Raw genomic sequence first — 70,883 nt, forward strand, 5'->3', positions numbered from 1 at the left:
GAAGGAGTTATATGAAGTGTGGGAGACGACGAAGTAGTTCGTAGATGGAGACAACCAATGAAGGTGGAGAAGTCATTATCTTCTACCAAGATCATTTGATCAAGTCTAATGATTAAATCAATCAAAGACATGGAGGTTATGAAATAAGAAGACGGAAACCAAGAAAGACCGGAGGAGAAGTTATGCGAGATGCGAAGCTAAAAGAGTTGGAGGAGTTAAATTCTTGTGGAGTACAAGGCTAAAGGAACCAAAAAAGGTAAAATCTGAAAAAACGTGAAGCTAAAGGAGCAGAAGAAGTTAAAATCCTAAGGAGCGCAAAGATAAAGGAATCGGAGAAGTTTAATGAGTGCAAGGTTAAAGGAGCCGGAGAACAAAATTCTGTTGACTAGAAATCCAACCAATGGAGAATGAGAAATCGTATGATGAGCATATCAAGAAACTGGAATATGAAGCCAATGAATCGAAGAATGCAAACTGTGCGACGAACGCAAAAAGCAAAGAAATTGGAGTGAACCAGGTTGCATGACAAAGACAAGAAGTCAAGAACAAGCTGAAAAAAGAAAGGGATCAAAACAAGGATTTAAGGAAGTGGACAAGTTGTGGTACAAAAAAGAAATAACTATAGTACCCAAAGAACTAGGAGTATGGAGAAATAAGCAGATGCTGGAGATGAAGAAGCTTTCCGATAGCGCCAGCCAATGGCGTGAATGGAACAAGTGTTTAAAGAAGTAGACCTTGTCAACAACAGAGCCGAGGAGCAAAGGAGGAAGGTCATGTAATGGTGTGAAGAACGACCAAGGATCGAGCTAGTCAAGAAGGACTCGTAAAGACCAAGGGAAAGAGAGGAAGTTCAATCTTCCAGGAGCATTACAACGGAGGTAATAATGTAATGGTGATCACGGTGGTAGCAGGATGAAGACGCAGATGACAAGAAGCATCGGCATCACAAGAATAGGAGGAGAAGACCCTAGAATTCGCGGACGAATTCTGGTAAGGTGGGGAGAATGTAGTGACCCTCACCATGAGGTAAATTTCAAAATAAAATCTCAAGGCCAAAAGACCAAGAAAGGAAGCCAGCAAGGAGAGCAGAAAGATTACTGAAGGGAAGTCCAAGAAAATTTGGACGGATCGAGTAATGGCCGAGCAGTCCGAGACGTACCGTCCGAGTTGCCCAAGAGTTGCCGAGACTTGCCGAGAATGTCGGAGAAAGTTGCCGAGGGTGCCGAGACGGATCGAGTGTCGCCGAGAGATGACTGAGGGAAGCCAGCCGATCCGACAAGAATAAGAAAATCTTGTTTTATCAAGAATTAAACAAATCAAAGTGGAGTTAGTGGAAGATTAAATAAATCAAAGTGGAGTTAGTGGAAGATTAAATAAATCAAAGTGGAGTTAGTGGAAGATTAAACAAATCAAAGTGGGATAGTGGAGATTAAACAAATCTTGGTGGCCAAGTGGTAATGCCAATTTCTCACAAGTGTTAACAACATGCACTAAGAGGCTTCAAAGACAACAAACGCCCCTCATGCATTGGTCAACTCCACCGACTAAAGTCTCATCAATCCACTATAAATAGGAGCCTTAGGAGCCATTTTCGTTCATTCCTTTCCCTTAGAGAAAAAGAGAAAGAGTTAGAGAGAGTTAGAGAGTTAGAGAGAAGTTAGAGCTAGGGAGAAAGTGTTCTTCCTTAGAAGCTTTTCTCTTCCGCGTCGCAAGGTAGGACTAGAAGCTGTTAGATCGATTTTTTCAAGCCAAGTCCAGGTGAGTTTCGATGCATGTGATATGGCACATGATAGGTGGGGTTTTTAATCGTTTTTGCATAGGAATTTTAAGTTAAATCTAGGAAAATTCGTTGGTGTTGAGTAGATTCATTTCTTTTCCATCTAGATTAAATCTTAGATGGTTAAGTCTTATTTTGCTTGTTTGCATGTTAGTGTGAGCTTGTGTCTAGCACTTAGTTTCTAGATTTCATTCTAGTTTCTTAAGTAGCTTGATTGTTGCTGCATGTTTGCTTGTGTGCATTACATGTTAAATCTTAGCTCTTAGCCTCTAGAATTATCATTCTAGTTTCTTTGTTGCTTGCGTGTTATGCATGATTGCCTGATTGCATTGCATGTTAGTTGTTGCATGTTTAGCTCTTAGTCTCTAGATATTTTTCTAGATTCTTAGACTTGCATGTTGTTGGTTGGTGTTGCATGTTGCTTGTATGCCTTGCATGTTGTTGTGTGAGTTCATGCTCGTTTCACCAGACTAGATGGGGAATTAAAGACATCCATCTAGTGCATGGTTTGCATGAGCAAAACCATAAGAACTCAAGTAGTCTCTAGATATTTCTCTAGATTCTTTGAAGTTGCATATTGCATGTTAGGGTTGTTGTGTGCATAGCTTAGTCTCTAGATATTTCTCTAGATTCGTATGCGTGCATGTTGCTTGTTTGTGTTGCAGACTTTTGCTTTGCATGTTAGGGTGGTTTGTATGCTTAGCTTAGTCTGTAGATTTTAATCTAGTTTCTGAAGTTGCATGTAGCATAGTTGCATTTTACTTGATTTTCTTGCTTGAATTTCTTGTTTAATTGCGCTTGCTAAGTAGTTAGTCTCGGTACTAGACCGTGTGCAAGGTGAAATGCCCGTACATTGGATTCTAGTGCCAGAGAGCTTGAATTTGGTAAGGATACTTGCAAATTTATGAGCTTAAAAACCATAAGAACTCAAGGTATCAAAATTGTTATAGGTATTAATGCGTTTAGTCCGCGAGAAATTCCGGCTAGCGTAGTAAGACTTGGTATGGCTGTCCTCATGATTCCGTACCACATACAGTTGCGTTCATGTAACCCATGTTCGTGAGTTTGTAGGGTTGATTACGAAGAGCTCGGAGGTTAATGGGCTTGCTACCCTGGCCGCAGCTGTCTACACGACTATGGGTGTGGCTGTCCGTTGGCCTGCGTGGTCATAGGATGGTTCGGGGGCGTTACAGTCGGTGCCGAGTTGGCCACTGGTGCTGGGATTATGGGTGTGGGGGTCGCAGCAGGTTGAGCCCCTGGTTAAGATGATTGCATTGCGGACTTGTTGGCGGAGGTGTTAGAGCGGTTGCCAGAAGTTGTTCTGGCAGAAGCTCCGGTTGTGCCGCCTGTGGCGGTAGAGGTGCAGTAGCCAGTGGCTGAGGATACATGAGGTCATTCTCAGTAAGTTCGTATGCCATGAGAGATGTGTGGGATTCGTACGGTCTCTTTCTCCAGGGGCGCTAAGCCCGGTAAGGCGGATGCATGGAGGATGAGGCTGGAACATAACTTCTAGTCTCTCAGGTGTACCAAGGAGTATTGGGTGGACATAGGGGTCCATTACATGGCGGCTGATGCCTACTTGTGGTGGAGGTCAGTTGCTACTAGGAGGGTGAAGAGTGAGATGACGTGGGGTGACTCCGTGAAGGAGTTCAACTGCAAGTATTTTCCTTGAGAGGCACTAGACCGTATGGAGGTACAATTTTTGCAACTGACGCAGGGAGCATGGTCGGTACATGAGTTGGACGTGGATTTCAGCCGGCTCTTGGTGTATTGGGGCCAAGCGATGGAGTCTGAGGAGTCTTAGCTCAAGAGGTTCATAAGAAAACTTCAGGATGACTTGAGGGTCCATTGCAGAGGGCGGAGTTACGCCATGATGGCGGAGTTACGCCACGAGGGCGGAGTTACGCCTTGAGGGAGGAGCTGGTGGAGACCATAGCTGAGATCAAGGACGACCTAAGGGAACACGCCGTGGTGGTTATCCCAACCGTTAGATAGAGGAGACCCTAGAGCAGAGCATCCGTAGCAAGGGTACCAAGTCGGTGTAGGGACAGAAGAGGAAGCAGGAGGACACGTTGGTGGCAATCCAGGGTGGTCAAGGATGCTATGAGTGTGGAAGCATGGGTCGTAGCTTGGCGAGCAGTCCCAAGAGGAGTGGGATGCAGGGAAATATTAGAGTTTGCTTCTATTGCAGTGCGCTTTTGTTAAGTATTTTTTTGTTTATGAGTTGTAAACGATTGTTGCATTTGAGGATTTAATGAGATAATTAGTTTATATTGCACCTTGATGTGTGATGGGTTAAATGATTATGCGGTTATGGACATAAAAAGTTTTATGAATAGTTATTAACTTGTCTATTTTAGTAAGAGCATGTGTAAACACCCGAGTGGTTACGATGTTTTAGTGTTGCTTGAAGAGTGGTCATGGTGGTGGTGATATTCCAGTGAGGGAATATGATGGTTGGTAGGACACTGCGATGTTTTACGTGAACCACGGGAGGTAGTTCTGGTCGGGAGATGCTTATAGACGTTAATACTTGTTTGCTCATGAGGAGATGATTAGTTTGCTTGAGGGGATGATTAGTTCCTATGGCTTACTACGGGAGGGGTTGCGACCCTAAGAGTGTGATGTCTCTTTGTTTTACACCTTCTAAGGCATCTTTTTAGTCATGTTTTGCATTGTATAGAGTCTAACCTTAGTATTTTTAGGTCTTTTAACCTTAGATATTTGCATTTAGGTTGTTATTTAGGTTGTTTATGGTGTTGCATTGTTGCATTTTGGATGAAAACATATGCTTTGGAGCCTTAAAAGAGAAAGAATAAGGAGTAACCCGATGGTGTTATTGTGCAAGAAGAACTGCCCTAGACCTTAACCCGATCAAATGGATCTAAGCTCAAAACGAACTACCTGAAGCCCAACCCGAGGAGGTGCTCAACCCTAGCCTCGTGTAGGTCTTCGGATGATGGCTGTGTGGCTACATCAAAGGATTTTTATATATAAACCTTTTCCTATTTTCTCGAAACAGAACACGCCACACACGAGAGAGAGAGAGAGAGAGAGAGAGAGAGAGAGAGAGATAGGCGATTTCAGCCGATGTCAACACTTTCTTAAAGAGATTTGTTTTTAGTATTTTTTTTTCCTTTTTTCCAGTTTTACAATTCTACTTTCTGTTCTTTATTGTTTTCGATTATACTTTTTTTTTTTTGAATGCAATTATTATTAGCACAAAATAATCTGAAAGTTAATTATGTCAACAAACGTAAATCCAAACAATGGAATCACTGCAAAAATCGCATAGTAGGAAGGTAAATAATATCCCATAATTTTTACAAAAATAAACACAATTTGCCCCATCTGATTTCCCTATGTTTGTCCTAGGTCTAGACTTCCCTCGGACCTTATCCTGCAAAAAAAATAAGAGTCATAAGTAATCTAATATTATTCAGTGAGCTGGGTATTCTTCCTACCATGCTTTCTACCCATCCCTTCTTTGCTACCCTTCAACAACAGCAAAGAGCAATCAACAAGCAATGTGGAAGCATAAGGCAACAAAAACACTAAGTAATCAACAAATCAAATATTAACTGAGACTCGCTACTACTAGATGTTTCCACATTCTGATATCAGGATTTTCATCCAGGGTATCAATTCCCCATGCAGTTGTAGTACAAAGGGTTATCAATCCAAATGGTGGTGATGTTAGCAGATAAGAAATTATCATAACGAAGCAAGTCAAGCTAGACAATAGTATGGATTTTTGACTATCAACCTAAAGTAAACAAAAAGTAAATAGAACAAGAACCACACGACCTAAGCACACGATGCAAGCATTCGGGTACCGGATCGAGTGGGTAAATAGATAACAAAATAAATCAAGAACACAAAGATGAACAACTCGAGGGTATAGGCTAGTGATCGAGTACCAGTTTGGGTAATGGGTCGAGTTATAGATAAAAGGCTAAACAATCAAGTACGAATGCTACTAAGGATGGGGTAATCGACTCATAAGTGCTCCTGATCAATTTGGGATGTCTCACATGCCTCAAGCAAAATATTCCCTAGACAATGAATCTCTAAACCTTGCAAAAACACTTTTGTGATAGAAACAATCAACCTTAATCACTCCCTACCCAACTCTCGTTGGAGAAACATGACTACGCAGACATTAAAATCTGATTCATTATTGTCAATAAACTTCTTACACATCTAATCTCTTAGGCTAAGAGAGTAAATCTCTAGCATTGGTTGGTTCAAGCATTTCGACAAGAATGTCTTGATGGCAAAGCACCCTAGATCTAATCTAAAGCTCTCGGTCTGAAACTAGCATTAAGCATACCAATCTAGAAAATAATTTTCATAAAAACAATCAAGCTAAGACACCCTAATCGATCAAGAACACATACTCGCCTATCATATCCTTAGAAACTTTGATTCACTACTCAGATCTCATAGCAAACGATACAAAAACACAAATGAATGAGAATTGCATTTAATTGAAAGTAAAAACTGAAGTTATAGAAAAATACAGAATCACCAACAAAAAAGTACTTAAAATAAGTAGAAAATAAAATCCTAACAAAGCTTGAATAGTGTAAATCGCTCTCTTTCTCTCTCAGAAGCTCTCGCTCTCTGCTTCGTGAGTGTTTGCGGCTTGCTCGCGAGAAAAATCACGAGGGGGTTTATATATGGAAAACCTTTTGACCTAGCTTCCCAGCTCTGCCCGAAGGTCTGCACGAGGTTCGAGTCGTGTGGATACTCGGGTAGGTCTTCGGGTTGTTTTTCCTGCTCTCAGATCCTCTTTGGTCGGGTTAAGGTTGGGACTGTTCTTCTCGCATGATCACTCCATCAGATACATGTTCGGGTTTTACCTCATTCTTCCCCTTTTTGGGCTCCAAAGCACATGTTTTCATCCAAAATGCACAAATACAACAATGCAGCACCCTAAACGGCCTAAATGAAAATTCCTAAGGTTAAGGACCTAAAAATACTAAGGTTAATTAGGGTACATATAATGCAAAACATGGATGAAAAAGGGTGTCTAAAACATGTAAATTAGAGAGTTATCAATACCCCAATCCGTGCCCAGGCTCCCTGCAATGATAGAATACAAGAACCGCTGACGTCGGAGCACTCCTCTGGGGACAGCTAGCTACCTTGTGATCCATGTTCCCACACCCAAGGCACCCTGCACCACTCAGTCTCTATGTAGCCTCCCACTTCCTCTTGGTTCCCTGCGCAGGCTTGTCCCCCTTGCTAGAACCCCCATGATGCTGAGCCTTCCTAGGCTGAACTGCTGGACTAACCGCCACTATTTGTGCCCGGATATCCTCCTCAATATCTGCTGTAGTCTCAACCAGCTCTGCACGCATAGCATAACTCCACCCTCTACAATGGACCCTCAAATCATCACGAAGAGCCCTCATAAACCTCCTAATCTAGGCCTCCTCAGACTCCATAGCCCGACCCCCATAAGACAGAAGTCGACTAAACTTGAAGTCCAGCTCCCGCACTGACCGTGTCACCTGAGATAACTGAAGGAACTGCACCTTCAACCGGTCTAATGCCTCTCTCGGAAAGTACTTGCGGTTGAACTCCTCCACGAAGTCAGCCCAAGTCATCTCCCTCTGCACTCTCCTAGTTGCCACTGATCTCCACCACACTTGAGCATCACCAATCAGGTTGTGGATCCCTATGTCCACCCAAAACTCCTCAGGACATCTAAGAGTATGGAAGTTACGTTTCACAATCGTCCTCCACGCACCTGCAGCAGTAGGATCTGTACCACCCGAAAACCGTGCAGTATCAATGTTACGCATCTCCCTCAGCATATACACATAACAGGAATGGGCTCCCTCATCCGCAGCCACTGGCTGCCTCTCCTCCGCCACCACTGGTGGCACTACCTGAGCATGAGCCGGTGCCACTGCCGGCAACCGCTCAATACCCGTGCTAACAAGTCAGCAAAGTCAACTCCAGGGACTCCACCTGCTGGAACTCCCACACCCGGAACCCTAGCATCACCGGCCACTCGAGCACCAACACCGCCCCCTCCGGCCACACTCATGGAATCCTCCTGGACACCCTGCGACTCGCCAACACTCTCAGCTGTCACATTATGGTCCACAATATCACTAACTGCTGGGCCTCTGCCCCTACCATGACCACGTCTGCTTCCCCGACCACATGCTCGTCCACGACCACGACCAGCAATAGCATACTCTCTAACCATCTGCACTACCATGAACAGAAGGCTAACCAAGCAATTTAAATAGAACATAGAAACATAAACTCACCATGGAATCACACAGTAGGCTCGAAGAGATTGTTCTAGGACTCCATGCAACACACAATTGACTAACTCACATAATCAATCAAGACATGCAAATCCCAAACATCTACAGCACAAAGCCTAGTGAACCCAAACCTAAAACCTTAAGGTCTCTGATACCAAACTGGAACGATCCGATCCAATTTTAATAATAAATTATAAATAATAATAATAATAAATAATCTAAACTAGTGGTCCCATACCCACTAGTCACCTAACCACAATCAAAACAAACAACAAAAAATAATCAATACCAATAAATATCCAATAATTAAATAACCAATATTTAAAGCATAGCCAATATACAATAACCAAACAACAGGAAATATAGAACCAGCAACCTAGCGATGTTCTAATGACCCAACTCTAGCAACCTAGCAATGCCAGAGAACAACCAATCGAGTCCCTAGAACATCCTCCTCTTCATTGCCTTGATTCCACGATCATACTTTGCCTTTATCTGCACCACAAACACAAATTGAGATGCACGAGTATTTGATAAACACTCAGTGAGGCAATCCTCCCATCTACTGGGCTATACACACAAGCAATAAGATCTCTACATGCCACAATCAACAATCAATAAAAAAACCAGGCAATATACAAAGCATTGCATCATCTATCATAACTAAAGAAGGTTGTCGACCGACACCAAATGGTGTCGATCGACACTGATAACATGGTGTCCGTCGACATCATTATGCTCGACATCCCCAATACCCTAGTTTGTGTCGACCGACACCTCCACATGGTGTCGATCGACACTCCCCAAAGTTATCGAATCGTCCTTGCGTTGGTGTCGACCGACACCCCAACTGGTGTCGATCAACACTGATGCCAAGCATCGATTTCCTTCTATCAGAAACTGCAAATCTTGCCTCCATGCTTCTCCAATCCGCTCCATGCATCCTCAAAAGCCAGAACCCAGCCATAGCAGCCACGAAAAACCATAGGGAACTCAAAGGAAACAATCACATAAGCACCAAATCACAGAAAAACTAGAGATTTTAGCTTAGATAAGCCATGGTCATGCACTCACCTCTTTGCAGGAAGAGTCTGACCAACAGCAACGAATCTAACCCTCCTAGCAAGCTTCTAGCACCTTCCTAGCTTCAGATCTCTCAAGAACAGCCAAGAAATCTCACCAATCCTCCCAAAACCTCAAGAACACCTCTTTTTCTCTTTTCTCTCTTTTCTCTCAAAATCTCTATGCGGCGACAGAAACAACTTTCCCAAAACCCTTATGTCGACAATTGACTTAAATATCTCGGTTCAATGGTTTTTTCTCAAACCAAAGCAACCCAAAACAACAATTAAATCAATTTGGTCGAACTAGAAATTAATGGTGCCGATCGACACTACCCTTGGTGTCGATCGACACCCATCCCCGAAACACATAGTTTTGATTCGTGCATGTTACAGCAGGTGTCAGGGTTTGCTCATCATCAGAAAGCTCGGTAATATGCACGGACGACTAGCTCGAACCAGCATCCGAGGGGCTGATTGGGTATGGCATCGCGTAGCTTACTGGGTAGGGCATCGGGTAGTACGATGGGTACGGTGGGATTGGATATGACATTTCGTAGGGCTGATGGAAAGGACCCGAGTGATCACCCGAGTGTATGCTCGAGGGGTCATTGGGTAGGGCATCGTGTACCCCATCGGGTGAGGTGTCGGATAGGCATCTGAGTGGCTTCTCCGTGATCTATCAGTTCTGGTAGCATCCTCCTCTACACGTGGCTCGTATGATGACGCCCTATGAGGCTCTGCAGGTGGCAAACCCTAGATCCCTCCTAGTGGTCCGCTCCAACCCATCCATGCGGGCGGGTAGGCTGGAGTGAGAGCTGAGGCATAGCTTGCCTTGTCTTGTAGCTCCCTGATCTGACCTCCCATTACCTTGACCTTGCCGATAAGATCCTTCACCTTCCTGGTTAAGAACTTGTTCATCCTCTTCAACCACTTGATCCTCTTGTGTGCCTCACTCACTCCTACTGGCTGCTTCTAGGAGAAAACATACTCCTCAGTCGTAGTCCTCTAAATCATCTCCCTGTCCTTGCCTGCTTGGCTCTCTCTCTCTCTCTCTCTCTTCAGCTTCAGATTCCCCCTCAGGGTTGTACAGCGCATCAAGTGGCGGTATGAAGACTATGTTCGCTCCTAGCCGATTTTTTGTGGTCGTGACGTATGGCAAGATCATCTGAGTAGCTCGAACTGCTGGGTGAACGAATTTGAAGAGCAACCTTTCATTTGGCTTCTCATAAGCCTAGAATCTCGCCAATGTGAGATATTCAACATCCAGCCATCTCGGCTCGTGTACCACTCCTTTCAGAGTAACGTCGCAAGCCACTAATATTGGAACTGATCCAGCAAGAAAAAGACCATGCTAGTGTTTGCTATATCCCCTACTAGCTGTCTACCATCCCTAGCATTATCCAGGATTCCACACAAGGCTATGTCTAACAACTGAAGCTCATGATCATTCACATTCCCCATTTCCTTCCTAGCGAATAGAGTGCATTCTAAGGACTTTTGAAAATACCTTAGTATAGGGCTCCTAATTTGAGCATATTTGGAGTTTGTGGATTTGTAAGGGTCCTTGTCTCCTATAGTCAGCCATAAGGGCCTCATCTGCTCCTTGTCTACTTCCATAGTTTCCCTATGACCAGTCTTGAAACCATACAACTCCTTCATCTCCTTAAAAGTAAGCCGGTATTCCTTGTTGCGAACTGAGAAGGTGATGAACCCGATCCCCCCATCGGGTAGCAGCTTCGGGTAGTCTTTGAAGTAATGTAACCGCATCGTGGCAAGGAAGTGAACCGTCTCCTCCTCGTGTGCTTCTAGGCTGGCCCGCATCATCTTGCCAAGGTGGCACATGTCGAAAAGGAACTCGACATCTCTCGCGATCCCCAACTGTTTCATCATCTCGCGGTGGGGATAGTGGGTTCCAATAAAGCTTATCTTGTAGAGAACCTTGAACAGCTTCGCCGGTGTCTCTCTTTCTCTCTTCTTCAGCCTCCTCAATGCCATTTGGGAGCGTTCTCGCTGTTCCTCTTCATGGTCAGCGCTCTCACCATCGGTGTTCTCCTCCTCTTCCTCCGCTGCTCTCTCAGCCACCTTCTCGGCTTTCTCTGAAGCTGGTCTCTTCCCCCTCGCAACCGCAGCTCTGCTCCTTGAATGGACGGTTTAGCTTTCCTCCCATTGTCTCTCTTCGGCATAAGAGTCGACCTCCATTGGATCGGTTACTGTTCCCTCCGACGTAGAAGGTCCCTACGTCGTGGAGATCTGCGGACGACACTCGCCATTGGGCTTGGTGAGCGAACACGGGTGTCTACACGATCAGGTGCTTGAGTATCTCTTCGGGTGGCGGATTGGTTTGAGCTTCGGGTAGGGGATTGGAAACATCCACTCGTCGGTTGGGTATGCGAAACGTCTCCTCCTCCCCGGGAATCATGAGCAGGGATGCCTTCTCCTCTGGTTCTGGCAGCAGCAGAGGTCGATCTGGTTCCCTTCTTTTGATATGTTTTGATCTTTGGAGCCATAGGTGAATCCTTGAAAAGAAGAACAGAGACTAAATCGAGATCAATAGGATTAGTCCAGAAAGATTGAAAAAAACTCGACTTGTGATGTTGGGGAGGAGAGGCTCGGGACTCTTTAAATAGAGAGGGTCAGCTACTAGGGCTTCCATCAAGAGTGGAATAAGAGTTGGGAGAATTTGGACTTCACTCGTCACCCGAGTAGGAACACGACCAGACGCGTCGGGTACGGATTCGGGTACAGCCTCGGGTTCCCCAAAAGTTTCATTTCTTATTTCCTCTCCCCCTTTTTTATATATTATTTATTTTTTCTTTTCTTCTCTTTTTTTGTTTATTTTTCAGAAAACTTAAAGAAAATATAAAACTATTGTAAAATCCAAATGAAACAAAAAATAAAATGGTAAAAGTACCTAAAAATTAAATGAGAAGAGATTGAAGGATACCTTTGGGACTTCCTCCCAAGTGAGCTTGTTTTAAGTCACTAAGTTTGATTTTTCTTGCTTTTCAAGCATTGTTTTTGGGATGGAGAGCTTTTAGAATCCTCTCCATTGTAGCAGACTTACTTAATGGACTCTCTGGTTTTTGTCCTGGTTCTAAAACAAAGGCAGTGTGAACATCTTGGCAATGCTTGATTATCCTTGGTATCGCTTGAATGGAGAAAACCTGACCATTGATGGTTGGCCTTTTTATTCCATTCTTGATGTCAAATTTCATTTTGATTTGCTCTCCATGCTCAATGATGATCTGTCCTTTTTTCACATCTATCACCGCACCTATTGTTGCCAAGAATGGTCTTCCGAGGATCAGTGGATCTTCTGGTTCCTTATCCATGTCAAGAATCATGAAATCGGTAGGAATCTCCACTCTTCCGATCCTGAGAGGCATGTTTTCCAGGACACCATGCGGATGCCTAATAGTCCTATCAGCTAAGACCAAATATAGGCTGCTTGGTTTAAAATTGCTAAAACCCATCTTGCTGGCAACTGAAAGTGGAATGATACTGACTAAAGCTCCCAAATTGCATAGGCAGTCGGTGAAGATTCGAAGGCCTATTGAACATGGCAGAGTGAAGGAGCCGGGGTCCTCCAGTTTCTCATTGATCTTCAATTCTGGGTCAAAACACACTCCACTCATTAGGATTAAATCCCCAATTTCTTTAACAGCTTCCTTAACTTCCATCTCCCGCTGGGCTATCTCTTTGATGATTTCCTCTCTAAGAGTGTGTGGTGGCCAGAACTTAGGAGGGGGGGGGGCTTTCCGGTTAGACATACGCTCTGCAAGCGCCTCTAATTGGATGTCAAGAGCTGCTCTGAATCTTTCCTCCAATTCCCCTTCCTCAGGTGCAGGAAGTTGAGATCGATCTGTCATCTGGACGTCTGCCCGACGGCTCATCCGATCACTATCATCGGGTAGAGCATTGGGTTCTTTCTCGAGTGATGCATCGGTTAGCAATTCTTGAGCTTGTGCTCGATCACCAACTTGATCGGTCTGATCGAGTGCAGGATCGTGTTGATACTCGGATAGGTAGTATTGGTGCTCATAGATCCCACTGTGATCCATATCCTCCCCATCTTGATCGTCAGTTTCCTCAGTGAGGTAATCATCTACGTCTTCAACAGAGATTGCCTGGGCAGTAGCATAATCCTTTGGGTTTTGAACAGCTTTACCGGGTATCTGGCCTAGCTTTTGAGGCGGTTGTGCGATGGGTTGGCCCTCTAGGTATCTCAACTTAGTATTGAGAGAGCCGTACTTAGCATTGAGGTCATTGTACCTGGAGTCTATCTTGTTGCTCATCTCTACAAACCGTTTGGCGTTGTCCATCACCGTCGATGTCTGGCCCTAGATGATTTGCTGATACAAGCCGCTTAGGTCAGCCTCATGAGGTTGGTTATGTGACCCTTGCTGTTATGGGAATCCAAGTGGTGCCATTGGTTTGTGGTAATTGTTGGGGTACTGCTGCTTAGGACAAATTGCTTTGACTGTCCCTGGTTTCCTTGGACTGCGGATGGGTAGGTTTGATCTTGAGGATTAGCAACATTAGGGTTACCGTAGGAGAGATTCGGGTTTTGTTTGTAGTTGTTGTACCCTTTATTGTAACCCCCTTGATTGTTGATGTAGTGCACATCCTCTAGCTGAGCATTCTCCCGATCTTGCTGCTGAGATTGGTCTTCCTCTGAGATTGAATGGACCTGTTATTGCTGGTTGAGGATTTTGTCCAATTTTTCATTGAGGGCTTTCATGTCTCGCTTATACTTTGCATCGTCCTCTCCGGATGAACGTATGGTGCAATCATACTCCTCATTGTAGTGCCCATCAGATTGGGCTAAATTCTCCACAAGGTCCCAACCTTCATCAACATCCTTGTTGAGAAAAATTCCATTGCTGGCGGTGTCTAGCAACATCTAAATCTTAGGGACTATGCGCGGTAAAGTGTACTTAGCAATGAAGCATTGTTAAATCCATGATCCGGGCATCGGCAGGTGTATCCCTTGAAACGTCCCCAGGCTTTACTGAACGTCTCGTTGCTTTTCTGAACAAAGCTGGAAATGTCATTCCGCAGCCTTACAGTTCTGGAGTTGGAGAAGAATTTGGCAAGGAACGCCTTTTTGCATGCTTCCCACGTTGTGATAGACTCCTTGGGAAGTGATTTCTCCCAAACATGTGCTTTATCACCCAAAGAAATTGGGAAAAACCGGAGCTTGAATCCATCTTCACTAACTCCATTGATTTTTGTGAGGCTACAGAGCCTATCAAACTCATCCAAATGATCCAATGGGTCCTCCATCGGCATGCCATGAAACTTGTTGCTCTGAATCATCTGGATGAGACTACTCTTGATCTCAATTTTTTTTTGTTTTGAACAGCAGGTGGCACAATGCCATGACTTTGAGTATGAGTAGATGGAGCATCTCCCGCTCCTATGTTGGTCCTCTCTTTAGGAGCTTTTGGACCATTCTGATTATTCATGACCTCCTCAATTGTTGTTGGTTGCGGTTGTTGTACTGGTTGTTGTCGGAGTAACCTTGGTCGGTCGATGTTGTCGATGAAAGGACTCAAGTGTTGGCTACCCTTGGATCGTGTTTGAATGCACAATCAGTTATCTAAGTGGGTCCGCGAAAGCCAACTCGATCCAGGTGATCGAGTGCGGGTAGGGTGGGTCTTTTGGTTGTTCCTGAAATGCAAAACAACGAAACACGAAAGTAAACAAGTCAGTACTGAATCTTGTGACATAAAAAGAACTTGATCTAGCAAGTGCCGAAATCTTAAATGTAACAATCAAAATTCAACCAAACGGTAATGGCGCCTAATTGATAACAGGATTTTCACCCAGAGTATCAATTACATACGCAGTTGTAGTACAAAGGGTTATCAATCCAAATGGTTTTGATGTTAGCAGATAAGAAATGACCAGAACAAGCAAGTCAAGCTAGGCAATAGTATGGGTTTTCGATTATCAACCTAAAGTAAACAAAAAGTAAATAGAACAAGAACCACACGACCTAAGCACACAATGCAAGCATTCGGGCACCAGATCGAGTGGGTAATCGGATAGCAAAAGAAATCAAGAACACAAAGATGAACAACTCGAGGGTATACACGAGGCTGGTGATGGAGTACCAGTTTGGGTAATTGGTCGAGTCATAGATAAAAGGCTAAACAGTGAAGTACGAAAGCTCCTAAGAATGGGGTAATCGACTCACAAGTGCTTCTGATCAATTAAGGATGTCTCACATGCCTCGAGCAAAATATTCATTAGACAATGAATCTCTAAAGCTTTCAAAAACACTCTCGTGATAGAAACAATCAAGCTTAATCACTCCCCTACCCAACTCTCGTTGGAGAAACATGACTAAGCAGGCATTGAAATCCGATTCATTATTGTCAATAAACTTCTTACACATCTAATCTCTTAGGCTAAGTGAGTAAATCTCTAGCATTGGTTGGTTCAAGCATTTCGACAAGCATCTCTTGATGGCAAAACACCCTAGATCTAATCTCAACCTCTCGGTCTGAAACTAGCATTAAGCATACCAATCTAGAAAGGAATTTTCATAAAAACAATCAAGCTAAGACATCCAAATCGATCAAGAACACATACTCGCCTACTTAGATCTCATAGCAAACGATACAAAAACACAAATGAATGAGAATTGCATTGAATTGAAAGTAAAAAACTGAAGTAATAGAAAAATACAGAATCACCAACGAAAAAGTAGTTAAAAGAAGTAGAAAAGAAAATCATAACAAAGCTTGAAAAGTGTAAATCGCTCTCTCTCTCTCTCTCTCTCTCTCTCTCTCTCTCTCTCTCTCTCTCTCTCTCTCTCTCTCTCTCTCTCTCTCTCTCTCTCTCTCTCTCTCTCTCTCTCTCTCTCTCTCTCTCTCTCTCTCTCTCTCTCTCTCTCTCTCTCTCTCTCTCTCTCTCTCTCTCTCTCAGATGCTCGGGTTGTTCTTCCTGCTCTCAGATCCTCTTTGGTCGGGTTAAAGTTGGGACTGTTCTTCTCGCATGATCACTCCATCGGGTACATGTTCGGGTTTTACCTCATTCTTCCTCTTTTTGGGCTCCAAATCACATGTTTTCATCCAAAATGCACAAATGCAACAATGCAGCACCCTAAACGGCCTAAATGCAAATTCCTAAGGTTAAGGATCTAAAAATGCTAAGGTTAGGGTATATATAATGCAAAACATGGATGAGAAAGGTGTCTAAAGAATGTAAATTAGAGAGTTATCACACTCCTAGGCCCACAATAGAATTCTGTTCCGATCCACGTTCCTTAAGTGCTGAAACCACAAAGGTTACTAACACCCACACTTTGGCTACATCGTCATGTGGCCCTCGTGATAGTCGCAAACTACACACTGAGTTCGTTCATAAGGTAAGTACCACTAGGGTAACTCACATACATTTCCTCCAGTGGAACAAAATCGTTGATTCTACTTATACTATGACATTAGACATGAACCAAGAATCAACGATCGTTAACAGTATAAATAAAATCACACAAATGAGAGAGAATACTCTCTTCAGCTATCACGCAAACAACACGCAACAAGAATGCTCACAATAATTTTATGAAGCCGGTTTAAGTGCTAAAATAACCAATCATCAAGGGATCCTCAAGAATGATTAACCATGATGCAAATAAATCTATGTGCGTGCATGCAGGGTTCGCCTAGAACATGCAATCAAGAGAGATACATATGTATCTTTGCCAATCTCATGGTAACTCTAAACTCGGGTTAACATTCTTTTTTTGTCTATCTTTTCGCTTAACCCAAAATTGTTTTTCTCTACCATTAAAACTCAAACCTTTTCTTTCAAGCCTTGTTGTGATTCGTTGAGTGAGGCCTTTTCATGTTTTGATGGTGCTATAGGTTGTGAAACCTTTAGAGTTTGAGAACGACAAAGAACTGGCTCTTGTTTTAGCTAAGTTTAGAATCATTTGGACTAGCTAATAGAATCGGTTTTGAAAGATAGGTGGTTAGCATGTTTATTTGGGGTTGGGTTGAGGAATAAAATGAAAACTAAAGAAAAATGTTCTTAAGGTTCAGTTTAATTAGCTCTAAGTCTCTAAGTAAAAAAAAAAAAAAGAGAGAGAAAAGTCTTGCTATAGCCTCCTAGAAAAGAAAGAAAAAAAAAAGAGAAAAAAAAATATAGGAGTATAGCAAAGAAAAAAAGAATTTGTTGTAAAATAGAGCTAGATGTTCAAAGTTAAAACCTTAGGGATTGTTAAACAAAAAAGAGGAGTTAAAATCAAGGTTGTAGGCAGTTTTACTCTAAGGTGTTGGATATAAAGAAAGTGAATGAGAAAATGGTAGATTATCAAGAGCTAAGCTTAGTATACCCAAATTGTTCTCATTCTTAGATAGTTTTCACAACTGTCTAGCATTCCTTCTTTTTGAGAGTAAGCCACCCAAAGATATTTTTTGAAACATATCCACCAAAAAACCTTACCCTTGAAACCGATTGAGCTTGATTCACTTTCCATTTGCAAGAATTCGCCAAACACTTTAATGAATGTGAAAGAGATGTTCTTTAGAATTGAAAGTCTTTACTGTTAGTTGGAGGATGAACTAGATCGATGCATTGTGATAAGCATAGAAATTTTTTTGTAAGTATGTTGATTTATCTTAGCACCGTTAAACTATCTTTAAGGACTATAGCTTGAATCCTTCGCTTATGCTAAAAGGCTATGAGTCTCCATTTTCAAACCTCATCCTCCTACTTACTTGCTAGAGGACTAGCAAGATATAAGTTTGGGGGTGTGATAACTCTCTAATTTACATGTTTAAGACACCTTTTTTGTCCATACTTTGCATTATATATACCCTAACCTTAGCATTTTTAGGTCCTTAACTGTAGGAATTTTCATTTAGGCCACTTAGGGTGTTGCACTGTTGCATTTGTGCATTTTGGATGAATACAAGTGCTTTGGAGCCCAAAATGGGGAAAAATGAGGTAAAACTCGAGCATGTACCTGAAGGAGTGATCGTGCAAGAAGAACAGTCTGAACCTCAACCCGATCAAAGAGGATCTAAGAGCAGGAAGAACAACCCGAAGCCCTACCCGAGGAACTACCCAACTTGAACCTCGTGCACCGCCTCGAGCAGACCCTCGGGCAGAACTGGGGAGCTAGGTTAGAAGGGTTTCCATATATAAATCCCCCTCTTCTTCCTCTCGCCCTAGCACGCCGCAGACACTCAGAACAGAGAGTGAGAGCTTCTGAGAGAGAGATAGAGCGACTCAAACACTTTTTCCCCTTTGTTAGGATTCGATTTTATTTTCTTTTGCTATTCCTTTCAATTTTGATTTTGTACTCTACCACTTTCCATCTTAATTTAATACAATGCAATTTTCATTCATTTGTGTTTTTATGTTTTTTACCATGAGATATGAGTAGTGAATTGAGGTTTCTAAGGATGGGATAGACAAATAAGTGTTCTTGATTGGTTAGGATGTCTTAGCTTGAATGTTTATATTATAGAAATTCCTTTCTAGATTGGTGTTCTTAATGCTATTTTCAGACCGAGAGGTTGAGATTAGATCTACGGTGTTTTGCCATCGAGAAATGTTATTGAAAATGCTTGAATCAATCAATACTAGAGATTTACTCACTTAGCCTAAGAGATTAGATGTGTAAGGAGTTTATTGACAATAATGAATCGGATTGTAATGCCTGCTTGGTCATGTTTCTCCAATGAAAGTTGGGTAGGGGAGTGACTAAGGTTTATTGTTTCTATCACGAGAGTGTTTTAGCAAGATTTAAGAGATTTATTGTCTAGGGAATATTTTGCTTGAGGCATGTAGGACATCCCAAATTGGTCAGAAGCACTTATGAGTCGATTACCCCATCCTTAGAAAATTTCTTATCTTGATTCTTTAAGTTTTATTCTATAACTCGACCCCTTACCCAAACTGTACATCCTTGTCTTCTTGATCCTATCATCCCACCCGATCCTGTACCCAAATGCTTGCATCGAGTACTTAGGTCGTGTGGTTCTTGTTCTTTTGTTTACTTTTGCTTATATTAGATTGTTAGAAAAACCCCCACTATTTCTTGGCTTGACTTGCACTATTCTAATCATATCTTATCTGCTAGCATAACAACCATTTGGATTGATAACCCTTTGTAATACAACTGCATAGGGAATTGATACCCTGGGTGAAAATCCTGTTATCAGTCCACCACATACCATCAATTCTCCTTTCTTGGCCTCAAGTTCTTTTCCCGTTCCAACTCATTGATCCTCTTTTCTTTCGGAATTCATGTTTCCTTTTGATCGTGGAAATCTTCCCAGCTAACAAACCATACCTTCTTTGGTTCCATCTCCTCGGTATTCAATGTTAGCCTAACACTGTTGTCTTCTTCAAACTTCCTCGGATATCTCTACGTCGTTCCTCCACTTTTATCTTTAATTGTGTTTCCAAGTCCCTTCCAAGCCTTTCGAACGATGAATTTTGCTTGGTCATTTACCTCTGGATACGGGTCACTACACCGACCCTACAAATCTCCACATGATCTTTCCCTGTGTTTCATCCTCTCTCGCACAGTTCCGACAATCAGTTCCTGGAAGATCACTCATCTTGAAACTACTCCAGCATAAGCACGCTTAACTCTAAAGTTCTCTCAGTACCCTTGACCAAAATGATAACTGCACTTTGGTGACATAGGTGGCCAAAACAATTATTTTTAACCTTTTCGCAAAATGGGGTGTCACAGTTACTGTTGCATAATTGCTGGTTTCATTTTTAGTATTTCTGCTATTTGAATTGGTTGTTGTTAGGTTTATAGCTAGTATCAGATCACTAGTAAGTTGTTATAATTAAAAAAAGAATGGGTCGGGTTGTTTAAAAATTGATTTATAATCGAATTATTTTAAAATTATTACAATTTTAATTTATAGTATTTGAAATTAATTGATTTCTTAGAACAATCTAGGCTTCTTGTATTTGAACAAAGTGATGTAAAAATCAATATCAATATTTATTTGTGTACTAACTGACACAAGAAGTAGTACACAAACTGGTACAAAAAGCGATATGATCGATACGGAGCAACGCGGAGGAAATCAAACCATGAAGCTAATCAAATATTTGGAAGGTCTAGGATTCGAGATTCATCAACAACATACATCTTTTGGAGATATTTATCAATACCCACGGATAAAGAAAGAAGTGATCCAACGAGTAGCACATGAAGTAGCTCAAGGCATATTAAACTTGCCATTTGGGGAGCTAAGTGCCTTTAATGCTCAATGGTCATATTCTCCTCAGATTATGCACTCTCCTAAGCCTAATAGAATGACCCTCAACGTCCCAAAATCACATTAATTCCAGCCGAAGTTGTAAAGACATAAGCATCATAACTTTCCTAATTAGGCTTACTCTCTCTTTCTATTTCCAATAGTTATATTTTCATTTATTGTTGCGATTTCTTTTATTTTTCTAGCTTACACTGAGAGGCAGTGTCGGTCGACACCAAGAGCCAGTGTCGATTGACACCAGGAGGGTGTCAGTCCACACCACTCCTTTCAGCAGGCGACTGATGCTTGTTTTCCTAGTTTGTTTGTGTTTGTTTGTTGCTTGTTGAAGATTTGAATCTCAGTTTTTGTGTGTATAGCCCAGTAGATGGAAGGATTACCTCACTGAGTGTTTATGACAATACTCATACATCTCAATTTGTGTTTGTGGTGCAGGTAAAGGCAAAGTGTGATCGTGGAATCAAAGCAATGAAAAGGAGGATGTTCTAGTGGCTCGATTGTTTGCGGTCTTGCTCTTGGTAGGTTGCTAGAGTTGAGTTCTTGGAAAGTGGACTAGGATTGATGGTAATTTGGTTTAGTTGTTTATGGAATTAATAATGGTTATTTAGTTATTGGTTAAATCGTTGGCTTTATGTTTGGTTATTTCCGCTGTTTCACTTGAATGTGGTTAGGTGGTTAGTGAGTATAAGATCACTAGATTATTATGAGATATATATTGAAAAAAAACAAATGGGTCGGGTCATTTTAGTTTGGTATAAGAGCCCTTACGGTTCTAGGTACAGGTTCACTAGGTTTATGTTGTTGATGTTTGGAAGCATGCTTGATTGATTATGTGAGTTAGTCAATTTTGTGTGGCATGGCGTCCTAGAACATCCTCTTCGAGCCTTCAATTTGATTCCCCGGTAAGTTGTGTTTTGTGTATGGTTTGAATTGTTTCTTTGCTTTCTGTTCATGGTAGTGCAGATGGCTAGAGAGAGTGTTGTTGCTGGTTGTGGATGCATAAGTGGTCGTGGACGCAGACGTGGTAGTGGTAGGGGTAGATGCCCAGAGGTTAGTGATACTGTGGATCATAGTGTGACTGCTGAGGTCATCGGCGATTCGCAAGACTTTCAGGAGGGGTTGATGAGTGTGGCCAGTGGAGGTGTCGATAGGACCGTAGGAGCCGAGGGAGATGGTGTGAGCGGTGTTGGTGCCGGGTTGGCTGGTGATGCTAGGGTTCCAGGTACAGGAGTCCCAGTAGGTGGAACTCCTGGTGGAGGTGTTGACCTGGCGGGCTTGTTGACGTAGCTATTGGGGCAGTTGCTGGGAGTTGTACCAGCACAGGCTTAGGTGCTACCGCCTGTGGCGGCGAAGGTGAAGCAGCCAGTGGCTACGGGTGCAGGACCTCATTCTTGGTATGTCAGTATGCTGACGGAGATGGGGAGGATTTGTAAGGTGTATTTCTTTGGTTGTACCGACCCTATTGCTGCGGATGCATGGAGGACGAGAGTAGAATGCAACTTCTAGTCTCTCAAGTGTCCATAGGGGTTTCAGGTGGACATATGTATTGATCAAGATTGATTAAGCTAGGAGGTTTTCGTACGGTTGTCCGTACAAGTAGGTTAAGGGGCCGTGTCTTACATAAGAGGCCGAGTCTTACCATGTCCCATGGAGTGAAGAAAGAGGCCACAATGATCTAAGGCCCAAGAGAAGGATCGAGAACTTCCTTGTAGCCGTTAGGAGAGAAGGTAGAAGAGAGTCACGGGTTTGGTATCTTCTTGGGAGACCAAGTCAGGTCGCTTTCACTCTAGGGATTAGTATTTCTCTATCTTTGTGTCCCTATCTATCTTGTCTCGCTTGTAAGGGGGTAGCCCTAATGTTAAGACCTAGTTAAAGGCTTATAGCCACCTTGTAACAAATATACTGATGGAATCTTATGTTTCTCTTATTCTCTTTGCTGACTTCATTCTCTCCATCTCAAATTCTTCTCTTTACTTCCGCTTAAACTAACATGGTAACAGAGCAAGTTTTTTGATTCTTGATTCTATAAACTCGCTCTTTGATTCTCTATACTCTCCTTACTCTCTACCCTCTCTATACTCTTGTTACTACACTCGCTACTCTTGTTACTATATCCTTGTTACTACTCTCACTACCCAATTTAAACCATTTTTTTAAACTCATCTCTATCGCGAACCATGCTCATGGACAACTCCAAACCGATTGTCACACCGGTGGTACTAAAAGGGGCCAACTACTTGTTGTGGAAGAGAACCACAAAGACCGCGCTCAGTGGCCGGGGACTATGGATCCACATCGAAACGGACCAACTCCCCAAGAAAGCCATTAAAGATGACGGTAAAGAAGGAAAAGAAGAAGACAAGGAGGCTGAACTCAAAAAGGAAATCAAGTGGTTCCAAGAAGATCAAACCGTGCTTGCCATTCTCCATAACTCGCTTGACGCACCAATCCTTGAGGCATACTCGTATTGCAAGATGGCGAAGGAGCTATGGGAGACGCTTGCAAATGTGTATGGTAATGTGACCAACTTGACCCGAGTATTTGAAGTCAAGAAGGCCATCAACTGCCTCCACCAAGAAGACTTGGAGTTCACAAAACATTTTGGGAAGTTTAGTTCACTTTGGGCAGAACTTGAGATGCTTCGACCAAGCACCATCGACCCGGCCATTCTCAACGAGAGAAAGGAACAAGACAAGGTCTTCAGCCTCCTACTCACTCTCAACCCGGATTTCAATGATCTCATCAAACATATCCTTCGTGGAGACAAGCTACCTACCCTTGAAGACGTGTGCTCTCAAGTACAAAAGGAACAAGGTTCCCTTGGTCTCTTTTGTAGGAAGGATGACTTGGCCACGGCCAACAAGGGAGTTTACAGGCATGAGGACCAGAAAGTGGTGGTATGCGACCATTGCAAGAAGAGAGGTCATGTGAAGGACAAGTGCTGGATTCTTTACCCTCACCTCACGTCGACTAAGTTCAAGGCCAATCTCTCGCAAGAAGGGCCAAGCGGCCAAGGCACCGGTGCGACAAACCAAGAAGGGGCGGCGACCATGGCCATGGCAGCGTCCTATGGAGACCTTGTGAGGAAATCGGACTTGGAGGCTCTCATTAAGTCCATTACCGCATTAAAGGACTCCGGTACCACTTTCTTTGCTTCAAAACCTAGTAAATCTCTTTTTGTAGACTCGGGAGCTTCTCATCACATGATAAGTAACTCGACTCTCATAAACAACATAAAACCAGCTGCTGGTAGTGTTATCATTGCTAATGGTGACCGTATACCTGTTAAAGGAGTAGGAGACTTGAAATTATTTGATAAGAACTCAAAAGCTTTCTTTACGCCTACTTTTACATCTAATCTTTTATCAGTTAAGAGAGCAACTACTGATTTAAATTGTTATACTATTTTCGGGCCTAATAGTGTACATTTTCAGGATATTGAGACTGGAAAGATTCTTGGAGAAGGAGATGCTAGAGGAGACCTCTATGTCTTTGAGAAAACTTCACCACAGTCTTCTAATTTGTTTTCACTTATGTTGAATCTTAGTTATATTTCGAGTGATGTATGGCATACTAGGCTAGGCCACCCACACTCTCGTGCTCTTGAATTAATGTTGCCAAATGTTTCCTTTGATAACTCTAGTTGTGAACCTTGTATTCTTGGAAAACATTGCAAGTCTATTTTCCCTAAATCTAATACCATTTATCAGCATTGTTTTGATTTAGTGCATTCTGATGTGTGGACATCTCCATGTCTTTCTAGAGATAATAACAAGTATTTTGTGACCTTTATTGATGAAAAATCTAAGTATACTTGGCTTACTTTGTTACCCACTAAAGATAGAGTTTATGATGCTTTTGTTAAATTTCAAAATTATATTACTAATCATTTCAATGCTAATATTAAGGTACTTAGATCAGACAATGGGGGAGAATATACAAGTCACAAACTAAAAGAGCACTTAGAGAAGCATGGCATTCTTCAACAAACTAGCTGTCCATACACTCCTCAACAAAATGGGGTAGCTGAGAGGAAGAATCGCCACCTCATGGAGGTTGCGAGATTAATGATGTTTCACTTGAATATACCAAAGAGGTTTTGGGGCGATGCCGTGATGACTGCCTACTATTTAATCAACCGAACTCCAACTAAGATCCTTCATGACTAATCTCCATTTGAAATTCTTAATCAGACTAAACCGTCTCTTGCTCTTTTACGAGTTTTCAGGTGTGTGTGTTTCGTTTTGATTCCATGAGAACAAAGGAGTAAGCTTGATGCAAAGAGTATGAAATGCATGTTCAATGGCTACTCTACGACGCAAAAGGGTTACAAGTGTTATGATCCCGTCCATGGTCGTATGTACATCTCTCGGGATGTAAAATTTCTTGAAACCCAAGGATACTATGCGAACAAAGATTGGGCAAGATTAAAGAACTTGACTCAATCTACAAGTGCTAGGGCGACAAACTTGAAGTTCCTTCTTGATCACCTTGGTATTACGTCTACACCACCGAACCATTCTGAGCAAAGACTGACCCAGGGAGTCCGATTCAATCACGACCAGAGGAGGAAGCAGCTCAAACACAATCCTCAGATCGTGTCACTTCCACTCCATCGGATGACAACACGCTCAATGACACCGGCCCGGCTCATGATACCATCAGCTCCGAATCGGACCATGAAGACAGTACTAATGATGTGGATCTAGAGCCCACACAGGACTCGACCACACATGCAGGCTCTCAACAACTTTGGCGCAGTGAACAGTTAAAACAACCATGGCGTACTGAACGGTTGAAGAATCAACGGGTTTATTATAACAATCAGGCGGTGGCTCATCCTATCCAGGCTGTTGGTTCGCTTGACCTTGTCCCTCTGGATCATGCTGCGTTCCTGGGCAAGCTTGATGCTCATTTTGTTCCTAGCACGTATGAGGAAGCCAAAATATATTTGGTTTGGCTCGATGCTATTGATGATGAACACGGCGCCATGACTCGTAATCATACATGGGACGAGGCTGATCTACCACCAGGCAAGAAAGCGGTGAGCTCTAAGTGAGTGTTCACCATCAAATACTTGAGTATTGGTGACATGGAACGCTACAAAGCTCGCTTGGTGGCTCGTGGCTTCACACAAACGTATGGTACTAACTATACCGAGACTTTTGCTCTGGTCGCCAAGTAACACACGGTTCGAGTTGTTCTCTCACTTGCTACCAACCTATCATGGGACGTATGGCAAATGGATGTCAAGAATGCGTTCCTTCAAGGGGAGCTTGCAGAGGAGGTCTATATGCACCCTCCTCCGGGCTTAGAGGATACCATTGCTCCGGGCAAGGTGCTCCGACTTAGGAAAGCTATATACGGCTTAAAACAATCTCCTAGGGCATGGTACCACAAACTGAGCTCCACACTCCGCAACCATGGCTTCAAGAGGTCTGAGGCCGATCACACGTTGTTTACTCTTCGCACGAATGTTGGTCGTGTGGTGGTTCTTGTCTATGTTGATGACATAATCATCTCTGATGATGATAAGGACGGTATTTCTACAACTAAAACTCTTCTTAATTCCACTTTTAATATTAAGGATCTTGGTGAGCTCAAGTACTTTCTTGGGATTGAAATCTCTCGCTCTCCGGAGGGGTTTTTTCTCTCTCAAAGAAAGTATACACTTGACCTTTTACAAGAAACAGGTAAGCTTGGCGCCAAACCGGTTTCTACTCCGCTTGAAGATGGCTACCAGGTCAAGCGAAAGGGGGATATGAAGAAGACGCCAAATGTTCCGGTTATCAAGTTAGCTGAGCCATATGAAGATGTTGGGAGATACCGACGGCTTGTGGGAAAATTGATCTATCTTACGATCACAAGACCGGACTTATGCTATGCGGTGAACCAAGTTAGTCAACATATGAAAGCACCGACGAATTTCGACTGGAACATGGTGGAGAGGATTCTTTGCTACCTTAAGGGAAGTCCTGGCCAAGGTATCTGGATGGGAAAGAATAACAACACGGAGCTTGTAGGGTATTGCGATGCAGAATACGCCGGCGATACGATGGATAGGAGATCAACAACCGGATACTGTACATTTATAGGCGGCAATCTAGTGACTTGGAAGTCAAAGAAGCAGAAGGTTGTCTCATGTTCGAGTGCTGAGTCCGAATATAGAGCCATGAAGAAGCTTACAAATGAACTAACCTGGCTCAAAGCTCTTCTCAAGGACTTTGGAGTTGAATCCGATCAACCGATCACCATGCCAGGTCGCTTTCAATCTAGGGATTGGTATCTTCTTGGGAGACCAAGTCAGGTCGCTTTCACTCTAGGGATTAGTATTTCTCTCTCTTTGTGTCCCTATCTATCTTGTGTCGCTTGTAAGGGGGTAGCCCTAATGTTAAGACCTATTTAAAGGCTTATAGCCATCTTGTAACAATTATACTTATGGAATCTTATGTTTCTCTTATTCTCTTTGCCGACTTCATTCTCTCCATCTCAAACTAACAATATGGGTCCGCTACCGGGCAAATTATGCCGACTTATGGTGGAGGTCAGCGGCTGCCAGGAGAATGCAGAGGGAGATGTCTTGGGTTGATTTCGTGGAGGAGTTCAACCACAAGTACTTTCCTTTTGAGGCACTAGACCGGTTAGAGGTGGAGTACCTGCAGTTATCTCAGGGGACTCCGACTGTGCGGGAGTCGGACGTGGAGTTCAGTCGGCTTCTGATGTATGGGGGCGGGGCGATGGAGTCCAAGGAGGCACAGGTCCGGAGGTTCATGAGGGCCCTTTGAGATTACTTGAGGGTCCACTATAGAGGGCGGAGCTATGCTTCGAGAGCCAAGTTGGTTAAGATCGAAGCTATGATTAAGGAGTATATCCGGGCACAGGCAGTGACGGTGAGTCCAACGGTCCAGCCTAGGAAGTCTCAGCATCCTGGAGGTTCTGGCAAAGGCGGCAAGCCTGCGTAGGGAACCAAGAGGAAGTGGGAGGCTACACATAGGCCAAGTGGTGCAGGGTGCTACGAGGGCAGTAGCATGGACCAGAAGGTGGCTAGCTGTACCTAGAGGAGTGCCACGCCAGCAGCTCAGACGGTGGTCGTGTGTGCTACCATTGCAGGGGCCCTGGGCACATGAAGCCCAAGTGTCACAAGTTACAGCAGATGGTGGTGGCAGCGGTGCAATACAGACTGCAGCCGGAAGTTCAGCAGGTGGCATGGATTGAGCAGGTGCCGCGGGTGTACACGACCGTAGAGATCGGAGGCACCAGTGCCGAGGCTATCAAAGTTATAATTTCTGAAACTCATACTTTGTGAATTTCAGTTGGTTCATATTTTATGAATTTCCTGTGATAAAATGTTAGGGTTCTTAGCACATGAGGTTTGTGTTGGGACCTTGTTGGTGGGTGGGTTTAGGTCCCATGCTATGTCTGATTCTGGAGCAACCCATAGCTTCATTATGTCGGAGAGCGCAGAGAGCGCCAATATCAGAGGACATCCCGGAGAGCAAGCAGGAGTTGTCAAAGTTGTGAGAGGCAAGTTTCTGCGAGTCCTTGGATAGGCGAGGGAGTTGATATTCAGATCAGAGGATTCGTTGCCATCAGATTTGCTTATCAGCCCCATGAAGTTGTATGATGTTATCCTCGGGATGGATTGGTTGTACCGTCACAAGGTTCATCTAGACTCTCATTGGGTAAAGTGGAGTTTGAGCGTCCAGAAGGGAAGTTGGTATTTGAGGGAGTGAGACCAAATTATGGGAATCTCGTGATCACGGCCATGTAGGCCAGGAAGATGATCGAAAAGGGACGTGAGTCTTATTTGGTGACAATTTCTATGCCGGAGTTAGTGGGGCAGTCTATGGTTAACAGTATTCAGGTTGTTGAGGAGTTTGAGGATGTTTTCCAGTCGTTGTAGGGGTTACCACCATCTTGGTCTGACCCCTTCACAATTGAGCTAGAACTGGGGACGACGCCGTTATCCAAGGCGCCTTACAGGATGGCTCCAGCAGAGATGGCAGAGCTGAAGAAGCAGCTGGGGATATTTTAGGCAAGGGCTTCATCCGTCCTAGCGTCTCACCGTGGGGAGCGCCGGTGCAGTTCGTTAAGAAGAAGGACGGGAGTTTCCGCTTATGCATTGACTACTGGGGTCTAAACCGGGTCACTATGAAGAACAAGTACCCTTTCCCAGGATTAGTGAGTTGTTGGACCAGTCACTACAAAAAAATGTCACATATATAGCGTCTGGAAAACGCTATAACAGGAAAGCATAGCGTTATGACAAACGTTATGTCTGTGCCCGTTACAATAGATATGACACTTTACATAACAGTTTTACCTTATGCTATATTAGTTATCTTTTAGATTGTATTTTCTTTATTGCTATTGTATACTTTATAATAGCAATTAATCTTCTTTATTATTTATTATTTCATAACATTTGTTTTGGATTATTATTCTTATTGTACCCCAGATTTTGTTATATTTTGTTTATTAGATAAACATCCTGTCATTTGTCAAACTAACAGTATCTATAAAAAAAGTTCATATAGCCACAATCGTGAACAAGAGAAATGTTCCACAAGTACAAATACAAGAAGTAAAGTTACATCTTCTTCGACCCCTATGTTTTCCACAAGTACAAACCCAAACGTAATCATTCACCCCCTATGTTTTCTTCTCCATCTTCTTCGCATTGAGTTATCTCATTTGGTCTTGTTTGTCATCGGCATCTGCAAAAAGGTAGTCAAAAACGAGAATCAAAGAGAAATTATAATATCAAAATCGAGAAATTTGCTTAAACTAGCACTACAAAAAAAGTCAACATTGATAACATAATGTAATAGCACGGTTTGCTGAACTGCTATTGAAGATGAGTTGAAATTTTGGTTATAATATTATAGCATTTTGTTAACACTAAGACAAAATTTCACTAAGCGGGAAACTAAAATCACTTGTTCGGCCAAACACTTAGTTAAAAATTTAGATTTTTTGCCTTTTAGACTACACTTCCCCTCTTTCTCCGAAAACCCTAAAGACATAAAATCTATGAGAGGTAACATATCACTAAGCCAAATATTACACTTTTTATCGCCCACACTTGAAAAAACACAAAACTCCAACCTAATTTCTATCTTCACCTCTCCACACCCAACATTCATCTTGTTCCAGCTTCAGAGAAGAGAGAGCGAGAGAGAGATTTCTTAAAATATGTTGTCATAGTCAAATCTGGAGCCATCTAAAAGATCAAAAATCTATATTCGAGTGGGTCTACACCAAAAAAAGCGAGAAACCCAGATTCCACTTGGTCTAGTCATGGTGAAGATGAGACGATTAAGAACGGAGAAGAAGATTGGGTGAAAAAAGTTTCAAAGATTGTAAAGACGTGGGTTTTTGTGATTTGCTTGTTACTTTTCTCTTTTGTGTTCTCATTTTCGTTTGATTTTGAATTGGATTAGCTTCTTTTTTTTATTTGTCTTCCTCTTGTTCAGATCTAGTTTGGTAAAGTATTGTGGATCTAAGAGGAGTTTCAATTTTCTCAGAACAAATAGAGCTGCAACGATGGTGACGTGAAGAAGATCAGAGATAATTTCTACCCCTCATCCTAGTGTTGACTTTAGATGGGTAAGCAAATTATCAGATCTAATTTCACTCTCCCGGAAGCTATAATTCAATTTTGTGGTTTCCAGTTAAGTTGTGCTCTGCTTTTTGTATTAGATGCAGCTGAAACATGAGCTGCAATAAAAGGGTGTTGAAGAGTCATTACTTTAACGGTGAGTAACTAAGTATGAATGATGTTAGGATCCCACCTCTGCTTTAACCTCTGTAATGAGTTTGTGTATACTTGTGAAATTTAATCAAAATGCTGGAGTTGTTTGCTAATGTAAATGGTTGTTAGTGTTTGAGCAAATTGTAACCTTCAAGTCGGAAGCTTTTCCAAAAAATTTCCACTCTCAAGGTCTTCGATTCTTTTATTCACTCTTTCAGTGTGATTGATGTTGTATTAATAATATTATTCTCATGTAGCAATTAAATTTTAGTGATGAAGAGTTGCTACTAAAGCTCATGAACGTATATACTATATATCTTAATCGATTCATATGAGCTGCTTAAACTTTTTCTGTTGTCTTGTTGTTCTTATTCTCATTTTTTTTTGGTTGAAGAAAGGGGATAAGAGAGCCAGAAATGCTAGGACACAAGGTTAGATTTTTTTGGTTGAAGATAGGGGATAAGAGAGCCAGAAATGCTAGGACACAAGGTTAGATTTTGTTGTTGTTATACAGTGTTACTAAACAAGACCTTGAAACTCTTGGCTAGAGAGTCTGCTTCCTATCAATTTGTATTGCTGCATTTGGTTTGACATTTACTTAAATGTGCAGCTTCTAAAAATACTTTCAGCTTAGTCTCTTTTCTTTGTCCATTGCTAGTTTTATCTGTGAGTCTTTCTCACTTTGCCTCAATGATCTAGTCCTTAATTTTGCAGTTGGACGATCATCCCACTTATTATAAAAGGTTTTCTATGGCCCCTTTGATTTCCTTGTATTGATAGAAGAATGAGGATGCCCAACACTTTTGAAGCTGACATGTCGTATTATCCTTAAAACTTGTAATTAAGGTTCCAAGATTAATCTAAAGAGAGAGTGGAGATCCTAGCTTTGTCCAAGAACATGATGATCTACAGCTCCATATACCTTCTATATCTCCTCAGTTTGGATGAGTTACATGTATATGTTCTTAGAAGTTTGTTACTTTTTTTTTGTGATGTAAATTTTATTTTAATTAAGATTGGTGGCACTTGATTTTATGTAAGACTACTTTTGGTTAACATAATATTAATTTTATGTACATGTTGATAATTTTATGAAATAGAAAAATTATATATAAATACAATTAAATAAATTCTACAATAGGATTCAAATATACAAATTATAAATTATATATACTGAAAAAATAACACTAATTTTGTGTTACCATAAAATGTATTATAACATTTAATTAGCGCTATAATATGAAAATGCTATAGTATGTGACTATCTATTAAAACATGTCAAAAACCGCTATCGTATGTAGGGTATCTACTATGGCTGCCGATGTCACAGCATTTGTGATAACGCTATGTTATATGTATGGTAGCAGTTTTTCGGGCTAATAATATACATATTTCTTGTAGTGTAGCTATCAAAATTGTACCTTCACGACAACAAATTTTTTAACATACTTATGTCTGGCAATTTCCGATGCTTTTAACTGTCTATAAGAAACATAGAACATAAGAAACCTCCTTAATCATCGAATTATTAAGACATTATAAAGAAGATTAGGGCTGAAATTACACTTGCCTTGCTTCTCATCGGAAAATCAACTTTAGCCCCTTTTTTATTCATATTAAAATCTTCAACTTGAAACGTTTCACTTATGGTCCTGTTTTCAAATTGAGTTTGTAAACATTCAATCATATTCACATAAGCAAAACTCATTTAAATCCAAAAACCAATTGAGAAGCAAGCAGATATCTGACCACATCAATACCTTTCTCTATGTTCTTCTTGAATCAATCCCACAATGCTTTTCTTAAAGAAACGAGACTTTTACGGAGATCACTAGATCTCTAGATCTGCAAGCGAGATCTTCCGATCTAATATCAAAATATCAACCCTAGCTAAATAAATTAAAGAGAAACGAAGAGATGAAAGTATGTAATTACCTCGGGTTTCACAATACAGATCGAAGAAAACGAACAGATCTAGCAGATACGAAGAGAGATATGTGCGATGGTGGCTAGGGTTTCAGATCCCTATCTCTTTTGCTTTACAAGTGGCTAGGGATCGATTTTAAAAGAAAGAGTGAAAGGGAGAGAAAGACAAGATAAAGATCTGTATCTACTGAAAAGGTATAACTAGGGTTTCGTTATATGGAGAAGAAGAAGAAGATCTATCTGGTTTTTAATCTGGGTAAAGGATTTGATTGGAGGAGAAGCCTGGTTCTAAATTTGGTGAATTGGTAAGGAAAAAGTAAACGAATGAGAAAAGAGCTTGAGAAGATGAGAAGTGAACAATGGAGTGAGGGAGAATAAATTTGGTTAGCCGCTTCACTTTTTCACCAAATATTTAGCGGACAAATGAATTAATTTTCCCGCATCAACTATGCATAGCATTTCAAAATATATGAATGCTATGTATACTATAGTTAAAATAAGTATACCCAAAATTGAAATCTGACTAATCAAACATAGCGTTTACACTTTAGCAAACACTATTAAAGATTAGAGGATATATCAAATATAGCAAAAAGACATTAAACACTATATTATAATGCTATTAATACTCTAATTTCTTGTAGTGAGTTGAGGGGTGCTACTTGGTTTTCCAAGATTGATCTGGCGTCGGGTTACCATAAGATCATGATAGATGAGGCAGATGTAAGGAATACTGCATTTAGAACGAGGTATGGGCATTACGAGTTTGTAGTGATGCCTTTCAGGTTGACTAACGCGCCAGCCGCGTTTATGAGATTGATGAACAGCATATTCCAGGGTTTTCTGGATGTGTTTGTCATATTTTTCATCGGCGACATCATGGTATATTCTAAGAGTCCTGAGGACCATATAGTGCATTTGATGACAGTTCTGGAGAAGCTACGGCAGCAGAAGTTGTTTGCTAAATTGAGCAAATATAGTTTCTAGCAACGGGAAATGGGATTTCTGGGTCACATTGTGTCTGCAGATGGAGTTTCAGTAGATCTAGAGAAGATTTAGACCATCAGGGATTGGTCTAGAGCGCAAAATACCATAGAGATCATGAGTTTCCTCAGGTTGGCAGGTTACCACAGAAGGTTTGTGGAGAGGTTTGCGAGCAGGTCACGGCTGATGACTAGGTTGACAGGGAAGGATGTCCCTTTTGTTTGGTCACAGGAGTGCGAGGATGAGTTCGCAAGCTAGAAGGAGATGCTAACTACTACACCAGTGTTGGCACTACAGAGCAGGGAGAGCCCTATGTGGTTTATAGAGATGCATCCCAATTGGTTTGGGGTGTGTGTTGATGCAGCATGGGAAGGTTATTGCCTACGCTGCGGCAGTTACGAAAGCATCAGGACAATTATCCTACCCATGACTTGGAGATGGCTGCTGTAGTTTTTGCACTGAAGATTATAGTACGAAGGTACATGTGTTTACAGATCATAAGAGCCTGAAGTATATATTCACTCTGCCCGAGTTGAACTTGTGGCAGAGGCGATGGATAGAGCTGGTGGCGGATTATGATCTGGAGATAGCCTACCACCCTGGTAAGGCTAACCATGTTGCAGATGCTTTGAATCGGAAGCTGGCGGCTTTGGCTCAGAAGCAGGACATGGAAACTCTCAGGAGCCTTTGGGTTTGGAGGCGACAGATCGAGGAGATATTCTGAGCAGAGTGCAGTTGGCTCATGAGAAGGATGTGGGGCTTGTAAATTGAAACGACCGCACACTAGATCAACGGGAACAATCTCACCGGAACCACATAATTCAAACGAGAAAACCGGCGTAGAATTCGCTCCTTACAAAAACTCCCGCGATTACACCAAACACAACCTCATCTTGTTACTGACTTGCAAAACCAACTATCCCTAGCGACCGAGTAACAAGAGAGGTGGGCTGGAATATTTGATTTCGTCCAGCCATGGACAAAAATTCCCCATAAATACTCTAATTCACTATCAACTCCTCTAGTGTCAAACGGCACCTCCACCTGGTGTCAAACGTCACCCATCGCACCACTTGCAACCCAACACACACACACACCGACGCTCACGGAATCACTTCCGTCGATCTCTCCTCATCCAAACCTAACTCCAGCTGTCTTACTAGGACCCAAACATACAACAACATGCTGGTGTCGGCTGACACCACAATGGTGTCGCTCGACACCCCAACTTTACCACAAAACCATCTACACCAGACCACAATACAAAAACTAGATTAAATCACAAAAAACCGTTCATTTCACAAACCCACCGTTGGATATGAAGCTTATAGAATCACGAAGCTACCTACGAAATTTCAGCCAAATTGGACTTTGTTTCATCCTCCAAACGTTGCACCGAAGTAGCCATTTTGAACCAGTCCGCGGGGTCCATCTGCAGGTGTTGGTGTCGACCGACACCCCTCTTGGTGTCGATCGACACCCACCCAAAATTGGGTTCGGGATGTCACATGAATGTCTCTAGAGATGTTGATTCGGAGTACCAGGTCTCTGCCAACAGTACCATACTTTTGCACGGTCGGATCTGTGTGCCCAAAGATGAAGAGTTGAGGCAAGATATCCTGAGCGAGGCTCATGCGATTGTGTTCTCTATTCATTCAAGAGCGACTAAGATGTACCGTGACCTCAAGCGGTACTATCACTGGGTCGGAATGAAGAAGGACGTAGCTAGTTGGGTCGCAAGGTGTGATGTCTGCCAGCTAGTGAAGGCTGAGCATTAGGTTCCAGGCGGTTTACTGAAGAGTCTGCCCATTCCGGAGTGTAAGTCGGACATCATCATGATGGACTTCATGGTAGAATTGCCAGTGTCTCAGACCTATGATGCGATTTGGGTCATTGTGGACCGGTTGACTAAGTTGGCACATTTTCTGGCCATCAAGAAGACTGATGGAGTAGCGGTCTTGGCTAAGAAGTATGTGAAGGAGATAGTCAGGTTACACGGGGTGCCAGTAAGCATCGTGTCTAACAGAGATTCCAAGTTCCCTTTGGTGTTTTGGAGGGCATTTCAGGCAAAGATGGGCACTAAGGTGCATATAAGTACAACGGACTATCCTCAGACAGAAGAGCAGTCTTAGAGGACGTTTCAGACGTTAGAGGATGTGTGTGCTGGACTAGGGTGACCATTGGGCGGATCACCTGAGCTTGTTAGAGTTTGTTTACAACAACAGTTACCAGGCGAGTATCGGGATGGATCTTTATGCGGCGTTTTATGGGAGGCCATGTCGAACACCGTTATGTTGGACTCAGATGGGGGAGAGGAGCATATATGGTGCAAATTTTGTTCATGAGACCTCATAGAAGATTTGGATTCTGAAGCTGAACATGATGGAAGCTCAGGATCGGCAGAGGAGTTATGCCGATAAGAAGAGTAGGGATCTTGAGTTTCAGGTGATAGGCAGAGTGCACCTCAAGATGGCTATGTTGCAGGGTTTGAACAGGTCATTGACAAAGACTAAGTTGAGTCTGAGCTAAATGGCTCCGTTCAGAGTAATTGAGCGGGTGGGACTGGTGGCATATACGCTGGAGTTGCCTGATATTTTGTGCGCGTTCCACAAGGCCTTCTATGTGTCGATGCTGCGGAAGTGTCTCCACGAGGATGATCAGTTGTTGCCTAAGATTCCCGAGGTTCTTCAACCCAACATGACTTTGGAGGCGAGACCGGTGAGGGTTCTCGAGAGGAGAGTCAAGGAATTTTGGAAGAAGAAAGTTTCTTTGATGAGAGTCATTTGCGTCTGTGATGGTGTTGAGTTGCAGATTTGGGAGCCAGAGGCGAGGATGAAGGCAAGGTTCAAGAAGTGGTTTGATAAGCAGGTCGTGACTTGAGCTTTTCTAGCCTGGTCCTAGTCGTAGTCTGTGGCTGGAGCGGGAATGGAGTATTCCAGCCCAGCTCTATTGTTACTTGGTTGCTCAGGGGTGGTTTATTGTGCGACTAAGTACCAAGACGAGGTGGTGTTCGGGATACGCCGTGAAGTTTGTCCCACGAGAGGAAAGTTCCTGAAGAGGAAGTACCTAAAAGTGGAAAGTTTCCAATAGTGGAAAGTTTTAAAATAGAAAGTTTTTTAGGAGTTATAATTTGTCCATTTTCAGCGAGTGTGAGCCTTGGGTGGCCTTCGTGGCGGACTTTTGAGTCATTGTGTGGCCCGTGTGAGGCGGTCTGACTTTGTGTGGCGTTTTTGGCGGGCTGTTAGCTAATTGTGTGGTTTTTGTGGCTGGCTGTTTAGCCAATTATGTGACTTTTGTGGCGGGTTGTTTAGCAAATGATACATGGTTAGGCGGTCCTTCGTGATGTATGGTCTTCGGGATGGTCGTTCGGGATGTGTAGCCTGTTTAGGCGATCCTTAGGATTTGTATTCTTCGTGACGGTCCTTCGGGACAAGTGGTCTTAGTGATGGTCCTTCGGGACAAGTGGTCTTCGTGATGGTCCTTCGGGACGAGAGGTCTTCGTGAAGGTCCTTCGAGACAAGTGGTCTTCGTGAAGGTCCTTCGGGATGTGTGTCCTTGGTGGCGGTCCTTGTTAGGACATTTGTTTGGCCTATGTTGCGGTCTTATTTAGGACATTTGATTGGCCTTGGTGTCGGTTTGTTTAGACATTTCGGCCTTTGTGGTGATCCTATGTAGGACATTTGTTGGCCTTAGTGGCAACCCTTGTGGCATGTTGATGATCCTTGTGTGGTCATGAGGTATTATATGGTTAATAGGACGTTTTAATGTTTTACGCTAACTACGGGAGGGAGACCTGGTTAGGAGATAGGACTTAGACGTGTTCAGAATTGTTTGCTCTAAGGGCAGTTGGTCCTGAACGATTCTTGGAGGACTTTAGTTCCCCTAGTACCATCATATTCTGAGACTTTGTGGCTTGAGAATATGGCTGGTATATCAACTTCGAATGAAGATCTGGGGGCGCACCTATGGTGGCAACCCGAGAGACGAATATTGGACTTCCATATATATTATGGCATGCACGCTTAGGCCCGATGAGGAGCCAATATTATCTCACGCATCTCAGCTCTGCTGATGATCTAATGGTTCTGTCTAATGGGAAGTTACGTTCGATAGAGGGGTTCATTACAATTTTTGAGCATTTCGCAAAGATTTCTGGTCTCACTATTAGCATGGAGAAGTCGACAATTTATTTGGCGGGGGATACTCAACAGTTGGATACTTCTCGGTTACCTTTTGATGTTGGTTCTCTGCCAGTCCGCTACTTAGGACTCCCGCTGGTCACAATATGTTTAACAATTGCCGATTTTTCACCGTTGCTGGAGCAGCTTCGGAAGCGTATTGGTTCATGGATGGCTCAATATCTCTCATTTGCTGGTTGTTTTAACTTGATATCCTCTGTCCTTTGGAGTGTTTGTAATTTATGGATGACTTCTTATATTTTGCCACGAGAATTTCTGCATGAGGTTAACTCCATGTGTTCTGCTTTTTTGTGGTCGGGGACTAAGATGAATACACAGAAATCAAAGGTTGCTTGGGTGTCTATTTGTAAACCAAAAACAGAGGGAGATTTGGGTTGCGTTCCCTTCGAGAGGCTAATCTTGTTGGTTGTTTGAAACTGATTTGGCGGTTGGTGTCTCATGGAGACTCCTTATGGGTGAGATGGGTGCACATGAATTTCTTGAAGCAAGCATCATTCTGGTCAGTGAAGAGTTCCACTACTTTGGGGTCTTGGATATGCATTAAGCTCCTTAAGCATTGGGATTTAGCAAAGTCTTTTTGTAAGGTGGTAGTAGGTAGTGGTGAGCAAACCTCTTTCTGGTTTGATAACTCGTCGGCTTTGGGTGTTCTTAATGATGTTGTGGGTGGTAATGGAGTTTTTGATTTGGGTATCGCTAAGCAAAGTACTGTAGCGGACGTGTGGGCTCTTCGAAAACGGCGACGACGTCATAGAGTGGACCTGTTAAATAGGGTTGAGGACAAGTTGCAGTTGCATTGGCAGAAACGTTAACCGCAAGTTGATAGGTTGTTGTGGCTTGGTCGGAATGATGTTTTCCGTCCCAGGTTCTCCACTCGAGATACTTGGAATCACATTCGTGTCACATCTAGTATGGTGGCATGGCATCGGGGGGTTTGGTTTCGTCATGCTACTATGAAGTTTGGTTTTTGTGTTTGGCTCGCCGCTCTTGATCGTCTCTCGACAGGTGTCCGTATGGTTGCCTGGAATGGAAGTGCAGCGGGCATGTGTGGGTTCTGTCAGCTCACCATGGAAACGAGGGACCATCTGTTATTCTCTTGTCCCTTTGTCTCCTTGATATGGTCGTATTTGACTCAAAACCTGCTCAAAACTCGGTTCTCAACAGACTGGTATGTTATTCTTGCCTATCTCTCCAGTCCGCAGCTTCCACTAGGGGAGGGGTTCATTCTACGCTATGTTTTTCAGGCTGTTATCTACACCATTTGGGGAGAGAGGAATGGCAAACGGCATGGGGAGACCCCAAAGAGTGCCTCTGCTATTATAGTCTAGATAGACCGTCAAGTACGAGACCAGCTATTAGCTATTGGCCTAATGGGGGATCAACAATACGATGATGTTTTCCAACTGTGGCTTCAATCTCGCTTTTAAGATATGTTTTATCTTCTCTTTTTAACAAACACACTATGTTTCCTTTAAAAATGTTGCACTAGTTGTAAAATAGTTTATTTTGTTTTTGAATAAAATATGACATTAAATTCAAAAAAAAAAAAAGGCTAAGGCGTGATGAGGAGCCAGTAAAAACTCAAGGTTGAGACCTATGAATAAAGTCGAATGCAAATAATGCTTAGAACGTGAATCTATCACCTGGAGATAACCTTCGTAGAATGGTCGGAGGAGGTGCGGACCGTGGCGACGGTTGCACGGGAGTCCTTGACTGATGGTTGTTTGAGATTCGAGGACGAATCTATGTTGGTGGAGGAGAATTGTAACATCCTTGAACCAAATAGTCAGTTTTGGGGGTGCGTGTCGATCAACACCATCAATTTCCGGTTCAACCAGGTTAATCTTAATTGTCGTTTTGGTTTGGTTTAGTTCAATTGGGAATCCCTGTAACATCCGTGTTCCGGGAATAGAGTTTGGGATGTGTTGAGTAAACCAAAGAAGTGAGTTTATATTGATTTTTGGTTTAATTAAAATCCTGGTTTAATCAAATTAAACCAAAAACCCTTAATCTTATTCATAAAAGTCACGCCTGCTCTCTTTTACTTGCTTTTGTCGACATTATCAGAGAGAGGGAGACAAAGTGTGAGAACCCCTGTTTTTTTTGGTGTAAAGGAGGAAGAGAAGGAGATCAAGCTTTTTCAGAGAGAAACAGAACTGTTAGGGCTTGGGAGAAAGAAGATCCGATGGATCAAATCGTTTCAAAAGTTATTGATTTTTGGTAGGGTTGTAGCTAAGAGATTTTTGTACACTAGCCTTTTTACAGAAGTGAATTGGGATGAATATTATAGGAGATATTGACAGTTTCGTGGGGCATTTCTTCTCATTCGCGGATTGAGATCAGCGGGTGTTACGGGGACGATTGCGGTTTCATCTGTTATCTTATCGTGCTGAAATTTTGTGGAAAGTGTCTGGACGTATAGTCCTTGCTTTTCACCTGAGGGATTAGAAAGTTAACGGTTCGTTTTGATTTCGTGGTTTCACTTGTGAGGTTGTTCTTTTCTGATTTTTCTATCAGTTTGTTTTCAATGTCTGTTTGTTGTTGTGATTGGTTGTAGGAGCGAGTTTGGTTGTTCTTGGAAATTGGAGGGCTTCTCTTTTGGTTGTGGTGATTTTCATGAATAACTTGTTAAGGTGAGTGCGTGACCATGAGCTTATCTAAGCGATTGGGTTGTATGACTTGTTTTGTGTGATGATGTGTAGGTATGGTGAAAGTGTTATTGGTTGTTTTGTTTAAATGGTTGGTTTGTTATATTTTATTTGTAGTTGTACTCTTGATTTGCTTGTGTGTATAGCTCGTAGATTGGAGGATCGCCTCACTAAGTATTTCTGGTAATACTCAGGCATCTCATTGTGTTTGTGGTGCAGGTAGAGGCAAAAATTGACCGTGGGATCAAGGCAATGAAGAGTAGGATGTTTTAGGGACTCGATTGGATGTTGTCTGGCATTGCTAGGTTGCTAGAGTTGAGTCATTAGAAACATTGCTAGGTTGCTAGTTTGATGTTTGGATATTGACTATGTTATAATATTGGTTATTTATTGATATTAGTATTGGTTATTTCCGCTGTTGAAGGTGATTGTGGTTAGGTGGCTAGTGGGTATGGGACCACTAGTTGTAGTTAATTTATTATATTATATTTATTATTTATTATTAAAAAAAAAGGTTGGGTCCTTTCAGTTTGGTATCAGATCCCTTACGGTTCTAGGTTTGGGTTCACTAGGCTTTGTGCTGTAGATGTTTGGGATTTGCATGTCTTGATTGATTATGTGAGTTAGTTAAATGTGTGTGGCATGGAGTCCTAGAACATCCTTTTCGAGCCTTCAATGAGATTCCACGGTATGTTATGTTTCTTTGTGTGGTTTTGATTTGTTTTTATTCTTGTTAGCCTCTGTTCTTGGAAGAGCAGTGGTTAAAGGTGTTTGGTTGTTGGTCATGGATGGGGACGTGGTCTTGGTCATGGTCGGACGGGTCCCGAGGCCAGCGAGTGTGTGGTCTAGAGTTCCACGAGGAGGTACGTCAGAGGGTCGCAAGCATACCAGAACAAACCAGAGGGGGGTTAGCCGGTGAGCGTGCCGGGGGTGCTGGGAACCCAAATATGGGGTTGCAACAGGTGTAGTCCAGGGTCGAGATGATCGCTTGGCGGATCTGTTGGCGTGCTGTTGGAGCGGTTACCGAGAGGGGTACCAGTGCAGGCTCCAATTGTACCGCATGTGGTGGGGTGCAGCCTAGGGCTGCGGATGTTGAGGACTTTCTCTGTTTGGAGCAGTTGTAGACGCCGGTGCGAGATTCTTCTCGAGAGGTATCGAGCCTAGAGAGGCAGATAGGTGGACATTTGTAGTTGGAGCAGATATTTTCTCTGTTTGGTGGGTAATCTAGTTGGATATTAGAAGTTGAGTGGGCAGGTGTAACATAGCAAGGTGATACTCGGACCACAGGAAGTACTTTTGGTCGGAAGATGTTTATAGTCTTTAAGGATTGTTGCTCCTGAGAAGATGGTGGTTTTCTTGAAGGGATGAGTAGTTCTCCTAATACCGAGATCTTGAGGATTGTGGTCCATGAGTGAGATGGTATAACTTGAAGACGCTGGTCAAAGAGTGAGATTGGTATGGCCCGAAGGTTGCGACCTAAGGGTGGAGGAGTTTGGATCAAGCAATACCTAGGACGCGAGTATAAACATGATGACGGAATGTGGACCTCGAGAGTTGATGGTTGTTTAATCTTGGATTTAAGTTGTGTGGCCGATGTGCTTACTGGTGTTTCTGGAGGTCCAGCGGGTGTTGTGAGTGTGGTGACAGGTTTTGCTCAGAAAAGGAAAGTTTCCATAATTAGAAAGTTCTATGAATAGTTAGGACTTGTCTATTTTTGGAAGGGGGATGTGAATTGCCGGAGAGGTGAAAAGTTTAATGGATGACCTGAAGAGTGGTCAAAGATGAGATGATCAGTTCTCAAGGATCTTTGATTGGTGATTTTCAGGTGGCGGCGAGTGATGTTGACATATTTGATTATTAGTTTAGTAGAGCTGAGGAAGTAACCAGAGGATTTGTTGAGCATGGGATTCTTTCGTCCTATAACTTCACCGTGGGGAGCGTTGGTGTTGTAAGAGTAGAAGAAAGATGAGGTATGGATTTTATGAGTTTCTTAGTTTGATAGGTTACTACAGAAGGTTTGTGTAGGGCTTTGCGAGGAAGGCACGCCCAATGACTAAGTTGACAGGGAAGGATGTTCCTTTTGTTTGGTCACAAGAGTGCGAGGAGGGCTTTGCAGGCCTAAAGGAAATGTTGAATACTACGCCAATATTGGCTTTGCCTGAGCAAGGAGAACCCTATGTGGTTTATACAGATGCATCCAGAGTTGGTTTGGGGTGTGTGTTGATGCAGCATGTGAAGGTGATTGCCTACGCTTCGCGGCAGTTGCGGAAGCGTGAGGACAACTATCCTACTCATGATATGGAGATTGTTATTGTAGTTTTTGTCCTGAAGATTTGGAGATCTTATCTTTATGGTGCAAAGGTACAGGTGTTTACAGATCATAAGAGCCTAAAGTATATATTCACTCAGCCTGAGCTGAATTTGAGACAGAGGCGGTGGATGGAGCTTGTGGCAAATTATGATTTGGAGATAGCTTATCACCCTGGTAAGGCTAACTTGGTTACATATGCTCTGAGTCGAAGAGGGTAGCTCCGGCTCAGGAGCAGGAGATGGAGTCTCTGGTAGGAGAGATTATTGTTTTGAGGTTGTGTGCTGTGTCTCAGGAACCGTTAGGTTTGGAGGCGGTTGATAGACCAGATCTTCTGAGTAGGGTGCGGTTGGCTCAGGAGAAGGATTTGGGGCTGGTGAATGCCTCTAAGGATGTTGTTCAGAGTATCAGGTCTCAGACTATGGTACTATCTTGGTGCACGGTCGGATTTGTGTGCCCAAGGATGAGGAGTTGAGGCAGGAGATCCTGAGAGAGGCTCATGCGAGCAAGTTTTCTATTCATCCAGGAGCGACTAAGCTGTACCGTGATCTCAAGAGGTACTATCACTGGGTCGGGATGAAGAAGGATGTAGCTAGTTGGGTCGCGAGGTGCGATGTGTGTCAGCCAGTGAAGACTGAGCATCAGGTTCCTGGCGGGTTACTGAAGAGTCTACCCATTCCTGAGTGGAAGTGAGATATGATCACGATGGATTTCGTGGTAGAATTGCCAGTGTCTCGGACTTTTGATGATATTTAGGTCATTGTGGACCGGTTGACTAAGTCAGCACATTTTTCTGGCCATTAAGAAGACTGATGGAGCAGCGGGCTTGGCTAAGAAGTATGTGAAGGAGATAGTCAAGTTGCATGGGGTGCCAGTGACTATTGTGTCTGACAGGGATTCTAAGTTCACTTCAGTGTTCTATAAGGCATTTCGGGCAGAGATGGGTACTAAGGTGCATATGAGTACAGCTTATCATCCCCTCACAGATGGACAATCAGAGAGGACGATCCAGACGCTGGAGGATTTGCTGAGGATGTGTGTGTTTGATTGGGGTGGCCATTGGGCAGATCACCTGAACCTGGTAGACTTTTGCTTACAAGAACATCTATCAGACGAGTATTAAGATGGCTCCTTATAAAGCTTTGTATGGAAGGCCATGTCGTACACCGTTATGCTGGACTCAGGTGGGGGAGAGGAGCATGTATGGTGCTATTTTTGTTCAGGAGACCTCGGAGAAGATTCAGGTTACCAAAATGAACATGAAGGAAGCTCAGGATCGGCAGTAGAGTTATAAGAGGAGGAGATATCTTGAGTTTCAGGTAGGAGACAGAGTGTACCTCAAGATGGCTATGTTGCGGGGTCCGAACAGGTCATTGTTAGAGACTAAGTTGAGTCGGAGGTATATGGGTCCGTTTAGAGTGATTGAACGGGTGGGACCGGTAGCGTATAGGCTGGAGTTGCCTAAGGTTATGCATGTGTTCCACAAGGTGTTCCATGTGTCTATGTTGTGAAAGTCTCTCCGTGAGGATGATCTGGTGTTGGCTAAGATTCCTGAGGATCTTCAGCCTAACATGACTTTGGAGGCGAGACCAGTGAGGGTTCTCGAGAGGAGGATCAAGGAACTTCGGAAGAAGAGGGTTCCTTTGATGAGACTCCTTTGGGAGTGTGATGGTGTGGAGGAGCAGACTTGGGAGCCTGAGGCGAGGATGAAGGCAAGGTTTAAGAAGTGGTATAAGAAGCAAACCGTGACTTGAACTTGTCTAGCCTGGTTCCATATGTAATCCGTGGCTGGAGCGGGAATAGAGTATTCCAGCCCATCTCTCTTGTTTACTCGGTCGCTTGGGGTGGTTGGTTGTGCGACTCAGTAACAAGATGAGGTGGTGCTCGGGGTATAAAGTTTCCGTGAGGCGGGGTTTTGGGGAAAGTTTCTTGAAATAGAATTTTCCAAAAGTGGAAAGTGCTGAAAATGGAAAGTTCTATGTGAGTTAGAATTTGTCCATTTTAGTGGTGGAGAGCCTGGGAGAGGCTTGTGTGGCCTTAGTGGCGGACTTTTGAGTCATTGTGCCGTGTGTAGCAGTCTTTTTAGATATTGTGTGGCCTTTGTGGCAGGCTGTTTAGCCAGTTGTGTGGTCTTTGTGGCGGGCAGTTTAGCCAGATGTGTGGCCTTTGTGGCGGGCTGTTTAGCCAGAGTGCCTGTTTAGGCGGTCCTTCGGGATAGATGGTCTTTGTGATGGTCCTTCGGGACAGATGGTCTTTGTGACGGTCCTTCGGGACAGATGGTCTTTGTGACGGTCCTTCGGGACAGATGGTCTTTGTGACGGTCCTGTTTACGACAGATTGTTTGGTCTTTGTGATGGTCCTGTTTAGGACAGATTGTTTGGTCCTTGTGACGGTCCTATTTAGGACAGATTGTTTGGTCTTTGTGACAGTCTTGTTTAGGACATTTGTTTGATCTTAAGGCATGTATATGATCCTTGTGTGGTCATGAGATATTCCAGTGAGGGGATATGTGGTTGGTAGGACATTGAGATGTTTTACGCGAGCAACGGGAAGGAAACCTGGATAGGGATAGGACTCAGACGCGTTCGGAATTGTTTGCTCGCGACTCTTGGGGGACTTAGGTTCTCCTAGTACTGCCATATTCTGAGACTTTGTGGCTTGGGAGTATAGTTGGTATATCGACTTCGGATGACGATCCGGGGGCGCGCTGTAGGGTGACAACCCGAGAGACGAGTATTGGATTTTCCTTATATATTATGGCATGCGGGCTTATGCCCGATGAGAAGCCAACATTATGGCATGCAGACTTAGGTCTGATGAGGAGACAATAAAAACTCAAGGTTTAGGCCTATGAGTAAAGGAAAATCCAAAAGTCGAGAGAAAATAACGCCTGCAGCGTGAGTCTATCGCCTAGAGGTGACCTTCCGTAGATCGGTCGGAGGAGTGCAGGCCGTGGAGACGGTTGCACATGAGTCCTTTGTTGACGGTTGTTTGAGATTCGGGGACGAATCTATGTTAGTGGGAGAGAATTGTAACATCCGTGTTCTGGGAATAGAGTTTGGGATGTGTTGAGTAAACCAAAGGAGTGGGTTTTAATTGATTTTTGGTTTACTTAAATCCTGGTTTAATTAAATTAAACCAAAAACCCTTAATATTATTCATAAAAGTCACGCCTCCTCTCTTTTTCTTGCTTTTGTCGACATTATGAGAGAGAGGGAGAGAAAGTGTGAGAACCCTTGATTTTTTTGGTGTAAAGGAGGAAGAGAAGGAGATCAAGCTTTTTCAGAGAGAAACAGAACTGTTAGGGTTTGAGAGAAAGAAGATCCGATGGGTCAAATCGTTTCGAAAGATATTGATTTTTGGTAGGGTTGTAGCTAAGAGATTTTCGTACACTCGCCTTTTTACAGAAGTGAATTTGGATTAATATTTTAGGAGATATCGACAGTTTTGTGGAGAATTTCTTCTCATTCGCAGATTGAGATCAGCGGGTGTTACGAGGACGATTACAGTTTCATCTATTATCTGATCATGCTGAAATTTTGTGAGATGCGTCTAGATATATAGCCCTTGCTTTTCACCGGAGGAATTAGAAAGTTCACGGTTCGTTTTGATTTCGTGGTTTCACTTGTGGGGTTGTTATTTTCTGATTTTTCTATCAGTTTGTTTTCAATGTCTGTTTGTTGTTGTGATTGGTTGTAGGAGCGAGTTTGGTTGTTTTTGGATATTCGAGGGATTCTCTTTTGGTTGTAGTTATTTTCTTGAATCACTTGTTAAGGTGAGTGCGTGACCATGAGTATCAAAGCGATTGGGTTGTATGACTTGTTTTGTGTGATGATGTGTAGGTATGGTGAAAGTGTTATTAGTTGTTCTGTTTATATGGTTGCTTTGTTATATTTTATTTGTAGTTGTACTCTTGATTTGCTTGTGTGTATATCTCGTAGATGGGAGGATCGCCTCACTGAGTATTTCTGGTAATACTCACGCATCTCATTGTGTTTGTGGTGCAGGTAGAGGCAAAGAGTGACCGTGGGATCAAGGCAATGAAGAGGAGAATGTTATAGGGACTCGATTGGATGTTGTCTGGCATTGTTAGGTTGATAGAGTTGAGTCATTAGAAACATTGCTAGGTTGCTGGTTCTATGATTCTTGCTGTTTGGTGTTTGGATATTGACTATGTTATAATATTGGTTAATATTGGTTATTTATTGATATTGGTATTGGTTATTTCCGCTGTTGAATGTGATTGTGGTTAGGTGGCTAGTGGGTACGGGACCATTAGTTGTAGTTTATTTATTATATTATAATTATATTTTTTTTTTTAAAAGGTTGGGTCCTTTCAATCCCTAACCGACGTATTTAAGGCAAACTCGACCTAGGTCGTGGGTAAAAGGTTGTTTTGCCGATTCCAGAGAGAAAACAGAGGGAGAAAAGAGAGCGCTAGAGTGTTTAAAGGTTATTGGGAGATTATTGGCTTGGTTTGGGAGATATGATCCTGTGGAGTGGAGATCTTGTGCTAGGAACGAAGGAGAAGCCTTCTAAGGGTTGGATTCGTCGTTTTTGGGGTCAGAACTTTCTGCAAAAGAAGTGAGTGAATGACCATGGCTGATCTAAGCCTGAGAATCCATTATTTCTTGTTTTGTGGCTGTTTGTATTGTGTTCTTGTATGCTTTTGGTTGGTTTTGGTTCTCATGAGTTTCAAGGACTTTTGGGTGATTTTCGGATGATTTGCAAGAATCCGAAAACTGATCTACGACTTTTGGCTTCGAGCAGAATGTATCTGCAGAGTCGGTGTCGATCGACACCAGGTGGGTGTCGGTCAACACCAAGACGTTGACGGCGTGGATTTGGAGAATGTCGATGCTAGGGTTTTGGTATCGAGGATGAGTGTCGGTCGACACGAGGAGGTGGTGTCGGTCAACACCAAGGAGGACTGTCGATTGACATTGAGAGGCAGTGTCGGTCGACACCAAGAGCTAGTGTTGGTCGACACCACCCCTTTCAGCAATCGGCTGATGCTTGTTTCCCTAGTTTGTTTGTGTTTGTTTGTTGCTTGGTTAACATTGGAATCTCAGTTGCTTGTGTGTATAGCCCAGTAGATGAGGAATTGCCTCACTGATTGTTTATGACAATACTCATCCATCTCAATTTGTGTTTGTGGTGCAGGTAAAGGCAAAGTGTGATCGTGGAATCAAGGCAATGAAGAGTAGGATGTTCTAGTGGCTCAATTGTTTGTGGTCTGACTCCTGTTAGATTGCTAGAGTTGAGTCCTTCAAATGTAGTCTAGGATTGATGGTTCTTGATTTAAGTTGAATTGGTTTATTGGTTTAGTTGTTTATGGAATTAATACTGGTTATTTAGTTATTGGTTAATTCATTGGCTTTATGTTTTGTCATTTCCGCTGTTTGACTTGAATGTGGTTAGGTGGTTAGTGAGTATGAGAACACTAGATTATTATGATATATATATTAAAAAAAACAGGTCGGATCGTGTCAAATTGCATTTATATGAAAAGTTACAAGCAGTTCATTGCAAGCTATTTAGTCTAGTGGTGTATTTTACTTGCACATTGTTGTATATTTTTTAAAAATGTACTTAATTCTCAAAATTAGTTATGGCTTACTGGCCATAAAACTTTCGTTTTGGCCACAGGTTAATCTTACATATAAGAAGTTTTAAATATTCAAAGGTAAAACTACCCATTTTAAAAAATTTCTAACAAGCATCATATTCAGAAACATGCTTTTTGGATGAATTGTTCTTCATATGTCTTCTTTATCTTTCAGCTGAGTTTCTCTTCCATACCAGCTTCCACCAAGACAATTTTCACTGCAAAAACAAAGCCATAAGAACAACCAAATGTTTTATGAGTTTTTGTGAATTTGAAATCAATTGTTATTTTGCTCGGTTCTCTCTTTTATTTTTCTAATTTGTTGTGCATACTGAAGTTTAAGAAAAAGAACAACCTGGAGCTTAGGGTCGAGCTCAAACTTTGCAATCTCGATAAAATCATCAGCGCTTAGATTGTAAAGGCTTTGCTGAAAATGCAAGAAACAGACAAGATATCTAACTTATAGTGGCATCATCTTGTTTGTTCTCAAGTAATACCAATCAAAACACCAACTGATATACCTGCTGAATTTGGTCTATATCAATTGGAGCTTTCATTTTCGGCACATCCACATTTGCATGTGTATTCAATTGCCCATGTACGACACCTTGTGGCGACATACCTGATATATCATGGTTTTTGTGGTTTTTAACCATGATATAAGGAGTCTTTTAGAGTCTTTTGATTTGTTTTCTAGGATGTTTTGAGTCTTTACAGGTTTTCTAGGATTTTGGCATGAAATGAGCGAAATGGAGCAATTTGGATGATTCCGGAGCCTTTAACCGAAGGAAATCAAATTGGAATCTGATTATACGAAGAGCATCAATCGACACTATATGAGCATCGATCGACACCCTTGTTTGTCGACGAGAGAAGCCAAATTTGGAAGTTTTACAAAGTTGCCCAAAGTTTTCCAAAATTGCAACATAAGTCCCTGACGTGTTTGAGGACATATATATATAGTTTTTAGGTTTTTGCAAACCCTTAAGTTTTATTCTATCAAGTTTTATTTTCCTGCAACCCTGAGAGATTTTTGAAAGCTTTTGGGAGAGAGAGATCTGCTTTGTAGAGAAGAATTCTTGAACTCCTCCTTACTCTTTTTAATCTCTATTGCTTATTATTCAGAAAGATGTCTTGTTCTTCATTGATTATGTCTGAGTAGTTTGCTTGTTAGGTTTAGGGTTTTTCACAGGGATTTTATGAATTATTAGATCTGATTATTTAGGATTCTTTATCTTGCTAAATCTTCATCTTAGGTTGTTCTTCATATTAATCCTTGATTGGCCATCTAGAATTAATACTTTAGGAAAATAAATTGATATGAGAATATAATTGATTTTCCTGATAAAACCTTTTGATGAGCAAAATTACTTTCTACAAAGAGATTTGATTTAGTGATTTTGTGAACAATCTAAACTTGTTTTTATTGCTGATTTTTAACCTAGAATTTTACAAAGAGATTTGGATTTTCTGGTTTTAAATTTAGATATTTGATGTTCATATATTTTACCATGTTTTCCCCTAGTTTATTCACATCTTTTGCATCTTTTGCTATCCATTTAGGCCATTATTGTGTAGCTTTAGCACTATTCATGCATTAGAGTTTAGTAGCATTGTATTTGCATCTTTTCATGCATAAACAGGTGATTTTGGAGCTTAAGGAGCATGGAAGCAATGCTGAGGAGAAGTGAAGCAATAATGAGGAGAAAGCAAAGGAGTTAAGGCTGAAACAACAAGGTCTGAAGTCCAACTCGACCGCACACTCGACCAGACACTCGACCGTGTGCTGAGGAGGACTCGACCGAGTGGAGAATGCACGAGAGAAGCCAGCTCGATCTGCCACTCGACCGAGCACAGGTCGAGTTGACCGAGCCGTTGACTATTTTGTCTTTTAGTGTTTTTAGGGCTTCCACCTCCTCTCCTATATAAAGCCTTGTACCTGCAGCCACCAAGGTGTGCAACCTTTTTAGAGAGTCAGAAACCTAGTTTTTACTTTTTAAGGAATTATTCCCTTTGCCTTTTTATTGTCTTAGATTTTGTACCCTTTTTAAGAAAACTCTTAGATTCTTCAATATTGTTGGTTCCATAACTTTCAATATAATAAGAATTTGGGTTTGATTCCTTTTGCAACATTGTAGATCTTGTTCTTATCTTTCATTTGATGCAAGTTTCGAGATTTTCTGGGTTTATGACTTTGATGTTCATCATGTGTTCATGTGAGTAGTGCTTAGGATCTTGAGGATGGGTTAGGCTAGGCTGTGTTTGAGGTTTGTTTGCTTTGGTCAAGCTTGATTGTGGTAGAATCTCTTCTAGGCTAGATGTTCTTAATGCTAATCCTGAACTGAGAGGTTAGGTTTTGATTTCAAGCATCTTAGCATCACACCAATGTTTAAGGAGCATAGATAAGGCTAGATCTAGAGCTTACCATTAGGCTTGCTAAGAGATTAGAGGTCTTGTTTGGTATGAGATGTATTGCTTAATGCCTGCTTGTGTAGATTCTTTACTTTGTGAGAACAAGTCTAGAGATGCATAGGTTTGATTGATTCTTGCCATGAGAGTGGAAGAAACTTGTCTTAGATTTATATGTCTAGAGATTAGCTCAAAGCTTTGCTTGAGATTTGTTGGCCAAAGTGTGATAACCTCATTCATTAGTCTAGCCCATGAATCCCTCCTCAAGGCCTTCTTTGTTTATTGATTTTTAAGTCTTAATTCTGTTGCTTGCTTGTTGTTTGATTCGTATTTGCTTTGCTCTGTTTTTATTGTGTTGCTCTGTTTCCCAGATTATCCCAGCTCGACCCTGTACTCGACCTACACTCGGTCGAGTGCTTGCTCGAGTTCATCCTCAGAACTCTTGTTTATGATTTGTGATTGTCATGTTTCATTCCTATTTGCATTTCTGTTTCATTTACTCATTGTCCTGTTCATTATTGTCTTGCATTAGTTCATCATAGTAGTTTCTATTTCTGTTCTTGTTTCATATTAGCTGCAATCATTCTGTTCTATTTGCATTTAGCTCTTAGTTCTTGTAGTTTTACTTTCTCCATCTTTACATTTTCATCTTAGGATTGTTAGTGACAAACAATCTTTGCATTTGGCTTAACTTAGATTCATATACATATCTTAATTGTTCACAAACACTCATTTAGGATTGATACCTCTTATACTGCAACAGCATAAGGGGAATTGAAACACCTTACCATCTATCCATTCATATCTCACCATTGCATACATTCATCATCATCATCACCCACACCAAAAAGGTCTTGTTTCAATTTGGCGCCGTTGCCCATTTGAGTGTGTTTTTGTGACATTTAGGATCCATATTAGTCTAAGATTAAGTTCGTATAACCACTTGTTCATTACTGCTCTTGTTTCTTCTCCTGCTTGTCTGTGGTTGAGTTTCAGGTGCCAGCTCGACCATCAACTCGACCACCACTCGACCGAGTCGTGATCGAGCACCTGATCGAGTCAGACGCCGGACCTAAATAGACAGCACTTCCCAGTCCACTCGACCATCAACTCGAGCCTGTGCTCGACCGAGTGTCTGTTCGAGTCAGTAACCATGTTTCAAGGCAGTGAGTTCTATTATGCACCCATGCACCAGCAACAAGGTTTCCAGACTCAATGGTGTCACCCTCCAGCATTTCAGACCTGCCAAGCCCAAGAACCTGACTTAAGAGCCATGATGCAACAACTATTGCTTGGGCAAGCCAATCAGCAGATTGAGGAGGCAAGGCAGTTTGAAGAGCTGAACCAAAAATTGAATTCCTATTCTCATGACCTGAGTCACCAGCTTGAGAGTCTGACCTCTTCATTCTAGTACATGGAGAGCTCCATTGCTTCTACTTTACCTCCTAAGCCACACCAACATCCTCAACAAGCTATTCAAAACCAAAGGGAGTTCACTGCTAAAGCTATCCATCTCCATGAGGAATATGTCACTGAGGGCAGTGAGGTTCAAGGTGGGGAGGATTGATCACTAATTGAAGCCCAGAGTGAAGGTTTTACTGAGCAGACTGAAGCAGAGAAACAACTCGACCAGGTGCTCGACCACACACACGATCGAGTACCTGATCGAGTGACTGATCGAGTTGAAGACACAGAAGCTGTTAAACCTGCTAGATACATTCATCCTGCTTACGAACCACCTCTACCATTCCCAGGGCGTTTCAAGGCACAAAAGATAAGAGAACTCAGGGAGATCATTGAGAAAAAGGAGAAGATAGCTTTGCAACAAGAGAAAGAGAAAGCCTTGAAAGAAGAGGGTGTAATTGAGAAGAAGGAAGTGAAGGCCATACAAGAGGTCATCATTGCTTACCAAGAAGAAGAGAGAGGACCTGCTTTGGAACAGTATGCTCCATACCCTCTCTATCAGGATTTTTTACTTGAGATGTCAAAGAAGAGGGCTCATGACCAAGATATGAAGGATTTGAAAGAGATTGGGAAAGCTATTGTCCCAACAAAGCTTGAAGATCCAGGCTCATTCAACTTACCCTGTTCCATCAGCTACATGCACTTCAATAAGTGCCTTTGTGATTTAGGAACTTCAGTGAGCTTGATGCCATACTCAGTGGCTGAGAAGTTGGGGTATGAGGACTTCAAGGACAACAACTACTATGTCAGTCTAGCAAATGGATCCAAGAGGGATGTGGTTGGAGTGATTGAAAACCTCCCTATCAAAATAGGAGAAGCAAGGATCCCAACTGATTTTGCAATCATGAGCATGGAACAAGAGCCTGAAGACCCTCTTATCTTGGGAAGGCCATTCTTAGCTACAGCTGGGGCTGTTATTGATGTGAAGATGGGGACTATCAAGCTCCACCTGACTGAAGACTTCACTATGAAGTTTGACATCAACAATCCCACTAATCTTCCTTCAAAATATGATCCACCTTACACTATCAAAAGAAAGGAGGATCATGAGGTCTCAAGTGAAGAAACTGCTTCAAGGGGTAAGCTAACCTTTCAAGAAGATTCAGTGGAGAAGCTTAAGAATTCTGTTCAAGAACTGACTGCTTTAGTCAAGGATCTCCAAGTCAAGCTGAACAAAAGGACTTTGAAGAGAGCAAGGCCAAAGCTCAAGGTTAAAAAGAATCATGATTCAAGTGCTAAGGAGGTAGTGATCAAGAAGGAACACGAAGGTTATCAGGTAGAACCAGGGGGATTTCATCACCTCCTTGGTCTCTAACTCAAGCCTGAAAAGGCAATCAAAAGTCAAGCTTAGTGACTTTAAACAAGCTCACTAGGGAGGAAGTCCCTAAGGTATCCCTGTATATATTGCTTTGGAATTTTGGTATTTTATTTTTTTGCTTTAGTGTTTTCATGGTCAGGGAAGCAAGGGAGTCTGAATAGAAGAGGAAGGGACAGCCATTTGAGATTCGCAGTCCAGCTCGACCCCCCCCCCCTACTCGAGCACGCACTCGACCGAGTCACGGTCGATCGCCATCGTCGAGCTGCCCCAAAGTCCATCTTCAAGTCACCAACAAGACCCCAACTACTCCTATGACAGCATGCAGATGGATGTGGACAACTTTTTCCACAACCCCTAAGGTACCACCATCACCTTCACTTGTAAATATCATTGCATTTCATAGTTGTGTTTTGTTTTTAATCTTGAATCCTCTTACAAATTTCTTTCACACAGAGGACTGTGTGATTTAAGTTTGGGGGAGGGTTTGAGATAGCATTTGATGTTGTAGAATCTTCTATGAAAAATAGAATTCTAATCCTTGAAGCCAAAAAATCTCCTTTCTTGCTTGGTAAAGAAAAGGGACAGTATTGGGGGGAAATTAAGGAGCAGTCCCCTCCCGTCCCAAATGGAAGAGGGGGAACCCTTGGTAAATCGGCAGGGTCCCGAGGAAGTTTTGTGTTCTTATTTCAAATTTTTAGCATCTTCATATTAGTATTTACATAGCATCTAAGGCATAGAAAAACCCTAAAAATTTGAAAATTTTTGAAAAAAAATCTTTATAAAAAAAGAGTGTTCATGTAGTTTGCATTGCATATTAGGATCTTGTTTAGCATGTTTCATGTAGGATTGTATAATATTTGCATTAGGGATCTATGATGAGTATTTCCTTGTTAGCTTGTTTAATTCACTAGACTAGGATCAATGCCCAAGTTAATAGTACTTTGATGCTAGTTGAGTAGTTAGAAGCATAAGATTGAACCAAGCCTTGAATTCTTGCATTGCATTTGGTCTAAATTGAAGCATGTTAAGATTTGAAACCATTTCCTACTAATAAGAACCTAATATTGACTTTTAATTATCAACTTGTGCATTGCTTTAAACTCATGGATACCATATACATATTTGGATCATCTTTCTCCTTTTTACCACTCTTGTTGATCCAAGTAGCTGATTAAACCATTAAAATCAGTTCCCTTACCCCTTAACCTACCCTTCTTTCAAGCCATGTTTATTCTTGTGTGTGTGAGGCCTATTTTTGGGATTGAGCTTGGTAGAAAGTGTTAGGTTTGAACTGACAAGAGTAAGACCTTGTGTAGTTCTAGTTTGCATTTTCCAAACCAGATAGGACTAGGTGGATCACTTGTTGGGTTTGGGACTTGGCTGTTTTGAAAAGAAAAGAGAAAAAAGAGAAAGAAAAAGGTAGAGTCTTTAAGAGGGGAATGTGTAAAATCAAAGTCTAGTGAAAGAATGGGAAGTATAAGATTGTTGAAGTTGGTTCTAGTTAGAGAAAAGAAAGAAAGAAAAAAAGAGTATAGCAAAATGCTTTTATGTCTTAAGAATAAGAAGAAAAGAGAACCATAGCAATAAGAAAGAATCCCCCATTCCACTAGAAAGATCAAATAAGAAACCTCTCCTAAGACTTTAAAATCAAAAGAGAAAAGGGTGAAAGAGAAAAGAAGAAGCAAAGGGTAGCACTAGGATCATTTGGGTTTAGATTGGTAGGATAAACACTTTGGGTACCTTTGGGTAGACAAGGTTTTGTTCTTGTATGTGTCTAAGTGTTCTTACCTTTAGCATTCTTCTAAAGCTCAATCCATTTTCATGAGAGAACCTTGATATTGACAAGCCCTACTCTAAAAAGAGACCATCATTGTCTCAAAGCCTTTATTCTCCAAGACAAATGAGTTTAAGCTTTGCATAGAATTGATTCATGTTCTTGATTAATGAATGTTAAAGGAAATGGTTGATTTGAATGCATGTGGATAACTAAGGCTCAAATCAATAAAGTTTGTGATATGCTTGTCTAAACTCTTTAAGTACAGCTCATTCACCTTGCATCATAGTACTAGTAACTTGGACATTGATTCTAGATGGTCTATTTGCAAGCTTTAGGAGCTGAGATCCCACTTTCAAACCTCACTTACCTTCTTATGTCTTGCTTATTTGCTTGAGGGCAAGCAAAGACTAAGTTTGGGGGTGTTGATGTTCATATATTTTACCATGTTTTCCCCTAGTTTATTCACATCTTTTGCATCTTTTGCTATCCATTTAGGCCATTATTGTGTAGCTTTAGCACTAATCATGCATTAGAGTTTAGTTGCATTGCATTTGCATCTTTTCATGCATAAATAGGTGATTTTGGAGCTTAAGGAGCATGGAAGCAATGCTGAGGAGAAGTGAAGCAATCATGAGGAGAAAGCAAAGGAGTTAAGGCTGAAACAACAAGGTCCGGAGTCCAACTCGACCGCACACTCTACCAGACACTCGACCGTGTGCTGAGGAGAACTCGACCGAGTGGAGAATGCACGAGAGAAGCCAGCTCGACCAGCCACTCGACCGAACACAGGTCGAGTTGACCGAGCCATTGACTATTTTGTCTTTTAGTGTTTTTAGGGCTTCCACCTCCTCTCCTATATAAAGCCTTGTACCTGCAGCCACCAAGGTGTGCAACCTTTTTAGAGAGTCAGAAACCTAGTTTTTACTTTTTAAGGAATTATTCCCTTTGCCTTTTTATTTTCTTAGATTTTGTACCCTTTTTAAGAAAACTCTTAGATTCTTCAATATTGTTGGTTCCATAACTTTCAATATAATAAGAATTTGGGTTTGATTCCTTTTGCAACATTGTAGATCTTGTTCTTATCTTTCATTTGATGCAAGTTTCGAGATTTTCTGGGTTTATGACTTTGATGTTCATCATGTGTTCATGTGAGTAGTGCTTAGGATCTTGAGGATGGGTTAGGCTAGGCTGTGTTTGAGGTTTGTTTGCTTTGGTCAAGCTTGATTGTGGTAGAATCTCTTCTAGGCTAGATGTTCTTAATGCTAATCCTGAACTGAGAGGTTAGGTTTTGATTTCAAGCATCTTAGCATCACACCAATGTTTAAGGAGCATAGATAAGGCTAGATCTAGAGCTTACCATTAGGCTTGCTAAGAGATTAGAGGTCTTGTTTGGGATGAGATGTATTGCTTAATGCCTGCTTGTGTAGATTCTTTACTTTGTGAGAACAAGTCTAGAGATGCATAGGTTTGATTGATTCTTGCCATGAGAGTGGAAGAAACTTGTCTTAGATTTATATGTCTAGAGATTAGCTCAAAGCTTTGCTCGAGATTTGTTGGCCAAAGTGTGATAACCTCATTCATTAGTCTAGCCCATGAATCCCTCCTCAAGGCCTTCTTTGTTTATTGATTTTTAAGTCTTAATTCTGTTGCTTGCTTGTTGTTTGATTCGTATTTGCTTTGCTCTGTTTTTATTGTGTTGCTCTGTTTCCCAGATTATCCCAGCTCGACCCTGTACTCGACCTACACTCGGTCGAGTGCTTGCTCGAGTTCATCCTCAGAACTCTTGTTTATGATTTGTGATTGTCATGTTTCATTCCTATTTGCATTTCTGTTTCATTTACTCATTGTCCTGTTCATTATTGTCTTGCATTAGTTCATCATAGTAGTTTCTATTTCTGTTCTTGTTTCATATTAGCTGCAATCATTCTGTTCTATTTGCATTTAGCTCTTAGTTCTTGTAGTTTTACTTTCTGCATCTTTACATTTTCATCTTAGGATTGTTAGTGACAAACAATCTTTGCATTTGGCTTAACTTAGATTCATATACATATCTTAATTGTTCACAAACACTCATTTAGGATTGATACCTCTTATACTGCAACAGCATAAGGGTAATTGAAACACCTTACCATCTATCCATTCATATCTCACCATTGCATACATTCATCATCATCATCACCCACACCAAAAAGATCTTGTTTCAATATTATTTGCAGTGAAAACTGATTTAATTTACAAAAGTGTTTAGAGTTCTAGATCTGTTTTTAATTGATTGAATCCTAATTAATTGATTGAGTTAATATTTCATAATTTCCTGAGAAATTCCCTAAGCCTAGCTTATTGATCCATTGAATTTACAACAGCTTTTATTTAATATTTTGCATTGCTTTTATTTTAATTCAATTTAATCTGTTTAGCATAATTGAAAAACTCTATAATTTATTGTGTAGTCTTGAGTCCTTGTGGAATTCGACCCCTAAGTACTGCAGTGATCTCTTAATTTGAGATAGTAGCTCTAGGGATTAATTTGAGCATACTCCCTCTGTTTCACAAAGAGTGTCATTCTGACACATTTCACACAAATTAAGAAAAGTTTGAATTATACATATTTGCCCCTATTTAATAAGTGATTAATGATCTAAATTCAATGAAAATAGCTTTGGGTTTAGGGGTAAAAAAGAGAATTTCGCATTAAAACACTCATTGGAAATATAAAATGACATTCTTTGTGAAACGGAGGGAGTATCAAATTTTGGCGCCGTTGCCGGGGACTCTTTGATCTACCATTAGATTTGAGTTTTAGATTCTGTCTAATTTTTTTCTTTTTATTTGAAACTTACACGTTTTTGTTTTTCTTCTCTTTGGTGTTTCAGGTGCATGCCTCCTAGACCTCATACAAGGAGCAACAAGTCTGGTCCTACTGTGAATCTGTCAAACCAAGAGTTGGGAAAACTTGAGCGTGAGAACAGAAAAGCAGCCAAATCTCTGAAGATGGTTAATACAATCATTCTGATGCGTGATGAGGCTGGTGTTTTGAGGGATCAAGAGGGCCACTTGCGCAATGAGCAGGGCCAAAAGATTGATGCTGAAGGCAATGTGATTGCCGAACCTGTTGTCAACGAGCAGGCTGTCGTGAACCAGCAAGCTGGTGTCGTTGATGATTCGGATCTTGGTGTCGATTGACACCAACCAGGTGGCATCGATCGACACCCACCTGCAGACGTGCGTGGAGCTGCCAACCACGTACAGAACCCAGTTCGACATATGGACATATGGGAACTCATCTTATTAGTCTCCACCTCCTAAGAATTCTTCAGAGGGTAGAATGGAAGCCATGCTTGAGCAGCTTTTGCAAGTACATGAGCAATTGACAGTGACATTCAATGGGAAGATTGACAATGTCTACACTGAGCTGAATGGGAAGATTGATGCAATTAATGTTCATGTTAAGAAGCTGGAGATTCAAGTTGCACAGACTGCTGGGTCTGTTAAATGACAAGAGAGTGTTCTTCTAGAAGGAACTGAGTCAAACCCCAGACATGCTTGCAATGCCATATCAGTGCGAGATGAAGATGACGGTGAAATTGCTTCTGCAGAAAAAGAAGAGAAATCGACCAATCTCTCAGTTTCAGATGATGGTGTCGATCGACACCACCTGGGTGTCGGTCGACACTCCTCTCAGACGAACCCAGAAACTGCAAAATCTCAGGTTCCAGCTGCTGACAGGGTCGACAAGCCTAAGGTTCCTTTTCCCAAGCCAAGAAAGTCTAAGCAAGAGATGGAGGAAAGCTAGATGCAAAGCAATGATGGACAAGGTGATGATTGAGATGCCTTTAATTGATGCAGTAAAGCTTTCACCACCTCTTAAGTGGTATGTGAAGAGAATGGTATCCAATGGTTTGAGCCCTGGAGAAGGAGCACTTCTTACAAAAGATGTCAGTGCAATTCTATTGAACCAGCCTGTTCAGAGGAAGAATGAGAGAAAGCAGGAAGTGGTTGTCTCTAAGGAAGTGAGTGCAATCATTCAATGTAGGACTGCTAAGAAGTTACCAGATCCTGGAAGCTTTGTACTTGATTGCTCAATCTCAGCAGGAAGGTTTTCTCACTCACTTTGTGACCTTGGCTCTAGCATCAACTTGATGCCACATTCTGTTGCTGTGAGACTTGGGATGACAGAATTCAAGCCAACTCAGATTTCTCTTATCTTGGCTGATCGCTCCCGAAGAACTCCTGTAGGTGTTTATAGAGGATATTCCAGTTAAGGTTGGCAACTTCATGATTCCCACTGACTTTGTGGTGCTGAAGTACGATCAAGAGCCTAAAGATCCTCTCATCTTAGGAAGATCTTTCTTGGCTACAGCTGGTGCCATCATTGATGTGAAGAAGGGACACATAGCACTGAATGTGGATGGTTTGAGTTTGAATTTTGAGATGGATATGCTGAGGAGGGCTCCTACTATTGATGGACAGACTTTTTCTGTTGAAAATGTTTCTGCAACACGAGCATCAGGCTCAGTGTCGATCGATGCCACCAAGAGGGTATCGATCGACACCCCTCCAAAACCGATGCTCCAAGTCAGAAACCTGTTCCCAAACAGAAGAGTCATCAATCCACACTCCAGAGCCCTCAGGTAAGGCCAAGGTATGCATCTTCTTCTCCTAAACTTCCTCCTATCATCAACAAGAATTTCAAAGAGATAAAAAATGTTTTGCAGTTAACCAAGCCACGTGATTATCGTAGAGCGCTTGTTTCTTCTGTTGATGATTTTGCAGGACAGAAAAGATACCCTCCCATACCTAAGTCCCGCCCTGGTCCTGTACCTAACATCCTTGGCAAGCCTCATGCACCTAAAGCTTATACACCACCTTGGATGAAGAAGACTTCAATGCCATGTTATGCTCCTCCGGATGCCTGAGCTCCAACACAGTCAAGCTAATGACTGAAAACAAGCTCTTAGTGGGAGGCAACCCACTGGTAGGTTTTTCTTTTTCTTTTGATTTTAATTTTATTTATTTTATTTTTATTTTTGCTTTCCTGTTAGGCTTGATAACACTGGGGACAGTGTTGTTTAAGTCTGGGAGAGGTTAGTTACTAACTATGTTTTCTGTTTTTGAGTTTCAGTTGTGTCAGTCAAAACCATAAAGTTTGAGTCAAATTGTTCAAAATTTTTCTTTGTCTTTGGGAATTATGATCTTGACTAATGATTTCTCTTATTTGGCTAACACTCTAATGATTATTTGTTTATGCTTGATCTCAGAACTGAAGCTTAGAAAGACTATGAGCCTTATCAACAATCCTGAAAGCCCTTATTCAATGGATATCTGATTGATCTAACGTTTTCTCAACTTTTATCACGATTTTAACCGGACTTAATCTCTTACTTTGGGGTTGGAAATCAGTAGACTAGACTTCTTCTTCAGACGATACAAGACAGTGCAATTTTTCAAAGTATGTCTCCCCTCTCTCTTCCCTTCAGTGCTTTAAGAAAAAAACAGAATAAAAGATGAGATGATTTTGATCAGTTTAGAGAGGTAGGTAAATTACCAGTGACCTCATTATTCTACTCTTGAGTCAAATGATCACACAAAGCTTGGAAGCGAGGGGTAGGTAAATTCTTGAGAAAAGGGAGAAGAAAGGAGATGTAAGAAGAATGTCTTGGCCTGAAAAGAGTCCATATGCCACTGTTCCATACACCCAAGGTAAGAACTCACCTGTACTTGCTTTAATTTATATAATGAGATGACAATGGAGATTTCAGAGATTCCAAGGGATTGTGGGATTTGAGTAAGGAATGTTGATGCTTATCATGGTTGAGTATAAGAAGTAAATTCTTGAGTCAGGTAAATGAAGAGTGTGAATAAGAATAATCTGCAATTGAGTGAGTTCCCTTTTTCAAACCTCTTTCACAGGTCTAAGTTTATGTTTTGCTTGAGGGCAAGCAAAGGCTAAGTCTGGGGGAGTTGATATATCATGGTTTTTGTGGTTTTTAACTATGATATAAGGAGTCTTTTAGAGTCTTTTGATTTGTTTTCTAGGATGTTTTGAGTCTTTACAGGTTTTCTAGGATTTTGGCATGAAAGGAGCGAAATGGAGCAATTTGGATGATTCTGGAGCCTTTAACCGAAGGAAATCAATTTGGAATCTGATTAGACGAAGAGCATCGATCGAAACTATATGAGCATCGATCGACACCCTTGTTTGTCGATGAGAGAAACCAAATTTGGAAGTTTTACAAAGTTGCCCAAAGTTTTCCAAAATTGCAACATAAGTCCCTGACGTGTTTTAGGATATATATATATATATATATATATATATATATATATATATATATATATATATATATATATATATAGTTTTTAGGTTTTTGCAAACCCTTAAGTTTTATTCTATCAAGTTTTATTTTCCTGCAACCCTAAAAGATTTTTGAAAGCTTTTGGGAGAGAGAGATCTGCTTTGTAGAGAAGAATTCTTGAACTCCTCCTTACTCTTTTTAATCTCTATTGCTTATTATTCAGAAAGATGTCTTGTTCTTCATTGATTATGTCTGAGTAGTTTGCTTGTTAGGTTTAGGGTTTTTCACAGGGATTTTATGAATTATTAGATCTGATTATTGAGGATTCTTTATCTTGCTAGATCTTCATCTTAGGTTGTTCTTCATATTAATCTTTGATTGGCCATCTAGAATTAATACTTTAGGAAAATAAATTGATATGAGAATTGATTTTCCTGATAAAACCTTTTGATGAGCAAAATTACTTTCTGCAAAGAGATTTGATTTAGTGATTTTGTGAACAATCTAAACTTGTTTTTATTGCTGATTTTTAACCTAGAATTTTACAAAGAGATTTGGATTTTCTGGTTTTAAATTTAGATATTATTTGCAGTGAGAACTGATTTAATTTACAAAAGTGTTTGGAGTTCTAGATTTGTTCTTAATTGCTTGAATCCTAATTAATTGATTGATTTAATATTTCATAATTTCCTGAGAAATTCTCTAAGCCTAACTTTTTGATCCATTGAATTTACAACAGCTTTTATTTAATATTTTACATTGCTTTTATTTTAATTCAATTTAATCTGTTTAGCATAATTGAAAAACTCTATAATTTATTGTGTAGTCTTGAGTCCTTGTGGAATTCGACCCCTAAGTACTGCAGTGATCTCTTAATTTGAGAGAGTAGCTCTAGGGATTAATTTGAGCATATCAATACCCTAAAAAAAAAACAAAATAGTTTAAGAAGAGAATATTAGCATAATTAACATGGATAACATAAAACATACACACATATTTGGTTGATTTGATAAGGTAAGATTGCAAAAGATAAGAATCTAACCCGATGGTTGACATAGCATTTTTCAATAAATACATGATCAGCCAGTTTATCATAAATAAAGGAATTTTTTAAGGCCTCATATATATCACAACTTCGGATGGTGGTGCGAGAGTGTGATTGAGTTTCTCTTCAGGCACAGAGGGTTACCTCCCGAATGAAAATGTCACAAGCTTTAGCCAAAAGAACAATACTATTCCAGCTGACCATCTGAAAAAATAAATTTATTTCACTCAACAATTTTTTTTTCTAAAAAATAAATTTATTTCACTCAACTATTCCAGCTGACCAGCTGACATATTTTTATGTGTCAACCCTATTTCATGATTAGTTGAACAGTAAAATCACTATCAATAACATTATCTAAATTTAACAAGAGAATTTTATTATCAGAATCAAAATTTTGAAAAACTCCAAGCACAATCAACAAAAATCATAGGATTATCGAAAAAGACAATATATATGAATTTTTAAATCTTGACTTGAGGATTGGATTTCATTACTCGTTTGATCCTCGTCTGAGGTAAATCAACCTTTTCCTGTAACCCTGTTTCACCAAAATAACTCACACAGTTTGGATAAGGGTAAGCGGAAAAATATATTTGAGATCTAATTATTTTATATAAATATGTTTTTTCTGTGATGATGCTCTTAGCAATACTAAATGAATTACATGTGGAATTCTGGTAAGCCCAAAACATCTCCAAATCTTGCTTTAGAATATCTCTCTGCCAAACAAAAATAATGTTGCAATTTTAGTGTAGACCATCATACCAAAATGTTAAATACATGAGAAAAAAATATTTCAAGCAAAAACAGGGGAAAATGATGATGAATTTACCTCCCGGTTCGCAGGACAAGAAGGCCTTCTTAGATCAACTCTTTTCCTTCCGCTATGAACATAAGGCTTGCCTTCTTGCAGAGAATGATTTGGAATCACAGTTGATGTTGCAATGACTGGTCTCACCATGTTATATTTCAAAACAGATAATCAAAAACAATGAAAATGATGAAGAGAGCTTTTGTGAAAAGCACCTATATATATTGACCAAGAGCCATAACAAATAATAATTATCATTTAAAACACTGCCAATATAACTGGATTCACTACCTAATTGAGAGTTCTAAAGAGGGAAAACAATTGATTATGAAATTAATATTTTGAAAATTGGATTATGTATACCTATTTTGGCTAATGATGTTTGAATAAGAAAATCAATCGCAAACGATTTCCGTGAAGTTCACGCGCCTTGACAATTGGTCATCATGATTTTTCTATGTCGCACGTGGCTTTCATAGAATAATTTCTTGACTAGTTATTGCTTATACAAGCGACACAAGCTCAGAGCTATACATTTACCAAAGTTGTAGAATTAATGTTCCATTGAGTTTTTTCCATCCTTAAGATTCTTAAACAAGTATTGCATCTAGTTATATTAGCATTCTCTTAAATGATAATTAATGTTTGTTATGGCTCTAGCTTGATATATATATATATAGAAGCTCTCTTCATCATCTTAATTGTTTTCGATTATCTGTTTTCGAATATGACATGGTGAGACCAGAGGTTGCAACCTCAACTGTATTTCCTAACCAATCTGTGCAAGAATCTTGCATGATGATGGAATATGGAGAGTCTTCTGTGCATAGCTGTAACGTCCCAACTGCCACCTCTAAGTGGACCCCATGTCCACTCCTAGTCCATGGACCCACCTTTTTTAATGGGCCTCATGTCCTCTCACTACACCGTGAGCCCATCTATATCCGATGGTCAGTTTGCTACGTCCGAGAGGCTTTAAAGACTTTTTACTATCCCTACAAATCACCACATGATCTTTCCCTATTTTTTGTTTTCAGTCGCACAGTTCCGACAATCACTTCCCAGCTCAAGCAAGCTTAACTCTGGAGTTCTTTGAGGACCCATGACCGAAAAGATAAGTGCACTTTTGTGACAGAGCTCGCCAAATCAATATTTTAAACCTCTCCACAAGTCTTCAAAACCAGGGTGTCACAATTCACCTTCACTAACAGATTGAAACGTCCTCGTTGCGCACCAAGACCGTCACCCTCAACGGTGTGAGTCCACTCGACTCCACACTCGTATGGGTTTGGCTCTAATACCACTTGTAACGCAGACCGCCAACTCTTAGTGGGTCCCATGTCCTATCCCAGTCCATGGACCCACCTTCCTTAATGGACCTCATGTCCTCTCACTAGGCCTGTGAGTCCATCCATATCCGACGGTCGGTTTGCTACGTCCGAGAGGCTTTACAAACTTGTTTACCATCCCTACAAATCACCAAATGATATTTCCCTGTGTTTTTTCCTCACTCGCACAGTTCCGACAATCACTTCCCAGAAGGTCACTCATCTTGAGACTACTCCAGGTAAAGCATGCTTAACTCTGGAGTTCTCTCAATACCCTTGACCGAAAAGATAAGTGCACTTTAGTGACATAAATGGCCAAATCAATTATTTTAAACCTCTTTGCAAGTCTCTGAAATCAGGGTGTCACAATAGCGGAAAGAAAATAATTGATCAAAGAAGGCCTTATTGTCTTACGAACTGGGAGGTAAAATTCATCATCATTTTTCCTTCTTTTTGCTTGAAATCTTTTTTTTTTTCTCATGTATTCAACCTTTTGGTGTGATGGTCTACACTAAAATTGTAACACGTTCAAAATGTTGACATGAATAACAAGCCAATAGCTTACAATAATTCTGATGATGACATGTCTTTGCACAGATTTTCTCACTCCACTAGAGAGAACCTAACCAAATGAAGTAAGAGTGACATGTACAAGATAAACCAAAGTAAAATTAATTTAGAACCATTTGAGACCTTGTAAAAGAAAGAGTTTTTCGAAAGCATATATAAGAAAAAAATTAATATTAAGTTCTCGCCCTGAGCGTTTGGCTATCTCGGGTTAAACGGGTCGGGTTATTCGGTTTTGGGAAAATTCGATTTTTGAAAATTCATATCGAATTGAACCGAAACTAAATTCGGTTCGGGTTAATCGGTACACGGGTTATTTGGGTCGGTTATCACGTTTTAAATTAATTCCGAATTCAAACAGATTTTTTTCTTATTCGGTTTATTTGAACCGAATAAACAAAAAAAACAAAATAAATGGGCTTAAATCAACAAATACAAATTTACACAGACCTAAAAAAAATAGGTCAAGACAAATAATGGATCTGAAAACCAGTCCAATAATGAAAAGCCCAAATGGACAGATCCAACAAATATTAGGGTTTTCCAGAATGGCTGTGGTTGCAGCCAACGATGACGGCGATGTGAGATGGTGAAGATGTGGTTCTTGGGCGTCCACTTTTTTACCTAACATCATGAACACCAAATGAGAATCGATTAAATAAACCAGTGAAAGTAAAATCACCAAACAGCAAAAAAAAACAACAGTTAAGATCTTAAAACGACGAGGAAGACAAACATCAACACTAGTACCCTAAAAAAAGTAACGAACCCAGAAGAATAATTCTCCAAATCTAATCAGAAGTTACAAAGATATAGAAAGAACTTACATAGTAAAGAATAAAACATAGAATTAAAGAGAAAGAAGAAGAGCTTACCTATATAAGATTGGAGAAGTGTTGAATGGATGGAGTTTTTGGATCTGAGGAATAAGGACTCGCAAGGAGGCAGCCAAAGAAGACAAACAAAATGTATTATGGTTAATGAGTTATGTTATTAGCCTTATATATGGCTCGGTTTAGGTATAACCGTTCGGATCCGATTACCGAACCGAACCGAACCGAAATCCAATTGCCAAAATCAATTGCGTCGAACGGTTATACTGAATGTCTTCGGTTTGTGCCGATAACCGAAAATGTCGGTTTGTTCGGTTCGGTTTGATCGGTTTCTACCGAACGCCCAGGGCGATTAAGTTCTCTAACCCAAAAAATTGTAAAACGCATTCCTCAATTTGGCTATGTAGATGTTTACTTTCAACCACTTAAAAATCAAAAACCTTCTCAGAACAAAATAAACCCTTCTTCCAAAGCTAACACTACCCAAGAGGACGTTGTTTTTTATACCTGATAAAATCTCTTCAACCATTGCCTCTCCTTTATCATCTTGATTTCACTACCAAGATATCCATCCATGTCATGTTGTTCATTAATTAGTTAAAATTTGCTCCTCCAGACATGCCATACATATTGTCGAAATTCGGTGTTATCATTTCTGTTATCTCCACATTCCAAAAAAATTAAATCACTTCCTGTAAAAAACAAAGCATGAACATTTTAGAAATTGTTATAAGGACAACAAACTGAAAGTTATCACGTTAAAATCATACCATCGACATAATGAAAAAAGTAAATGGTTCACATATTTATTAAAGCAGCAAAATTATCATTTAATTATGTTTTTCTATCTTATATTTGAAATTCGAAGGGAAGTCTAACATCTCCCTGTAATCAAAATTTAGTATATAATCCTTTAGTTTTTCTAAGAACATTAATGATTTACATGACGCCTATGTGAACACAAAAATAATATTGTATGACTTAATACTTCCCAATGTGATATAAATGGTTTCTAAAGTCCAAAATTTTCTGAAAACTTAAACAAAACTCACATAAAGGGACACACCAAGGTACTTATGTCCTCCTCTATTTGTCAAACTGCCCATATAGAATACTCATGGAATTGGATCGACAAAGCAAATCAAATTGAACATGATATGTTTTTTTTTTTTTTTAAAGTAAACATGAATTGATATTATTAAATTGAGTAAGAGTATTACATAAATAAAGTTTTGATAAGAAATAACTTTAAAATATACAAAGAAACTGAAATTACACTAAGTAGTATCCAAAGTTGAAAGCTTTCATACAATAAAATTAACAGTGGATAAAGGACATATCCACATACTAATATATTATTCTATATGCCTTGCCACTCATAAAACCAAATACATCTTAATCTTTGGAAAACAAATCAAAATAGAACATGAATTTACATAAATTCAAGCTCCTAATACTGAATTAAAAAGGTTGATGTTTTGATACAGTAATCAATTGCAAGGAAAATATAGCAAATACTTCAAATCTTATATCAATTACTAAATACAAAACATGTACCCTTTTTGGAATTTATCTTGGGTGACTCGAAACAATTAAACAACTTATTATTATTAGAACTTGATGTAGTACTTTTCTATCAATTAAATTATCAATCCACAATTTGCATTAATCAACTCACTAAGAGTACTAAAAGATGTTTAATCTATTCTTAAACAGGAAAAGGTTATTTTGTAACAATTTTAACTAACAAACTGATTCAAAGAAAGAAAACAAGACATTTCAAACAATGCAAACTCAAAGAAACAGAACACAAGTAGCAATAAACTTTAAATCAAGATTAAACAAGTGAACCTTGGGCAAGGTAAATTGACTTGGGAGAAAGCTAACCAATCCTAGATGTCTAAGTAACAATCAAGAACAATCCTATGGCTAAGAACACTTATGCAAATCAATCCATTTCCATGATAGAGATTCGTATGCTAATCAAGTGATAATCAACAATTTCCAAAGACAATCACAAGGCAAGCATGCATTAAGAACAAGTCTAAATACCACTTAGCACCCTAATAATCAATTTCCATTGGATAGGAATGCAAAGCTCTTGATTAATTTGGTTCAGGAATTTCATCAAACACCTTATGGGCATGGAAATCCTAATGTCTAGATTCAAGCATGATCAAGGCGATCTAGCATTATTAACACCAATCAAGATAGTAAACACATAAATAAAGCCTAAGACATCAAATATCAATCATCTATCTCCCTAATCTACCTAGCCCAAAGTTCTAAGGATCTAGTCACTCATCATCATGATCACACAAAGGAAAGAGTTTGATCTTTATGAAATCATAACAAGAGATTATAGATTTAAGAGATTTGAAGAACCCTAAAAAGCTGCTAAACAAAAGATAAGTCTCTCCTTAATAGGGTTAGAGTATTTACAGGAAAATAGAAGGGAACCCGTGATGTGAGCACGGGACAGGAACCTGACCGAGACGCACGGACGCGACCGAGACGGTGCAAACCGCGCATGGGACATCGGCCGGCCAACGTACCAGAAATCTCCCCGAGAGCCACAACAAGGTCTAAGAGCTCTTCCAAGTCCACCAGGCAGAGAATCAACCTATTTGTCCAAGCGTTCGTCCAAAGCCGCGACCCAACCGAAGAAGTTTGAGAAGAGACCATTCGCTCGGCCTTCATCCTTACCCAAGGATGAAGGCAACCAAGTCGTTAGAGCAAGAAATCATACTCTTTTTCCTCACTCCGGGTTTGTCCCACGAGGTTTACCATAGGAGGTTTTTAACGAGGTCAGGATCTTTAGCACAAACGTTCGAGGCCGAAGACGTTTCCTGCGCCAAGGCCGAACACGTTTCCTGCGCCAAGGCCGAAGACGTGTCTTTTAGTTTTACTTATGCTTTTCGTTTTGAACAAACTCTAGAACTTTCTCCTTTGTAACGTTAAGTAGAGTGATGTGTGTGGTTGTGTTTGAATCACTTAGGAGAGCGACATGTTCTATTTCAAAGAGAACATATCAAGGGCAACGTGTGCGGACCATTGTGAGTCCGCGTGTCCCTAGTCTCTCCTAAACCTAGCTCTATTTTAACCCTCTCTTATTTTCTTGTAGCCTCAGTCTTGAATGAAATAAAAACATTTCCAAAGAGAGATTCTTTGACTCTTGTCTCACTTCTTTCTTTAGAATCAATCCGGGATTGATCTACCGAGAGAACCCTAGCCGACCTCGAACCGGGTTCGCCGTCGCTAGTCTGACCGTATCGTGAAGCGAGCCATTCTTCACGTGTCATCATTCGTCCCACCATCGTCTTCATCTTCTCTAGCCGAATCGCTCATCGCTTCGCTAGCCGCTACGCAACCTCACCGTCCGTACCGTGTCGCTGTTGCAACCGCTCGGTCACACGACCGAGGCCGTGACCAAGAGTCGATCTTTCAATCCGCTCGTCTGTTTGCCACAAAACTTGTTTTCCACCATTTGATTTCTCCCTAGAGTCAAACCACCACGCCTTGTCCGAGAGAAGTTGCTCGTAGTTCAATCGGCCCGAGAACATTTGTTTCTGACTGTACCGCGAGGCGTCCGGCGCTCGCATCAACCCGGCTCAATCCAAAACAAACTGGGTCAAACCCGGTTCAGAACTAAAATAAGTCTGGTGTTGGCTCCAGCGGCCATGGCTTGGCCGATTGGTGAAGTCGTGGGGTTCCATTGGCCATGGCTAGGCCGATTGAGACAACCGCTGATGGTGGCGATCAAGTGCATCTCCTCTTCCATCGGTTGGTGTTTGGCCGCTGGTGGTGACCATTTGCTTCACTCGGCCACCGTTTGGTCTTGGCCGCTGATGGTGGCGATCAAGTGCCTCATCTCCACTTCACTCTTCTTTGCTTATTTGCATCAAAACAAGTCCAAATGCTCCAAATGTGATGATATTACTCCAAAAACCTGAGAGGTAGCACACTAGATGCATATGCTCCTAAAACAACCTAGAATGACAAGGTTATGCAACAAAACTAACCAAAAACAAGGCTTAAAACCCAACAAAAACACAAGATATTAACTCCCCTAAACTTATCTTTTGCTAGTCCTTAAGCAAGAACCAAACAAACGTGAGAGAGAGAGGTTTGAAAAAGGGATTCCGAGCCAAAAAGTATCAACAAAGGATTCAAACCACAATCCTTAAATGTAATTCAATGGTGCTAAGATCAATCAAAGTCCTTACAAATATTTTTCTATGCTTATCACAATGCACCACTCTAGTTTACTTTCTATCTATTGGTAAAGACTTGCAATCCTATTGAGCATCTCTTTCACATTCATTAAAGTGTTTGGTGTGATCTTGCAAATAGAAAATAAATCAAGCTCAATTGGTTTAAGGGAAAGGCTTTGTATAAAGTTGTTGGCAATGGTGCTTTTGGGTGGTTTACTCTCATACAAAAAGGAATGCTAGACAGTTGTGAAACCTATCTAAGACTGAGAATAATTTGGGCATACAAAGCTTAGCTCTTGATGTTCTACCCACCTAGAAGCATTTCTACCCTTTTTCTCATCCTTCTTTTCTTTCTTTATAACCCAAAAACTCAACTTGATTCAACTTAAACCCCTTCTCTTCTTTACTTATGGTCTTAAACTTTTGAATATCTCTAAGGCTTCACTTTAAACATAAGCTCCTTTTTTACTTCCTTGAAACTTCTTTTGATGAACTCCCATTCTTACAACACTATGGTTTAGCATTCTCTTTTTTTTTTTTTTTTTTATAAACCTTTTCTAGGAGACATCAGCTAGACTTTTCTTTCTCTTTTTCTTCTTAAGAGACTTAGAGCTTTTAACCAAACTTAACCTTAGAGATAATCTTTTCTTTTGTTTTGACCAAGTAATTCTTTTTTTTTTTCCCTTAATCTCTCTTGTTTCCAAACCTTTGCCCAAATCAAAATTCTAACCACCTATTTCTTTTAAAACCAGTCCTATTAGCTAGTTCTAAAGATTCCAAACCTAGCTAAAACAAGAGCCAGTTCTTTGTCATTCTCAATAATCTCAAAATTTCACAACCTATAGCATTATCAAGAAAAATGCTCACTCAACAAAAAGGCTTGAATGAAAAGGTTGGGGTTCAAAGGTATGGCAAGAGATTGGGTTAAATAAAATAGAGTGGCAAATAGAGATATTTAACCCAAATGAAAGTTCCATTAGCTAGCATTCATAGTCAATATGC

General features: G+C 41.1%; 3 protein-coding genes, 2 long non-coding RNA genes and 1 other non-coding gene across 11 annotated transcripts; 4 read left to right on the plus strand and 2 right to left on the minus strand.

Moving 5' to 3' along the window:
* The first annotated feature begins 14,088 nt into the window (after nt 1-14,088).
* LOC147932911 (small nucleolar RNA R71) lies at nt 14,089-14,195 on the plus strand. Its single transcript, XR_015576870.1, has one exon. It is a non-coding gene; the product is annotated as a small nucleolar RNA R71 (small nucleolar RNA).
* Nucleotides 14,196-22,572: 8,377 nt separating this feature from the next.
* LOC147932912 (uncharacterized) lies at nt 22,573-25,454 on the plus strand. The gene is made up of 3 exons (XM_087477223.1): nt 22,573-23,292; nt 23,377-23,817; nt 24,927-25,454. Exons 1-3 carry the CDS (start codon nt 22,573-22,575, stop codon nt 25,452-25,454), a joined length of 1,689 nt encoding a protein of 562 aa, XP_087333349.1.
* A 3,931-nt stretch (nt 25,455-29,385) lies between these two features.
* Nucleotides 29,386-31,236, plus strand: LOC104732391 (uncharacterized). Of its 6 annotated transcripts, none has more exons than XR_015575401.1 (6): nt 29,386-29,765; nt 29,923-30,004; nt 30,098-30,153; nt 30,544-30,638; nt 30,808-30,892; nt 30,996-31,236. It is a non-coding gene; the product is annotated as an uncharacterized LOC104732391 (long non-coding RNA). The 6 variants fall into 6 exon arrangements; XR_015575399.1 differs by having other exon boundaries at nt 30,864-30,892; XR_015575398.1 differs by having other exon boundaries at nt 29,414-29,765; nt 29,872-30,004.
* Nucleotides 31,237-35,441: 4,205 nt separating this feature from the next.
* LOC147932913 (uncharacterized) lies at nt 35,442-35,939 on the plus strand. The gene is made up of 3 exons (XM_087477224.1): nt 35,442-35,554; nt 35,603-35,768; nt 35,871-35,939. The coding sequence occupies exons 1-3, from the start codon at nt 35,442-35,444 to the stop codon at nt 35,937-35,939; spliced, it is 348 nt and encodes a 115-aa protein (XP_087333350.1).
* Nucleotides 35,940-61,820: 25,881 nt separating this feature from the next.
* LOC147932914 (uncharacterized) lies at nt 61,821-63,096 on the minus strand. The gene is made up of 5 exons (XM_087477513.1): nt 62,961-63,096; nt 62,793-62,847; nt 62,623-62,666; nt 62,123-62,329; nt 61,821-62,000 (listed from the first exon to the last, which is right to left on the minus strand). The coding sequence occupies exons 1-4, from the start codon at nt 63,087-63,089 to the stop codon at nt 62,252-62,254; spliced, it is 306 nt and encodes a 101-aa protein (XP_087333639.1). The 5' UTR covers nt 63,090-63,096; the 3' UTR covers nt 61,821-62,000; nt 62,123-62,251.
* A 2,054-nt stretch (nt 63,097-65,150) lies between these two features.
* On the minus strand, nt 65,151-65,788 carry LOC147932915 (uncharacterized). Its single transcript, XR_015574391.1, has 2 exons — nt 65,710-65,788; nt 65,151-65,458 (listed from the first exon to the last, which is right to left on the minus strand). It is a non-coding gene; the product is annotated as an uncharacterized LOC147932915 (long non-coding RNA).
* Between the last annotated feature and the right edge of the window lie 5,095 nt (nt 65,789-70,883).

This window comes from Camelina sativa, chromosome 12, assembly GCF_030686135.1.
Source record: "Camelina sativa cultivar CO46 ecotype springtype chromosome 12, ASM3068613v1".
Taxonomy (NCBI): Eukaryota; Viridiplantae; Streptophyta; class Magnoliopsida; order Brassicales; family Brassicaceae; genus Camelina; species Camelina sativa.

What these genes read in the sequence shown, in the direction of transcription:
- LOC147932912 (XM_087477223.1), top strand. Translation starts at nt 22,573, where the DNA reads ATGCTCATGGACAACTCCAAACCGATTGTCACACCGGTGGTACTAAAA. An exon ending in ATGAGGACCAGAAAGTGGTG is followed by an intron (nt 23,293 to 23,376) that starts GTATGCGACCAT and finishes ACTAAGTTCAAG; the next exon opens with GCCAATCTCTCGCAAGAAGG. An exon ending in CTATTTTCGGGCCTAATAGT is followed by an intron (nt 23,818 to 24,926) that starts GTACATTTTCAG and finishes TTCTGAGCAAAG; the next exon opens with ACTGACCCAGGGAGTCCGAT.
- LOC147932913 (XM_087477224.1), top strand. Translation starts at nt 35,442, where the DNA reads ATGGAAGCTCAGGATCGGCAGAGGAGTTATGCCGATAAGAAGAGTAGG. An exon ending in ATGTTGCAGGGTTTGAACAG is followed by an intron (nt 35,555 to 35,602) that starts GTCATTGACAAA and finishes GGCTCCGTTCAG; the next exon opens with AGTAATTGAGCGGGTGGGAC. An exon ending in AACCCAACATGACTTTGGAG is followed by an intron (nt 35,769 to 35,870) that starts GCGAGACCGGTG and finishes GTTGAGTTGCAG; the next exon opens with ATTTGGGAGCCAGAGGCGAG.
- LOC147932914 (XM_087477513.1), bottom strand. Translation starts at nt 63,089, where the DNA reads ATGGTGAGACCAGTCATTGCAACATCAACTGTGATTCCAAATCATTCT. An exon ending in CTTGTCCTGCGAACCGGGAG is followed by an intron (nt 62,848 to 62,960) that starts GTAAATTCATCA and finishes TTTGTTTGGCAG; the next exon opens with AGAGATATTCTAAAGCAAGA. An exon ending in GGCTTACCAGAATTCCACAT is followed by an intron (nt 62,667 to 62,792) that starts GTAATTCATTTA and finishes TTGGTGAAACAG; the next exon opens with GGTTACAGGAAAAGGTTGAT.